Consider the following 72,089-nt stretch of genomic DNA (forward strand, 5'->3'; position numbering starts at 1 on the left):
TATAAGTGAATAAGTCGTGGGTGTTAGCCTGCCGTATCATGTTTTATCCATGTATTCATGACATTAACTGGTAATAAGATATTTTTTTTCCGAAATGGGGGTAAAACCCCAGCCTCTGCATGTAAAGGATGCACACATCTCTTTATTGCATCATTTAATAAAGAGAGAACAAACATCCAGATATCTGTACAAATAAGATGTTTATCTGGGTTTGGGCTCCATCTGCTGGAGCTTCAGGTGGTATACTGATGAGTGTGAGTGATGAACGGTTTGATGCCGGAGAGTGCGCAACCGGTAAATTCTTTACTAGGATGCTCTTGATAGATAAGGTGAATAATTTCAAGTGGAACTTAGTTAATATTTATGGGGCAGCTCATGAAAAAGGTAAGGCTGTTTTTTTTTGATAAAGGGCCCTTTATTACTCGAAGTATCAACCATTACACCCAGCCTCTGTATAGCTAAGATGCCCACAGCCGTTTATGAATCAAGTATCCAAGAGAAACAAGTACATAAAGGATAAAGGAAAAAAGCCAACTAGTCAACAACTCCATTGGTTTCTATCCTACAGCTATGCTGCCATCCATGTTGGGTAATAAAGTCCTTGGCCGTATTCTCCAAACGTGTAGACACCTCCATAAATAGAGCATTGACGCGGTGACCATGAACGGAGCATAGCTGTACATCTGTAGATAACCTGCATGATAGAGGAATTTCTGTCATTAAAAACCTTGTCGTTTCTACACAGCCAAAGCGACCATACAACTGCAATCGCTCCACTCGGATAATCGTTTTATACCTTGAATCCACCACATTTAACCAACTACAAAATATATTGGTTATACTACGGGGTGGGTACATGGTAGAACCTATCTGAATGATTGACCATATAGATCTAGCAACCCGACAGTTAAAGAAAATGTGTTTTATTGTCTCATCTTCGTGACAGAACACACATTTCTTGCTACCATGCCAGATGCGTTTTACAAGGTTACATTTAGTAAGAATCACACCTCGACAAAGATACCATGCGAAGACCTTCGTTTTTAATGGTATCTTCATCTTCCAGATGGACTTATTATTTAAAATTGGTTGGTAGGAATGCAAAATGCTTTATACATTGAGACTACCGAGAAAACACCATTCTTGGCAAGACTCCAATGGAATTCATCAGACCCCATAGCTAACTGTATTGAATCTAACCACTAAAGCATTTCGTTCCAAGAGTCAAGACGGGGACCAATAAGATCACGTCTAAACGTCACCGAGGGTGGAGAAGATTCCATCACCTTCTGCAAGGTATCCCCTTTATAACGAACAATATTGTACAAGGCCGGATGCTGTTCGCGGAGAGTGGTTGTTCCCAACCATTGATCCTCCAAAAAACGTATCCCCGCCCCATTCCTAATGGAGAAGGAGCCAAACGAAAAAAAGTATTTATTTGTTGCCATAATACCAGCCCAAAACTGTGAATCCCCCGGTTTCCAAATAACCTGGGATATCGTCTTTGAGCCTACATACTTTTTCCGCAATAGTTGTTGCCATAGACCGTCCTCCGTTAATAACCTGGCCAGCCATTTTCCTAGCAAGGCCCTGTTTTTAACTTCTAGATTGCGAACACCAAGTCCACGTTGATCTTTTAAACGGCATACAACACTCCATTTTTTTCAACCGATATTTTTTCTTTTCATTATTTGCTTGCCAAAAAAATATTAATCGGAAGTAATCCAATCGGTGCAAGACTCCTTTGGGCAGCTGGAAGAAAGAGATCATATACAGTACCATATTTGTAAGTACTGAATTTATGAGAACTAATCTTCCCCAAGGGATAGGAGCTTTCCTTTCCATATTCGTAAGTACCATATTGTACCATAAGGCTGTTTTCTTGTCTGAATTAGTTCAAGTCTTGGGAGGTAATGATCATCTGTTTTGTTTGGGAGGAGATTAATAATTTGATTAGAAGAGACCGTGAGAGAAATAAAGTTAAGAAGCGTTCTAAATGGTCTTATTTATTTAATGCAATTACATAACATTGGGGCTTGAAGGAAATTTGTATTTCTGGTAGACATTTTACTTGGTCTAACAACCAAAAACATCCTTTATTTGCTCAGTTGGACAGAGTTCTAGTTACTACTTCTTGGGAGCTTCAATATCCTTTATCTACGGTCAGGACCTTGGTTAGAGGAGTCTCTTATCATGCTGCGCTTATTCTCGACACAAGTATATAATTACCTGACGAAAAAAAGATTGTTCGTTTTGAATTATGCTGGTTACAACAGCCTGAGGTCTTTGAGTTAATTCCAAAGATATGTCGAGAAACTAAGAAAGGCAGGAACATTTTAGATTTTTGGCATAACTTCTTTGTTAACACTAGAAGGATTTTGAAAGGTTGGAATTTAAATATAGAAGGAGAAAGTAAAAGGAATAAAAGATAAGAGAAGTGAGTTTTTTGGGTTATCTGCTGAAGTGTATGAACTTAGGAAAGAGTTAACTGCAAAGTTAAATGTTATTTTAAGCGAGGAAGAGGTTAAGTGGAGGCAAAGATCCAAGGAGGACTTGCTTGAAGGGTATCGCAATACAAAGTATTTTATGTTGAAAGCTAGTGGTCGTAAACGGCGAAATATTTTTTTAGATTCATACAAGATGAAGGTTTAATTACTGGAGATGATAATATTCTTGAATATGCTACTAATTATTATAAAAGCTTGTTTGGTGCTGTTGATTTGATGCCCTACACCTTATTAGATGAGTTTCCTGACTGCCTTTCACTTGAAGATAAAGAGAAATTAAAAGAGCCTTTTACATTAGAGGAGATTAAGATAGCTATTTTTGAAATAGAGCATAATAAAGCATCTGGTCCTAACGGTTTTCCTGCGGATTTTTTTCAGAAGTTTCGGGATGTTATTTGTAGTGAATTACTTTATCTGTAGACACCCCCATAAACAGGTCATAATTCTCCCCACATTTTAGACATGAACTTACGTAGCAAAGTCGCGCACCGATAGTTAACTTGCATGAGAGAACCCTCTTTATCGTTAAAATATTATCATTTCTACATAGCCATAGAGACTAAAAAAAGGCAAGTACCTCCACCCTAATAAGTACTTTAAACCTATGATCCACACTGTTTATCTATCTGCCAAGTATATGAGCAACACCACGTGGTGGGTATAAGGTAGAACCTACTTGGATAACTGATCATATAGATATAGCAAAATTGTACTTAAAAATAAGTGCTTACTACTCTCGTCATGATGACAAAATACATACTTTGTACTTTCGTGCTAATTGTGTCTTACAAGGTTGTTTTTACTGAGGATTACCCCTCTACGAAAATACCTTGCGAAATCCTTATTCTTTAGCGGTTTTTTTTTCATTTGTTTATTAGTAGCTTACACAATTGGCACGGATTAAAACTCTATACATGAAGTCCACGCAGAATTTACCACTCTCACGTATATTCTAACAAAATTCATCGGTCCCTTGCATCGTTTGGACCAAAACGAACGCTAAAGCTAAGCATTTCATGATGTAAACTTATTCTAAACTAGATCTGAGCTGAACGTCATATTTGGTGGGAAGACTCCAACACCTTAGCCGTAGTAGCGTTGTAGACTCCAACAGACGCTGGATATGCTTCCACGTGAACTCACACCAAACAACTGCCAACTGCCAACAAACTAGCCGACCTTCATTCATTAGGTACACATGATATGTTGGCACGTTGCTTATACCGCGTCCATTTCGCCCATTTGCCATAAACATACTGAGACCGAGATCAGAGATGGAGCTGTTGTGCAACGCCCCACCGCACGCCTCGGTGCCTGACAGGTACGTCTTCCCGCCTGAGAAGCGCGCCGTCCTGCAGCTAGACGACGACGACGTCACCCTCCCCGTCGTCGACCTGCACCGCACCGCCCTTTCCGGCGACGACGGCCTCCGCCAGCGCGTCGCCGCAGAGATCGTCCGGGCCGGCAAGGACTTCGGCTTCTTCCAGGCACGCGCCCGCCCATGTCGTTCATAATTCAGCTAGCTAGTGACACTTTTCTTCGCTTCAGCTCCTGATCGGGGTTTTGGTTTCGGTCAGAACTTTATCGAATTCCGTTATTTCTATGGGACCCTAAATACATGCCCGGGAACATTCAGATTTTTCCTAAAATGATTAACTTTGATCCATCCACCACACTACCATTCAGTTCATGATGGTACAACTAGTTAATATCTTAAGAATTTGAAAGCTGTCCATATTCTCTACTTGGCTTAGAGTCCAAAACGCTTGATGTTGATTCGATCTTCCATGCAGGTAGTGAACCACGGCGTGGGGGAGGATGTGGTGAGGGGGTTTCGTGACGCGGCATCGGAGTTCTTCGCGATGCCGGCGGAGAAGAAGCTCCCCTACTGCTCCAACGACCAGAGCAAGCCCTTCCGGCTCGCCACCAGCACCACCTACGACCGCGGCGAGACGCGGTACTGGCTCGACTACCTCAAGCTCCAGTGCCACCCGGTGACAGACGAGGTCGTCCAGCACTGGCCAACCGAACCAACGAGCTTCAGGCCGCGCCTCGCCGAGTTCTCCGAGGCGGTGCACGAGTTGGCCCAGACGCTACTGCGCCTCGTCGCAGAGGGTCTCGGCCTCGGCGCCGACTTCTTCGCCGGCGACCTTAGTGGCGGCGACACTCAAATGAACGTCAACTACTACCCGCCGTGCCCAGACCCGAGCCTCACACTCGGCCTCCTTCCGCACTGCGACCGCCACCTCCTCACCGTCCTCTCCCAGGGCGATGTGGCGGGCCTCCAGGCAAGGCACAGTGGGCGGTGGCTCCTCGTCCGCCCTATCCCCGGCGCACTCGTCATCAACTTTGGCCACCAGATGGAGATCATCACCAACGGCGCACTAGCCAGCGTGGAACACCGCGCTGTAACCAACTCCGACAGGACAAGGATGTCGGTGGCAACTCTCATCATGCCCAAGATGGAGTGCCGTATCGGCCCGGCGCCGGAGATGGTGGACGAGGCCACGAATCCTTCCAAGTTCAGGGAGTTCGTGTTTAGTGAGTTTATGGAGGCGTATTACACCGCCGCGGCTAGCAGGGAGGATGTGCTCGAGTCCTTCAGGATACACAAAAACTAGGTTGGGGACTACGACTATCAACATCCGGCTGATCGAATTAGATACACAACACAAGTTTTAAACGGTCTGAAAACATATTATGATGATTCTGAACTTCTAGAATTTATTTCCTACAATATATACTCGTCGAAACATAAAAGCGTTGTAAGCTCTAAGTTTACGGTTTTCATATAATTACTACTCAGATCGCAAACTCTCAAAGGTAGTTGATCGATCAGTTGGTGTAAACTAAAGCCCGACTTTACGCCATACACCAAGACCGTGCAGATATATACCTGGCATTGGCATCCATCTCAAAACGGAAGAATAATCATCTGCTAGACTGACGAAAAAAGAACGTCCATGGTAGAGAACGACTTGCTACATATGTGAATAGGATGATAGGATCTGAATCACACCTAGCGATTCATATGCGACTATTGCTATGAATAGGACGCAACGGGATAATTTGGGAAGGAGTTTGTCACCGACCTTGCTCCTCAAGCCTTCTGATTGTAACAGGGTTCATTTCTGTGCTCGTTTCTCCGTGCAAATCAGCCTGCAGCGGTTCATGGTACGATGGTTGAAACGTCTGATATTGTTGTTCCACTACCGGAGATCGACCTAGGCGTTTGGCGCATGCATGGTGCTTGGTTAATTCAAGCTTCACGTGAAGACCATTTTGAGAAACATCTCGGTCACCGGTTATACGAGAACGAGATGATCAAACACCAACAGAGGAAATTAGAAGATGCGTGTACGTGCTAACATTTTGTGCACACATATGTATTTAGAGAAATAGATGAATTCTTACCATGTTCATAGTGCGAAAGGTTGCGATATCTTTACACCATAGTACCAGCACTCTGCTATTTCAGTTTGTCGATAGAAAATATTCATGTAGACAAAAGCGTTTATTCACGATAAATCATACTAGTATATAGCTGGAAAAGGCTCATGAAGACTTCCCGTCATTGGGATTGCGTCATGTCTGTACACTGTTTTTTCTGCCATTAAACATTGCAAAACAAAGAAAATAAGTCGTGGGTGTTAACTTTCCGTATCATGTTGTATCCATGTACTCGATCATGACATTAATAAGCGCGATTGCGTGGAATTTCTTAATCAAATCTGCGGCGACACGTTTTAGGGTAGGTGAGTACCAAAATTCAGAACCAAAATATCCATTATACCCAGCTCTAACCCATTGAAAAACACAGCCTGCTAAGAGCAAGATTCTCAAGGAGAGGCTAAAAAGATTCGAAAAACACAACCGCAAATGGTTGTCAGTCTTGGTTTCTTTAAGAACCAACTCAAGTTCTGTTGGAGCTAGATCTCACCGCTCCTTATTCTTCTTCTACCTCTCATTCTCAATTATCTCAATCTTGCAATAACACCTGCTTTATTAGAAAGACTAGAAAACACACACGCCAGATGGAGATCATCACCAACGGCGCACTGGCCATCGTGGACCACCACGCTGTCACAAACTCGGCGGTGACAAGTATATCGGTGACCATGCTCATCATGCCTAAGATGGAGCGGATCGGGCCGGCGCCGGAGATGGTGGACGAGGCCACGAATCCTATGAAGTTTCTGTTTACTGTCCTTACGAAAGATAAAATAGACTAGATGCAAGTTAGGTTAGACACAAAATCGAGTCGGGCGTCGGACCAACGTGGCATTTGTGGATCTGAAGTATGTACACACCTCGGCGGACTTGTTGCGCCCGTTAAATTTAACTTATGCAAATCCCATCTAGACAATTTAGACCTAGACCTACATGGAACTATAAAGGAGCCGGATGCCGCCGCCCCCATCGTCAAAGGATGATGTGCTCCAGTTCTTGCAGATCCACCGATCGCTCGACGCCGACAACTCCACAGTTCCATAGCAAGTGAATTTGCTAGCGGCGGCATCGAATATCATTGACATGGTTTTATTATAGCATTGCACAGAAGGGAAACAGAAATTAGGTGTGCGAGTGTATTGTGTAAAAGGTGTACACTTAAATACTTGTAATTGTAGGTAAAGACGTACGCTAGGGATTTGTATGCACTCTTTTCTCGATGCCCCCCACTTCAGCTAGCGGTTAGCTGAGCTGAGAGCATGTCTAGGAGGCCCCTCAAAACGGCGGTACCCCGTATTATCCGGCAGGATAGGGGGTGAAGGCGAAATGGGCCGTCTAGCAGGTCCCGTATTCGGGCTGGCCCGTATCGGCAGAATACGGGGCCCATCAAACCCACCCCGCCACCTCCTACAAATAGAGGGTGAAGGTGCGAGTGGGGGTCCAACCCCTCACTCGCGACCCTAGCCCCGCCGTGCGCCGCCACCACTCCGGCGAGCAATTCCCACGCGCACGCCACCGCATTTCCATCGCCGCCAACCATGAGCGCACCCCGTAGGAGAAGCCTCTCGCCCGCCGCGGGATCGAAGCGTTCCCACGAGCCGGCCACGTTGGAGGAGCCGTGGCGCCGCCACTGCAAAAACTCCTTCGTCGGGAGTCGGTGTGCGGCGTGCAAGTACGTCGGGTCCGAGTGGATGCCGCCGTTGAAGCCGATGAGCGGCGGCGAATTCGAGAAGTGGACCGCACGAGGAAGAGGAGGGGGAGGACCCCCTTTTCTTGGAGGCGGTGGCCGCGTCCAAGAAGGACGTCGCCGACAAGGCGCAGGCGGACGCGGAGGAGGTGGCGCAGGCCATCGCCGCCGTCGAGGAGCTGAAGGCTCGGGAGGCCGCCGACAATGGCGGCGTCATCATCCTCGACGACTAGGCGGTAGCGGTGGTAGCCATGGCGCATCCCTAGCATTGTAGAAGTCGCTATCCAGTAGAATCGCGCAATTTTGTGTATCTTTTATCTATGATCTATGAAGAACTATCTATGAGAATTTTCCCGCATTTTGCATTTTTAAAAATACGGGATGAAATAAGGGGTCTACTAAATAGAATGGTTCGTGCGTACTATTTTTTTTGGTATAGAGCCCTGTATTCGCTCGATAGACGGATCTGTTAGACATGCTAGAGCGAGGTGCTGTCTCACGAGGGCACCTGAATTTGTGTACTGTAGTTCTGTTGGGCTAAACACAGGGCCGGCCGGCCGCCAGTGAGCACGGGACGTCTCGATCTATCGCTCCACTGAGCTGAGCTCGCCGGATTGCTCGCTAAGACGCTGAAGATACCGTGTCTGTCCGTCTCTTCCGTCTGATTTCTTTCCAGAACTGCGCCAGGCAACACGATCTGCTATCCAACCGCCGTCACCGCCGATCGACAACGATGACGACGGCGACACCTGCACCAGCTCGCCGCAGGAGATATCCTGTCGCCTCCGTGTGTCTGCCCGTTTTCTTCATCCGGGTTTCTGCATTTGGCAGCTGTGCCGCTCGCGGTCATCGATCGTAGGTGCAGCACACAAGATGTGGGTACGTACACGCCTGCTCTGTCTGCTTGGAGGTCGATTGTACAGAATCTACAGATAGAGTTCTAATTAACAACTCCATCTATTTGTGATGCCATTGGAGACTGTCGCGTTGCAATTTTTTTGGCACGCGCCGTGGCTTCATGGGTTGAAAGTTGAAACACTCTCCAATTTTGTCATCTCCACTCGATTTTCCTTTTACCTTCAACCAGAAAATAACAACCGGTTTCGATCTTCTAGGACCTAATCTTTGATGCTGCTCTTGCGCTAGTTCTTCGACATCCTATCTATCTGCCATAATAAGCTCTATTAGGATAAATTTTATCCCGACTCTGATTATGAAGGGATGATATCGGAGGAATTTTTGAAAAACGTAGCTACAACATTAAAGTACGCTACCATTTAACCCACGTTTGTAAAATAACAGATGTATTAAAGTGGGGGCGGCAACACATGTGAGTTCAAAGTCCTACCTTTCAGGGTGAAAATCTGAGGTCTGGCCTTAACTGGTTGTGGGTTGGTAATGACCTTGTTGGAGGCATTGTTTTGAGAGCGGAGACTATCTTCACGGTGAAAACCTAAGATCTTTGATCGCGCGATGAAGGCGCCGATGCACCGTTTCCTTCTTGGAGGCGTCGCTTTCGGAGAGTCAGTATTTCAGGTGTTGTCTTGGTGGTGGATGTATTGTTGTTAATAGGCATGAGATACTGTAGTGGGACTTTTGTTTCTTAATTAGTTTTCTATTCTCTTTTTTTTTTCTGTGCATCCGTACTGCTATTAGGGTGTTGCATTGTTGCAGAGGCTAGGTGTAGTTGGTATGTTTTCATATTAATATATTCCCTTTATCGAAAAAATAATAGATGTATAAAAAATACAAGAATTTAATAACTCTGGAATTTTTAGTCCCTCCAGTCTATGATAAGTATCGAAAACTTAATACAAAAATGTATAACCTTAGTTTGGGGACAAACCCATTGCTTACCTATGATGGATTGTAACGGGCTGGCCCAGGAATCGATCATATGAGTCAATCATGGCCAGTGGATTACAAAAGGGTGGGTATGAGGGGTCGCGGGAAGGCCCAGTGATTGGCTATGACTTATACCTAGCCTCACACCAAGAAAGTGTGGACGGGGAATATGCCCGGTTGGTAACAAGGATAAGATGTCTTATGGGTAAAGTAACACAGCTGTGCAGAGTGTATCAAATCGTGGCTTGTCACTCCCTGTTCCGGGTTTGGAACTACGAAGGCTGCTGGAAAGGAACTTCATGAAGTTCTAGCAACCGGTGAAGGCTGGCGGACATAGCACTTCAGAATAAAAGCAATCTTTTAAAGAAATATTTACAAAAACTTGCATTGCCTACGACTTTCTGGTCTATGGATGTAGCTAGTGCATTAAACACCTCTTTCCTATAATGAACTTGTTGAGTACGCTCGTACTTATCCCTCTTTGAATCCCCTGCTTAGATCTGAAGACATTAAAGAAGGATCTACAGTGCAACTCGAAGACCGATGAGTCAACCAATTACTTCAAGCGACAGGATCTTGCCAGATGAGTCCAACACAATATCCACCTTGGAGAAAACCTAGATTAGCAGTAGAAGGGAATCATTTCCCTAATCCTAGAACCTAAATAGATAGAGTTGATCTATGGTTCTGTCGTAAGCCAAGTACCTCTCTAAATAGAGTTCGTGATAGATTAGACTACGAGTCGTTCTTCTGGAGTTTATCTGTGGTTTTACCTCATTGTAAAGTAGGAGGCTGTGTTGATCTTCTATGAAGAGTCTGTATTGTAATTCTATAGACATGTCTTGAACCCGCATATGTTTCTGTTGTACCACTCTGAGGGATGTAATACTAGTGAAACAGTGTTTCATTGGTGTTATGTCAACGACTTGCATACTACACTATGCAGTGGTATGCTGGGTTACCACACGAATCCTGCAAAGTTCAAGGAGTTCGTGTTTAGTGAGTTCATGGAGGCCTATTACACCGCCGCGGCTAGCAGGGAGGATGTGCTCGAGTCCTTCAGGATCCAAAAAAAACTAGGTTTGGGACTACGACTATCAGCATCCGGCTAATCAAATTAGGTACATAACACAAGTTTCAAACTTTCTAAAAAGATACGTACTACTGTCTCCGATTCATATTATTTGTCACTAAAATGGATATATCTATAACTAAAATATGTCTAGAGATATCTATATTAGTGTCAAGTAATATAAATCGGAGTGAGTACTATTATGATGATTCCAAACTTCTAGAATTTATTTTCTAGAATACATACTCGTCAAACATAAAAATATTGTATACGGTTTTCATATAATTATTACTCAAATCGCAAACTCTCAACGATAGTTGGTCGATCAGTTGGTGAAAACTAAAGCCCGACTTTACGCCATACACCAAGACCCTGCAGATATATACCTGGCAATGGCATCCATCTCAACAGGGAAGAATAATCATCTGCTAGACTGACGAAAAAAGAATGTCCATGGTAGAGAACAACTTGCTAGATATGTGAAGATAGGATGATAGGATCTGAATCACACCTAGCGATTCATATGCGACAATTGCTATGAATAGGATGCGACAATTGGTTCTCATTAATTCAGTACTCACCAATATGGTGTTGTATATGATTTCCTTCTTCATTCTACCAAAAGGTGTCTTACACAAACTCGATTATTATAGATCGAGATTCTTTTGGCAAGGGGATAGTAAAAAAAAGAAATATCGACTGGTCAAGTGGTCTGTTGTATGCCAATCTAAAGATGGGTGGGTTAGGAGTTCATGACCTTGAGGTCAAGAACTCAGCCTTATTGGGAAAGTGGCTATTTAAGCTACTTACCGAGGATGGCATATGGCAGACCATGCTTAGAAGAAAGTACATAGGTCAAAAGGCGTTATCCCAGATCCTTTGGAAACCGGGAGATTCACATTTTTGGGCTGGCCTAATGGCAACGAAGAAATTTTTCTTCAGATATGGTACTTTCATTATTAAGGATGGATCGCAGATACGGTTCTGGGAAGACACATGGATAGGGAATAGGCCTCTCTCAGAACAATATCCAGCGTTATTTAGCATAGTCCGTCGCAAAAGTGATATCATTGCTTATGTAATGGCAACCTCACCTCCGAATGTGACGTTTAAACGAGATTTAATTGGTCCGAGACTTATTGCATGGAATGCCCTGCTGTTGCGTTTGGCATCCGTTCAGTTGTCGGAAGGGCAAGATGAATTTCGATGGAACTTACAGTCCAATGGAAAGTTCTCTGTAAGTTCTTTGTACAATGCCATTCTCCAACCGGTCATACCAGTTGATAAGAACAAGAAAATTTGGAAGATGAAGATACCGCTTAAAATTAAGATTTTTTGCTGGTATTTACGTCGAGGAGTAATCCTAACCAAAGATAATCTTGTCAAACGGAATTGGCATGGGAACACGCAGTGCGTTTTTTGTCAACAAAAAGAGACGATTAAGCACTTGTTCTTCCAATGCCGCTTTGCCAGATCCATATGGTCATGCATCCAAATAGCTTCTGATCGGCGAGGGATACTTTTTCCCAACATGGGTGGCAGCATAATCTACGGATTGGCCCTCCGCCTTCCTCCTAGGCGTTTTTACATTCACTCTGCTTGTTATGTAATTCGCCTCCTTTTATATCCATCACTCTTTGAGACTCGTTGAACGGCTGTGTGCATCTTAGTTATGCAGAGGTCGGGTGTAATTGCTTTTGAGTAATAAAGCGCCCATTATCTAAAAAAAAAAGAATAGGATGCGACGGGAAAATTTGGGAAGGAGTTTGTAACCGATCTTGCTCCTCAAGCCTTCTGATTGGAACTGGTTTCATTTCTGTCCTAGTTTCCGCATGCAAATTAATCAGCCTGCAGCGGTTCATGGTACCATGATTGAAGAGTCTTAGATCGCTGTTCGAGGCGTTTGGTGCATGCATGGTGGTTAGTTAATTCAAGCTTCACATGGAGCCGTGAAGACCATTTGAGCAACATCTCTGTCACCGGTGATACGAGATAATCAAACGCCAACGGTGGAGACACGATGCGTGTACGTGCAAATATTTGGTGCACACATGTGTATTGAGAGAAATAGATGAATCCTTAACAAGTTCCGAGTGCGAAAGGTTGTGATATCTTTACACTATGGTACCAGCACTCTGCTATTTCAGTTTGTCGGTAGAAAATATTCGTGTAGTCAAAAGCGTTTGTTCATTTTTTTCATGGTTGGGGGAGGGGGATCCCCACCATTTGTTCCACTTCCACGAAAGTAGCCTTGAAGGCCCATGTTCTTATAAACAGCTTGAAGGAAATACAGGGGATGCATGGGAGAAGTAGAGAAATAAAAATATAGAAAAAAAAAAAGAAAAAAAGGAAAAGGAAACACAAAGGGAAGGGGAGGTTAGCATTCGAAGCCAACCGAACCCCCCGGAGGCCAGCACCTCAAAGGAAGACCACTACAACTTGGCAAGGCGAGCGACGAGCGGTGACGAATGACCTGCATAACCGAGACAAAGCTCAGTCGAAGGACGTCAGATAGCCGAGACTGGGGCGACGATACCGGTGTGCCGACCCTATGGTCGAAGGGCGACGCAGAAACGAGTCATGCCACTAGCACGAACTGAGCAAAACCACAACTACACGCCACTTCGAGGACCTCAAGCCAACCGCCAGACGAGGATCTCCAGTGAGAACCACACCGCCAACAGGCAGACCAAGGAAGCAGGTAGTGAAATACTTGGACACCTACAGAAGCACACCAAGAGGCGTTCCGGCACGGTCAAAAGGCGTCAGATAGCCGAGACAGTGCGTTGACACCGGTGTGCCACCGGCGAAGCTGAAGGGCGATGTGCTGCCGAGACCAAGCACAGTCGAAGGGCGTCGGATAGCCGAGACTGGGGCGACGACACCGGTGTGTCGCCCCGTGGTCGAAGGGTGACGCATGCCGAGGCCACCCCGGAACATCTAGGTGGCTCTATCGGAGCCGCCATGACATCAACCTGATCCCACAGGAGAACTAGCCGGCGGCCAGCGGGAAGCAAGAGGTAGACGTCGCCCCAAGCGCACACAGGAGGAGCACAGAGCCAAGAGGACGCCTCCACGGAGGGGCACGACGCCAGCAGCGCCGTCGTCCACGGGCTTTCAGCTGGATGTGCACCGGCACCACAGCACCAGGACGGGCCAACCTCCCCCACTCAGCAAGAACCGTGGCCAAGAGGTGGACACGGGCCACCGACACTGTGGGGAGCAGCCGAAACTGCTGATGGCCCAGGGGCGCTAGCGGCCGAGCCAGGCCACGCGCCAGGCGCCGGGATCGATAGCCGGACAGCCATGGGCGAGGGCTCGGGGGCCGGAACGCCAGGAACAGGGAGCTCGCGGACGTGCACCAGGTGGCCAGAAACGACGGCCGGTGCCGGTGCTGGAGCGCGGAGCCCGACGGCCAAGCACCACCGCACGCCATGGCCGAAGAACGGCAGGATTGAAGGAAGGGCCGCCGGTGGCCATCCCGGCTGGACGACGGCGGTGGCGGGGCGCGGCCCCGCGTCTTTTGCAAAAGCGTTTGTTCATGATAAATCATCTAGCTGCCTGAAGACTTCCTGTCATCCCGTCATGTCTGCTATTCTTTTTTTTTTGCCATTGAACATTGTAAATGAAAGATAATAAGTCGTGGGTGTTAGCCTGCCGTATCATGTTGTATCCATGTATTCATGACATTAATAAGCCTGACTGGACCGAATTCCTTAATCGTATCTGCACCGACACATTTTGGGGTAAGAAAGCACAAAAATTCAGACGTGAAATATCCACCATACCCAGCTCGAACCCATTAAAAAATGTTAAGAGCAAGATTCTTAAGGAGAGGCCAAAATATAAGAAAAACACAACATGAAACTGTGCTCTCACTCTCTTCTGTCTCAGTTTTGCAATAACACCTGGATATGAGAGAGACTAGAAAACACCCTATCCCTACCCTATGAGCACCTCCGAGGGATTGGGGACTGAGCCGCTAGATCTTGAGATTGAAAAATCCGCATGGACGCCTTGCTGTTGACGAATAGCATTGGTTAAATTCTGAAATAAATCCAGATAAATGCAAACACCTATCCTAAGTCTAGGACTTAAATATGTGTGGGTTGGTTCCACCAGAAAGAACCTAATTAACCAAGTCCACCATCTAAGGCGAAGCAAGAGAGACCGGAAGCCCAGCCCGTGGTACGTGTGACCTGGCCCAAGTCCAGCATGGACCCGAAGAAGCATCCGACTACATAGTGTCTTCTTCCCCAACGAGATCGGTGTGGAAGAACTAAACAATGACAGCTGCTCTCCTCCATCTCCTTGTTTCTTCACTACCTGCAATACTTGTATCGAATCAAGTCAAGAGTAGTACTGGGATCGTAACAAAGTTATAGTAGTTAATTGCTCAAAATAAAAAAAAATCATCGCAATTAACAATTAAGAGAAACTCACATGCTAGCAATTTTGTACCCTCAGATACTCTATCGTTCTTTAAAGCTATATATGCAAGTCCCATCTAACAAAGTTGCAGCAAGTCCTACAAGGAAATAGATAGAAAAGCCGAATGCACTTGCTATGCCGCCGCCGGTATCATCAAAGGATGACGTGCTCGAGTTCTTCCAGATCCGCCCGCTCGCTCGACGCCTACAACTTCATCATTCCATAGGAAGTGAATTTGCTGACGGCGCAGAATATTATTGACAAAATTTTATTATAGCATGACGCATAGAAGGGCAACATAAATTAGGTGGGAGAGTGTGTTGTGTAGAAAAAACTAGCTAGGTGGAGTACGTAAATTTTTGCCGTGCAAAAAATGTACACTTGAATACTTGTAATTGTAGGAAAAGACGCCAGGGATTTCTGTGTTTCGGTTGTGCTAAGCACGGGAAGTCTCGATCTATCACTCCACTGAGCTGAGCTCGCCGGATTGCTCGCTAAGACGCTGAAGATACCGTGTCTGTCCGTCTCTTCCGTCTGATTTCTTTCCAGAACTGCGCCAGGCAACACGATCTGCTATCCAACCGCCGCCACCGCCGATCGACAACGATGACGACGGCGACACCTGGATAGAGTAGTCTTTCCTAAGATTAGTACTCGCACTAAAGAGGAGAAGCATGAGACGGGCGGCAAGAAAGCACGCGAGCAACAACGTCTCGATCAGAGTCCAGCGAGTGAGCTCGGTCGGTCGGGATGTCGCCACTGGAGATATATTGTCGCCCGCGTGTCTGCCCGTTTGTTCATCTGGGTTTCTGCATTTTGCAATTCTGTCGCGGTCACCGATCATAGGTTCGTAGCCGTGTAGGTGAACGTCAGGCAGCACAGGAGATGTGGGTACGTACACGGCTGCTCTGTCTGCTTTGCCGGTCGTACTGACTACTGAGTTCTAACTACTCCATGTATTTGTGGTGCCATTGGTGACGGTTGCGTTGCAAAGTTTTGGCATGCGCAGTGGCTTGATGGAATGAAACCGAAGGACCTCGCACTCTCTACTTTTGCCATCTCCACTTGAAAATTTTCACCATAAACAGGAGAATAACCAATGAATTTTGATCTCCAAAATAAACCACCGCTGAGTTTGTGGAGCTTTGGACGAGGATAAGGGAGGTGCACCTTGTGGAGAGCACGAAGGACGCCATCACGTGGAAATTCACTACCTCGAGAGTTTACTCAGCGGCATCAGCATACAAAGGTTAATTCGAAGGCATCACTCCCTCCTACTTGCCAGAAGCGGATTGGAAAAAATGGGCTCTACGTAAGATCGGGTGTGGATGGCCGATCATCTTAAAAAACGAGTGGACTACGCCAACTTTGTAAGAGGGAAGACAAATCGTTTGGTGAACCTTTTTTTATAAGTTGCTACACCTTTCGGATTTGGAATATGCTTGTGGAGTGGCTTGAGCTTACTACGATTGACACGACGACTTGGTGCATATTCAACACCGTGAAAGAGTGGTCGAAGTCGGTCATCTACACCAATAACTCGCACTAGGATGAAGCCTTTGACATCACACATCATGGTGACCTCTTGGGAGGTGTGGAGAAAGAAACATGAGGGTTTTTCGAAATGTATCCACCATGGCTACCTTGGGAATATCAAGTTAAGTTGGGAGTGTGGCGTGTGCTCAGTGACATTTAGGTGTAATAATAATGCTGGGAAAGTGGGCTTTTATTTTACGAGTTTTTTGCTCGTTTAGTCATTATGTAAAACTTAAACTCCTTATATAATGAGATGAGGCAAAACTCTAAAAAGCAGTCGTATTGGTTTGTAGTCATGTCTTCTTACCCAATGAGAACACAACTATGCCACATACGAGATTCATCTTGTCTTAAACCTCGCTTACATATGTGCACTGGCGAAATTATCATCTCATTTCGACTTGGAATGCACCACCATGGATTTCTGCATCCAATAGTGTAACCGTTCCTTTTTTTTCTAAATCGGACCTGGCTTCTGCATCAGTAGATGCACATAATTAACCATTTTATTTATGGCAACTTACGGATGTTTAAGTACTATCATTATGGATCGAAGTATTACAATTATGGACCAACTAAAATATCAGTGATGCACCTTAATATTTGTCATAATAATATGCAATGACTGGAATGGCAGGGAGCGTTTGGTATTACCGGAGGCCGGCCGGCAAAGATCGATGAATCAGATGAGGGAATCTCTTAAACTACACCGCCAGTGTATATACTGTCCTCGTCCTTTACGCTAAGTTGATCTCGCATCTTCTGTTAAGCCGGCCTAGAAAAACACAAGTTTCCTGGACGTTCTCTTCTCTTAAAAAAAAGAAAGAGCACAGGTTTCCTCGGACGAGCACCGTCGTCTGCCGTCCACGTCCACGCAACGGACGGCGCAGGTTCTTCCACGTCGACGGTTGCACTGCCACTCACACCCAAAAACCTCCAGCTGCCAACAAACTTGCTAAGCTTCATTCATCAGATACGTACACGCGAAAGGTTGGCACGTTGCTTGCTGATAAATACCTCATTCATTCCGCTCATCTGCCACACACACACACACACCAACGCACACACAGCTGACACGCGAGACCGAGATCGGAGATGGAGCTGCTGTGCAACGCCCCGGCGCACGCCTCCGTGCCAGACAGGTACGTCTTCCCGCCGGAGAAGCGCGCCGCCCTGCAGCTCGACGGCGTCGACGGCCCCGACGACGGCGTCACCCTCCCCGTCGTCGACATGCACCGTGCCGCACTCTCCGGTGACGACGGCCTCCGCCGCCGCGTCGCCGAGGAGATCGTCCGGGCCGGCAAGGAATTCGGCTTCTTCCAGGCACGTGATGAACTTTCTCTGCTTGAGCTTCCGAGCTCTGATGAAATCAGGGTTTTGGTCCCGGTCCAAGGTTTCGTAATTCAGTTAGTAAATCATGCAGCGAAGCAAATTGGGATTTTTTTTCTAAGGAGATTTTATTTTATTGCTGTTTTAGTTAGTAACTTAGTAGATGCATGCTGAAAACAATGATTTCCGATTTATTTGCTTCTGCGGTTTTGATCAAGATTTTGGTATTGGTCTGAAAGTTTGAAAACTCGATTACTTTGCCGGGGTCCCAATTAATAAATCATCACATGAAAGATTATTTCCGTACTAACCAATAATTTGATCTGTAAATTATGTAGGTGGTGTCTAATTAACATAGTACCATAAATATGAGAGTGTTCTAATTATACGCTTGTTTTCCGTCCAAAGCAACCAAAATCACATTTTGGTACAGTTAAAGAATTCTCAGTTTTTTTCATCCAAAATCTTAATTCTACAGTTGTTTTCCGTCCGAAACAACCGAAATTCGCATTTCAGTACAATTCAATTCTCTGTTTTTTTTTTCGATCCAAAATCTTAACTCTGATGTAATAATTAGACAACACTTACCAAAGGTTGTTGCGTTTGAACATTGTCACTATGTCCAATATACTACAACTTAATGTTTAGTTCACATTGTCACATATCTAATATAATCTTCGAGACGAAGCTAGAAATAAATACCAATGGGGTCAAATCTGTATCCTCTCTATGACACTGAGGTCAGCCTCCATAAATCAACATGAGTTTGTACTAATTAGTGAAAGTTTTGCACTTTTACATTGGTGTCAGCCACTACCAATGCCACTAAGGCAGCTCCGTCTCTTCGTGGGATCCTAAATGAATCATCACCTAAAAGATTACTTTTCTGCTAAAGAATAGTCTGATCTACAAAAATTAAGTATGTGTACTGTACCATGAATCTGAAAGGTTTCCAATTCTACACCTTGTTTTCCGCCAGAAACAACTGAAATCAGCATTTTCGCAAAGTTCAGTTTATTTTTTAGGATTTGCTAGCTTAGAACTTAGTTCGTGGTCAGTCAAGTTCTACACTATTTGATTTACTTCGTGATTCGTGTTACTCATCAGTTACAATATGAGTTGCAAATGAAATTTGATGACATCATCTAACCGAGAACAAAGATAGTTCTCAGTCGACAGTAGAAGTAGTCACACCCTTATTTTTTATTGGATCGAAAAGCCTTCATTCTGATTTAATCTTGCCCGCAGGTGGTGAACCACGGCGTGGGGGAGGACGTTGTGAGAGGGTTCCGTGACGCGGCGGCGGAGTTCTTCGCGATGCCAGTGGAGGAGAAGCTGCCCTACTGCTCAGACGACCAGAGCAAGCCCTTCCGTCTCGCCTCGAGCACATCCTACGACAAGAGCGAGACGCGGTACTGGCGCGACTATCTCAAGCTCCAGTGCCACCCGGTCTCCGACGAGCTCGTCGGCCACTGGCCGGCGGAACCAACAAGCTTCCGGCCGCGCCTCGCCGAGTTCTCTGAGGCGGCGCATGAGCTAGCCCAGACGCTCCTCAGCCTCATCGCCGAGGGTCTCGGCCTCCGCGCTGACTTCTTTGCCGGCGATCTCAGTGGCGGCGAGACCCAGATGAACGTCAACTACTACCCGCCGTGCCCGGACCCGAGCCTCACGCTCGGCCTCCTCCCGCACTGCGACCGCCACCTCCTCACCGTGCTCTCCCAGGGCGATGTGGCGGGCCTTCAGGCGAGGTACAACGGGCGTTGGCTCCTCGTCCGCCCTGTCCCCGGCGCCTTTGTTATCAACTTTGGCCACCAGATGGAGATCGTCACCAATGGGGCGCTGGCCAGCGTGGAGCACCGTGCCATCACCAACTCTGCCGTCGCGAGGATGTCTGTGGCGACGCTCATCATGCCCACGATGGAGTGCCACATCGGCCCGGCGCCGGAGATGGTGGATGAGGTGACGAATCCGGCCAAGTTCAGGGAGTTTGAGTTCAGCGAGTTCATGGAGGCGTATAACACCGCTGCCGCCAGCAGGGAGGACGTGCTCGACTCCTTCAGGATCCACCGCGACTAGCTCAATAACGACAATAATGGCATGGATATGCACTATATTCAGTAAGAAGCAAGTAAGCCGCCCTGGAGCAGAACGGTCTGAATGTCTAATAGTAGTACTAAAAGTTCTTGTGTCTGGGCATTGACATGATGTCCCATATACAACTTAATGTTTACTTCATATTGTCACATACTCTAAAATATGTGCTACTGTGGTGTTAACTTTTCAAGAAAAAGTTTGGAGTGTACGATTGTCAAGTGTAATGAAAATACTTGTAGCTTATATTATCTTCTCTGCTTTGCTTCTGTGCGTTCTCATTTTTGTGTGACGGAACTTGATGTTGCTTTATTGATCGGCCGCCGTGTTTACATGGATAGAACATCATGTGGTGCAAGGAGCCACAAAATGAGAGCGATGTTATGAGCCTTATATTAGGGAGACTTGCAAAAATCATACCTTGCAAAAAAAAGAGTACACTGGAGAGGATGATAAGCGTCTCTCCTCTCCGCCCCTCTCCCCGTCCGCCATGGGCGCGACCTCGCTGCTACATCCGTGGCGACCCTCCCCGATCGAGAGTTCCTATACCTTGGGTGGGTGGCTGCTGCGTCCCTCGCGGCGGATTTCGTGGGGAGGTGACAGCGGTGGGTGGATCTCGCATAGTGGCCTATCCAAGTGTGGTTTGCACGACCTTGGAAGCCACGAGATCCTCTCCTAAGCGACGATCGTCTTCTCCGCGGCTGCCATCTCCACCATGGCCAGGGGATTGCTCTGCTTTTCCTCCCCTCACTGGTGCTATTTCCATGGCGGGGGATTTGAGTGTGAGGTCCCTACATGTCAGGGTGGCTTCCTCTGATGGCCCAGCGGTTGGATTTGCTCCACCTGGCGGAACTGCGGCCGATGGATCCGTGGTTGGTGGTGGCCTAGGGTTCACGCGCCGCCAACAACTCCAGGACGAGGCAGTGGAGGATTTCTTCGGGCAGCTCTGGTTGGTTCCTCCCCCTCCTCGCCGCAATCTCCAGGGAGAGGCGAATTCGCTGGTGTGTTGGGTGCGGAAGGAGCTGGTGGAGGCGAATTGCTTCTCGATTTCGGATTGCTATGCGGCCGCTCCTTCGGATTTGATCCGCCGCAACCCCAAGGTAATCCGGGCTCCTCAGGTGGTGAAGAAATCCTGTCCTTCCTTTGCTGAAGTGGTGCGGGCTCCGATGGCTGGTGGTGTTCCGTCGCGTGGCCGGGGGCGCGGGTTGGCGTTGGTGCGACCTCCTCCTCAACAGGTCGTGCCCCCCTGCCCTGCAACTTCAGCGCCCTGCGGCTCCGCAACCTCAGCGCCCTGCCATCACGCGCCCTCCGCCGAGGAGGGTGAATCCTCAGTATAGGCCACAATTCCAGAATCAGTTTCAACCTCAGCAGTATCAAGGCATGCAACAACAATTCCAAGCGCAGTCTCAACCTATACAATTCTCTCAGTTTCAAGTACCTCCCATGCAACAGCAGTTCCAGATTCAGAGATCAAACAATTTCCAGAATCAGCGTGTCATTGGGGGGAATACTCAGATTCTGACTCAAGCTATTCAGTGTCAGAATTTTGTCAACCAGAACCAGCTTCTTACCTCATCTGTCGGCCAAGGTGGTCAAGCTGCTGCTGTAGGGAACTCTGAAGTTCTTCCTCCTCCGGCCTCGCCTGTGAATGTTGAGCAACCGATGGAATCCAGGTATTTCAAGATGATTTGTTTCAATTGTGGAGATCCAGGTCACTTTGTTGGTAACTGCATCAAGCCTAAAAAGTGTTTCATATGCAACTCTCCTGACCACCCTGCCCATCAATGTCCAGTCTGGTAAAGTGATCATCCCTGTGCAAAATATTTTGGTAGTGCTAACCATGGGTTGGGATTCTATCATATTGATGCACCGAGTGAAGAAGAAACAAGCTGGATTAACTTTGAGAACTGTGCAGTAGTGCAAATTCGGAAAGGTAATATTACAGCAGCCAACCTTGAGAAGAATTTCAATTCTATTTTCTGCAAACACAAGAAGTGGCCGTGGCAGATTCGTCAGCTTAATGATAAGGAGTTCCTGGTCCGTTTTCCTCCTTGGAAGAGCATTGCGGAATTGGTGGAGTTCCCAGCTTTTGATTTGGAAACCGAAGGTGTAACAGTTAAAATTGGGCTCTGGGATGGAGATTGCCCTTCTCTGGCCGAACTACCAGTGGTTTGGATGCTTGTACGTGGTATTCCTCCTAAAAAAGCTGCATGGAAGACGTTCGCCCAAGCTGTTACTAGCGTGGGGGTGCTTATGGATGTGGACTGGAATACTTTCTTTAAGTCATTCTATGCAGAAGTTCGATTACAAGTGGCTTGTCGTGACCCTGTCAGAGTTCCTAAGGAAAGGATTGTCGAAATTGAACAGAAGTTTTATCTGCTGCGTTTCAGTGTTGAAGGAGTGGAACAAAATGATGAAGAGGAAGACTTTGATGATCCAACGGATGATGGTGTGGGAGAAGAAGGGTTTGACGAGCTCGAAGACCCTAATGAAATGCCGCATAATAATCTGAATGATGATGGTCTTGGTGCTGGTGGTTCAACTTCTGTGGGGGATATTACTATTAACCACAGATCGTATGCGAATATCCCTGAATCTTGGGAAGATATTAAATTGGATGACATACACCTGCGTGTGATGGATTCGGAAATAAAAAGTTGTGGTGAACCTGAGATAGAGGATGATTGGGAGTGCTCTTTGAAGAGTCCTAACTCCCTACCTGATAGGATGAACTATGATAATGTGGATGATGATGTTTGGGACTTCGAGCCGATTGATTATGGCTGCATTGATGCAGAGGCCATATTACAGTTGGAACAGTCTGTTGGTTCTAGGTACTGCTCTCAAGTTATGGAGTATTTCAATGCCACACACTCAGAAGATGAGGACTCTGTAGATGAAGATGTTGTTGACAAGGATGTTCTTCCTCAAGAAATGATTGATAAATTTGGCTCTATTCGTAAAAACCTCTTCCATGTTCTTGAAGAGTTGGCTAAAGGCGCTGGCAAATCTGTGGTAAAGGAAAGTACTCGTATTCAATCTAAAGCTAAATGGGGCCCTGTTCTAAAAACTGCGAGAATGAATATTCGTTTCCATGGTGAGTTAAATGTCATTGAGAAGGCAAAAGAATATCAGAAGCGGAAAATTTTGGAGATTCCTCCAAGTTTTAAAGGTAATTCTTTTGCTATCTTGCCTACTGATAATCTTCTTGCTTTAGCTAATGGAGTAGATATTTCTATTGGTAGAGATGCTGCTTCGGGTAATGTTATTATTCATGATTTAGTTGAAAAATAATTGGCCAATAGTCTTGAATATGCTAGAAATAATCCTACTGTGGTTTTACCTGGAACTTTAGATATAGACACTGATCATGGTCAATTGCTTGACCATCGTGATAACCCTTCTATTAACATTCTGTCTAGTTCCTGTAACCAGCTACCTGGTGGATCTAATCATATTAGATCAGGTGCTAGAATTCATCTTGTTAATAATATATATACATCAGCTATATCATGATTGGTGCTACTTGGAACATTAGGAGTATTAGTAGAGCTGGTCGTGTGCAGGCTTTGTCTGACTTAATTTCAGATAATAAGCTTGATTTTATTATTTTGCAAGAGACTAAACAGGAGAAAATTAGTGACAATTTCCTTAGTATTATCACTGGTAATAATTCTTTTAAGTGGGATTTTTTACCAGCTAAGAAATCTGCAGGTGGGAATTTGATGGGGTTTAAGGAGGAAAAATTTGACGTAGTTTCTTTTTCCTCCGGCCCATCTTATGTCTCTGCTGTTATTATTAATAAGTTTGAAAAATTCAAATGGCGTTTTGTGGGTGTCTATGGTACGGCTTATGCTGATCATAAACTGGATTTCTTCTCTGAGCTTCATGACCTTATGGAAGATAATTCTCTCCCCATCCTTATTGGTGGGGACTTCAATTTAATTCGTAACCCGCAAGAGAAAAACAATGATAACTTTAATGCTCAGTGGGCTTTTATGTTTAATGATTGGTTAAATAAGTGGAATTTGATTGAGTTTAAAGTTTCTAACCGTCTGTTCAGGTGGTCTAATAATCAGGATAATCCCATTTTAGCCACTCTTGACAGATTTTTTGCATCTACTGAATGGGAGCAGCATTTCCCGCTTAACATTGTTAGGGCCTTGCCAGGAGTTGTGAGTGATCACACTCCTCTGGTGATTGATGTTGGTCTTAATTTCCCTCCCCCTCCTAAGCTTTTTCGATTTGAAAAATGGTGGTTACAGCATGATGAATTTTCTACTTTAGTTCATAAAGTGTGGAATTCACCGTGCTGCTTTTCATCACCTATTGACATTTGGCAATTTAAATTGCGGTCGCTACGTAAAGCAGCTAAAGGATGGGGTATTAATATTGAGGCTGCTCAGAAAAAAAAGAAGAAAGCTCTTATACAAGAGTTTGATATCTTAGATGTTTTTTCTGAGAAAAAATGTTTGACAATGCTGATAATGTTCGTATGAAAGAGATTAAAGTGGAGCTGGATAGCTTGTGGGTTCAGGAAGAGACTAAGGCTTGGCAGCGCTCTAGGGATAGGAAAATAGTCGAAGGAGATCGTAATACGGCCTATTTCCACGCTTTAGCTAATCAAAGAAAACGTAAGAAGACTCTTGCTATCCTGGATGGTCCAGATGGAACGGTTGAATCTACTGAGGAGATGCTTCAGATTGCTTCTACTTTTTACAAAAATCTCTTTGCTAAAGAAACTCGCACTGATTTTTCCCTGGGTGATGATTTTTGGGATGAGGCTGATTTACTCAATGATGAGGAAATTGCCCTCCTTGATTCCCCTTTTTCTGAAGAGGAAATCTATGCCGCTGTGATGGGATCTTATGCTGCAGGTGCCCCCGGACCTGACGGATTGTCCTTCTTGTTCTATCAGAATTTTTGGGCCCTTATAAAAAATGATTTCATGGCTTTAGTTAGAGATTTTGAGAAAGGGACTCTTGACGTGTCACGTCTCAACTTTGCTATTATTACTTTAATTCCTAAAGAGCAAGATGCTCGTGACATGAAGAAATTCCGTCCTATTAGTCTTGGTAATTGTAGTTTGAAGATTATAACTAAAGCTATGACGAATAGAGTTTCTCCTATTGGTAATAGAATTATTGCAAAGAATCAAACTGCTTTTATTAAAAGCCGTTACATTTTAGAGAGTGTTGTTGCCGCTCACGAGGTTATCCATGACGTGCATTCAAAAAAACAATCTTGTCTAGTTTTAAAACTAGACTATGAAAAAGCATATGATCGCGTTGACTGGGGTTTCCTCGATGATATGTTGAAATCTAGACGTTTTAGTTTAAAATTCCGTAGCCTGATCAAGTCTGTCCTTGTTAAAGGTTCTTTCTGCGTTCGTATCAATGATGTCAATGGTAAGTACTTTGTTGCGGGGAAGGGTTTAAAACAGGGTGATCCCCTGTCCCCCATCCTTTTCAACTTTACTGCCGATGTGTTTACAATTTTTTTATATAAAGCTGCTTCTAACAACATGATCTGTGGGCTTATGTCGAATGCTATTCCTGGTGGGGTTATTAGTCTTCAATATGCTGATGATACTATCCTCTTCCTTGAGAAGAATATTGATATGGCTAGGCATTTGAAATGGTTGTTGACTTGTTTCGAACAGATGTCTGGCATGCGCATTAATTATCATAAAAGTGACCTTCTTACTATTAATGTAGTTGAGGAGGAGGCCAATCTATTTGCACAGATCTTTGGCTGCAAAATTTCAGATTTTCCTTTTACTTACCTAGGGGTCCCCCTTCACTTTTCTAAGTTGCGGAGGGAGGACTTGCAGCCTATCTTAGATAAGATTATGAAACGTATTGCATGGTGGATGGGTAAGTTACTATCCTATAGAGGTAGACTCATCCTTCTCCAGTCTTGTATTGCTAGTATCCCTATGTATTTACTATCTTTTTTAAAATTCCCTAAATGGGCTATCAAAATCATTAATTCCCAGATGGCTCATTTCTTTTGGAATAACATGGGTGACTCTCATAAGTATCATCTGGCTTCCTGGGACTTGGTTTCCCAAAAAAAGGAGTTTGGTGGCTTAGGTATCCAAAATATTAGAGAGTTTAACTTGTGCTTTCTTGCTTCTTGGATCAAAAGGTACCATCTTGATAATAATAAGATTTGGAAAACTATTGTAGATTATAAATATAATCTGTCTCCAAATATTCTTCGTGCCAACCCTACACATTGTTCTCCCTTTTGGAAGGGAGTGATGTGGGCAGCCTCTGCTGCTCGTGTGGGTTATAAATGGAAAGTTGGTAATGGCCGTAAAGTGCTTTTTTGGGAAGATATTTGGCTTGGCCAATGTTCTCTTGCGATTTTATTCTGGGATCTTTATGTTATTGTGAATGAACAGTCAAAAACAATCGGTGAGGTCTGGGATGGGGTTGAGTTAAAATTCTCCTTTAGGCGATCAGTTTCTCCCGTTTTGTTCAATAGGTGGCTCGAGTTGGTTGAGCTTATTAATACAATAAGGTTCTCTGATTAGGAGGACTCTCCGGTCTGGCTTTTCCACTCCTCGGGGACCTATTCTGTTAGCTCTTTTTATGGTATTGTTAATAACGGTGGAGTTATTCCTATTCATACTCCAGCAGTTTGGAAACTTCATGTTCCTCCTCGTATTCATATTTTCCTATGGTTGTTATCCAATGATAGGCTCCTAACCAGAGATAATTTGAGTAAGAGAAGAACTGTAGATGATGATTCCTGTTTATTTTGCAATGAACATGAATCTGCCAAACACTTGTTTTTCGAATGTGTAGTGGCAACGAGTCTTTGGGATGTCATTTCGGATATCTTTAAGCTTTCCATTGGGAAATCTTTTGAATCTGTTGCTCGCTGGTGGTTAAGTGATAATAAAAATACAGTGCTTAATATTTTTGCTTCGGCTACCTTGTGGACCTTATGGTCAGTTCGTAATGAAATGTGTTTCCAGGAGCTAAGATGGCCAGGTGTCAAGGACCTACTCCGCCGACTCAGATATACGATCAGAAGCTGGCATCTGCTATGCCCGGACAAACATTCGGTGCTCCTGGACGCGAATCTGCTCCTTCTGGATCACCACCATGGGGAACTCCTCCGGATAGCCTGGAACTGACTTCCCTGAGGGGGCTTTCTGGCAAAGATCGGGGAGCTTGTCCTCAGATGATGGAGTAAGAAAATCGTCGACACCAGGAAACGTTCCAGGGGGGCTCGCTGGAGTTGGTTTTACTTTAGAGTTTGATCGTTTAGGTTTCCTTTCCGTTTTGATGCCTGAACAAATGAGTTTCTGGGTGTTAGCCTGTTGTATTTCTCTGGTCCTGTTATGTGCTGATAGTGTCCCGAGGGTCGCAGCTCGGTTGTAATAAACTATGTGAACAAACTTGGTTGCATGCAAATGGAACCTGGGGGGTTCCACCCCCTTTTCATCTAAAAAAAAATGAGCCTTATATTAGAAATCCTTCATTCATGGGAGAAGAACAAGTTACCAAATTCAGCTGATCTGATCTAGCATTCATTAACATTCATTAACATTACCAAACACTTGGTCTCTACTGAAATGTTGGCTACACTTTTTTTTCGGAGGAAAAAACATTTGGCACCACATGGGATTCAGTTGCTTTTTACGGGCCCATTACACATATATATATATCCGAGTCCAAGAGAGAAGTTCATAGACAGCTCGTTTCTCTATATCTGCAAGCCCATATATTTAAAGAGTCAGCTTTCCTTCATCCCCACCAGCCCAGAAGGCTTCACTCTAGTACACTCATCTGAGCAAATTTTAGTTCCCTTCAGCCCACGAGATAATCCAGGTTGTTTTTTAGTTTGAATTCACCATTCGAAATTTCGGGTAATTTTAGTATCGTCCTCGTTTTGACAGTTTCCTATACACCCCTCTGATTTCGTTGCGCATGCACGCTATATGCTCAGTATAGAAAGAAGGGAAATGTTGACTACGTGCTTTTCTTAGCGTCCATTCCCTTGGTCTATGGTTTTCTTAGGCCTATCTCTCATGTTTTCTTACACTTGGTCTTAACTCTTAAATGGCGGGCCTAAACAATATTTACAAATCTCAATTTTTTTTGGAAAAATAAGCCCATAAATGTTCATGCATTGTATGTACTCTAAAAGTTCATAAAAAAGGAACACATTTTAACCTAGGAGAAAATAAGCAAATTTGATGATCTAGCAACTTAAAATTTAATCACTAATTTTTTGACATATTTTTACATTTGCATGTCCAAATTTTCTTGCAGTTTTCAGATGTTTTCAAAATTATTTCATGGACAAGATGACTTACACTACCCGTATGTCGGGTAAACTTAGCTCGTCGGTTGTGGACGGGCAGAGGAAGAGAGCTCCCCCCCCCCCCCCCCCCCCCCCCAGAAATGGGCTAGTTTAACTTGATATGGTGAATGATGTGCCACTAAACTCTTGATTTAATTTGAAATTAACGAAATACACATCATGTCTCTAGATAGTTCTTGGTAGTTACTACCAACAATTGATTAGCGGAGAACCAAGGCATGTGCAACACCCTGCAACTAGTAGATCACTAGTTAGTTCTTAATTTGTACTGTATTACAATTTTGTCCCAGGAGTACGTTTTGTACACTGCTACCAGCTGCTTCCACAAAGTCAGCTGTTTGTACGGCAAGGAGCTAAACTAATGTGTGCACTGTCGACCTCTCGTATATTGTATAGCTTATCTGGTATAAGTAGGTTGGCATCCCTGATAAGCTCCAAGGGCCAGCTGCAGTTGAGATGTCGATGGCTCTTGATGCCATTCACATATAATAAGCCGTCATTGACTTTAGATCACGCTGGTGACGGAGCCACGTACGGTACGGCACACTCGCCTAGTCGCATGCATGTGCTTTTGAGGATGTGGTCAACTCTTCCCGTAATGTTGTGCACAGCTTAGTTTATTTCATTACGCGACATGCAACACATGTAGTTACACGTCGTGCTGACTCACCAATAGTACGGTGCAGCCGTACAGCTAATTGAGCGGCTGTTACCCGCAAAAAAAATTAAGCCGCTGTAGAACATCCGTTCACAATTAAAACGTTCTAGATTTTTTTGAAATTAAAATTTACAAAATTCGATTAAAAATAGAAAATATCAATTTTCATAGTATCAAATGCATATAATTTAAATATATATTTATGGCGGTTTTAATGAAATAGATTTTATATTATAGATGTTGATATTTTTCCTAAATAGTATTTAGTAAACTTTATAAAGTTTAACTTTTACTAAACCTAGAAGGCAAGGTAAATGCAAATGGGGGTGGAGTACCAACCATTTTTATTTTGTTAGTAGATAGATTTGACCAAGTAATTAATTAACCTAGTTTGGTCAATGATTCCCAACAGCTGTTGCGTTTAATTGGTAATGAAGCTGAACAAAAAATAGTGCAAGCTTTTGTTGATCTCTAGACAGATCTCGAACCGACGCCAACTAATCAACGGATCGATGACGAAGCAACCACCATGGTTCCGTACTATTGCGTGTGTAGATGCTTGTGCACGCAGGGTCAACTCTTGGATCGGTTTTGTTTGTACTCGCGGTTGGTCGTACGAGTTGTACGTTTTGATTGCAACTCTTGCACATGCAATGCACTTTTGTCACATCTCAAATTCTCTACAAAACTACTCCTATAAGCTTATCATATCATATATATATAAGTAGCTTGACAGACCTGATAAGATGCACGGATTTCTTAGGTTGCCAAGCTGACGGCACTAAATCAGCCGCAATTACTTGCAAGTAACTCATACTTAGTTTGGCTCTATTGGTTTGTCCTTGTGCAGATTGAACGGGTATACCATTAGTAGGCAGTTAATCAACTTTGGTAAATTATGCCTCTGATTTGTTTGATTCCTTAGTACACCTTAAACTAAAAATATTAGAGGCATAATTTACTACCAGCTCTTAGAATTAGAGGCATAATTTACCAAACTAAACTTTGGTAAATTGTGCCTCTAATTTCGCTACTTCTACATAAGACTCCTAGAAAGTTTTATGCTGGCCTCAAGTCTTGCGTTAAGAGATTTCAATAACTTCAGATAAGTTTGTTTTCTTCTTCTTTTAGGCTTAGGTCCTGCTAGATAGCCAGCTATTGCTTATCTCTAGCAATATGCTCTTTTTGTACATAAACTCTTTTGAAAATTTTAAAAAATATACACAGTGGGGAAAACCACTGATTTGCCTCAAAAATTCACTACCAGCTCCGGCATGTACAAGAGTGTGGAGGTATTTTATCGACAATAAAGAATATGGGGTGATGCTGTGTTTATTAGCTAAATAAAATGGGGTGATGCGCCTAAAAGATTCTGTTAGTAGCACTCGGAGATAGATTAATACATTTTGATGCCTACCCCTATTTTATGGCTGAATGTGTTCCGTATGCTCGATTGTAATCTCCAAATGTGTCTCTATAACGCTATGGTGTTGGTTGTTTTTTGCAGGATTGCAAGGTGGATGAATTGGTACGACTCGACATGCCCCTCCTCGCCTTATATAAACAGCTAGCGATTAGGATTACAAGGAGCCGAGTCGGTATACATATCAAAAGTGCATGTAGATCTGATCTGAGTCAGTTACAATGATATCTCAGGTGTACCGAGGCAAATAATATTGACTTGTCATGTACTCCAAGTTGATAAAGCCCCCTGTTCTGCTTTGTACGTCGAGTCCTCGCTTTGGACAACCCTGGGGCAGTATTGCGGAATGTGCTACATAAAACAAAACAAATTACTGCACATGAACAAACCAAGATGCACCATCGAGGAGCAAGCCACTAACAGATACCCTCGATGACTGTGTCATCGCATCGAAGTTGATGGCGATGTCGAGATAACCGGTGCCAACTCCTGCAGCTAGGCATATCACACCCAAACGCGAGAGGATTATAGCACCAAATTGTACAACACCTACGAGGTATTGATAACCTCCAAGTGCAGGTATGGCATACTCGACAGGAAGAAGGTAAAGCAATATACCTTTTGAAACTAGCTAGAGTGTCACAATTATAATTATCTATGAACTAAACAATACAAATGCAAGGGCTGATGGTTTGTTTTCAAGTTTTGAAGTAACAAAGTAATGGTTGTGAGGATCTCACAAATGTCCCAATCCTCTCAAGAGGACAAGACAAAGGTTTTACTTCTTAGTTAACAATGGACCTAGGTTCATGAGTTTACTTAATCTCTCTTTCAATAATGATGGTGATCATGTTATAGATAATAAATTACACACAATTGTAATGGTTTAAATGGTGATATTCATATGACAAACATGTCCTAAAATATGAATCTAATGATATAATTTTTATGACATATTTTTTATATTTTGTTGACCAAAATAATAGTTATTATTTTCCTCTCGAAGTAAGTAATACACCCATAAACCGGTATGGAGGTAGTAGTATTTTTAGTGCCTGGTTTACACTTTGTGTACGGGTTACAGATTCGTAATGTGATCTCTGTATAGATCTAGACCAACACCAACTAATTAATGGATCATGTACCACATATGGCTGATCGATGAATGACGAGGCAACCACCATGGTTCCGTACTATTGCGTGCTTTGGCAGGCAGAGTCAACTCTTGGATCGCTCACACGGTTTTGTTTGTACTCACGGTTGGTCGTTGGAGTTGTACGTTTTGATTGCAACTGTTGTACACCCTTCTGCACATGTATGCAATGCACTTGGTGCTAATCTTATCTCAAAATTTTCAATCATATATAAGCTTATCTTATAAGTACTAGCTTGACAGACCTGGTATGACGCATGGATTTCTTATGTTGCCAAGCTGACAGTACTGTACTAAATCAACCGTAATTACTTGCAAGTGAATTTACTGATTCAGAAACCCAACATGAACAAGCATAACCAAATTCTGTAGCACACTTTGGTAAATTGGTCGTCTGTACTTTTTAAATTCTGTAACACACCTTAAACTAAATTCACCTCCAGCTCCTGCATGTGCGAAAGCTGGGCTAATAGTTCCGCACAGTCAACTGAAATTTGGACAGTTTCAGACAGCAGAATCGTAGAGAGATCGAGGCACGTCGCTGTGTGGTAGCTGTAGCTTCTGCATCTATACGGTCAACGCGGAGAGAGTAGAGCAATTTACGGTTTATCGACGTGTTACATGCATGTGGAGTAAAGAAGCTGTTATCTGCAGACCACAACCAGTTCTCTACTCCAAAGAGGATCTCCCAACCGGCCGGATTATTAATTTTTCGAGGGGAAGATTGGTTATCGATCTGGTTACCGTGGTTACTTGAAAAATCACCGGTGAAGCATCAGACAAGATTCTAAGATGAAACATAATAGTTGAGGAGTGATAAGCCGGTACTAATTTACCAGGCTACCCAACATGGTAACAACATTCATGCTCAGGAGCTACCCAAAGTACGTACACTCTGATTTTTTTTTACCAACCTATAAGCTAGAATACCTTATAGGAATATCTCAACATGCAAGATTCGCAGTCAGATCGAATAAACCATACAGGGTCAACTCTTTGCATAGCCCTGTACTTGCAACAGTTAATGCAAAGTATAAGTTGTTTGGCAGCCCTGATAAGTTCAGCAGGACAGATGTACGATCAGTGTTAACCTATTTGTTAGTTGGACAGAGTTGATTAAGAAACAGAGGGAAGGTCAAACATATAACAATTAAGGTGTGCATTAACTTGAGGAAATGCATGTAAAACTAATTGAGACGGTCTTGACAAAATGAAACAGTTGTAGCATATGCCAAATAATATACCAAGCTGAAGCTGTTCCTGCAGCCTATAAATACCCGCCTCCCTGTAGTCTATCGAGCTCAAACCAAGACAGGCATTGCAACCTCAAGACTCTTTAAGTCTCAGCTCCTCTTGCGTAGCTATAAGTCCATAGTGCAGCTCTAGCTAAAAGCTCCAGGGAGCAACCAAGCAAGGAGGAAGAAGCCTTCCCTCTTCAAGAGAAGAGGATATGGAAATGGAGAGCGCTACAGCAGCGCCACCCCAGTTCTCGCTGCCGGTGGACTCGGAGCACAAGGCCAAATCCATCAAGATATTCTCCTTCGGCAACCCTCACATGCGTGCCTTCCACCTTGGGTGGATGTCCTTCTTCACCTGCGTCGTCTCCACGTTCGCCGCTGCGCCCCTCATCCCGATCATCCGCGACAACCTCAACCTCACCAAGGCCGACATCGGCAACGCCGGAGTCGCCTCCGTCTCTGGTGCCATCTTCTCCAGGCTGGCCATGGGAGCCATCTGCGACCTCCTCGGTCCGCGCTATGGTTGCGCCTTCCTTGTCATGCTCTCCGCACCTGCAGTGTTCTGCATGTCGGTCATCGAGGGCCCTGCCGGATACATCACTATCCGCTTCCTCATCGGCGTCTCGCTTGCCACCTTTGTGTCGTGCCAATACTGGGTGAGCACCATGTTCAATAGCAAGATCATCGGGACAGTCGGTGGCTTAACGGCGGGGTGGGGTGATATGGGTGGTGGTGCCACCCAGCTCATCATGCCTCTCGTCTTCGACGCCATCTTGGCATGTGGTGCGACGGAGTTCACTGCGTGGCGCCTCGCCTACTTTGTCCCAGGAATGATGTTGGTGGTGATGGGCTTGCTCGTGCTTACCTTGGGACAAGACCTTCCCGATGGCAACCTCGGGAGCCTCCAGAAAAATGGCGACATGAACAAAGACAAGTTTTCCAACGTTCTCCACGGCGCAGTCACCAACTACCGCACCTGGATATTTGTCTTCATCTACGGCTACTGCATGGGTGTCGAGCTCACCACCAACAACGTGATTGCCGAGTACTACTACGACAGCTTCCACCTCGACCTCCGCGCAGCCGGCACCATTGCCGCCTGCTTCGGCTTGGCCAATATCTTCGCGCGCCCTATGGGTGGATACCTCTCCGACCTTGGTGCCCGCTACTTCGGAATGCGAGCCCGACTCTGGAACATCTGGATCCTCCAGACTGCAGGAGGAGCCTTCTGCATCTGTCTCGGTCGTGCAACCACCCTCCCCACTTCCGTCACATGCATGGTCCTTTACTCCATCTGCGTTGAGGCTGCATGCGGTGCTGTGTACGGAGTCATCCCCTTCGTCTCCCGGCGCTCCCTCGGCCTCATCTCTGGCATGAGCGGTGCCGGCGGTAATGTGGGTGGTGGGCTCACGCAGTTCCTCTTCTTCACTTCGTCACAGTACTCCACAGGCAAGGGGCTCCAATACATGGGCATCATGGTCATGGTGTGCACGCTCCCCGTCGCGCTCGTACACTTCCCGCAGTGGGGGTCAATGCTCCTCCCACCCAGCGCCAGCGCCACCGAGGAGGAATACTACGGTGCCGAGTGGACGGAGGAGGAGAAAAACAAGGGGCTCCATGGGGGCAGCCTCAAGTTTGCCGAGAACAGCACCTCTGAGCGTGGCAGGCGCAACTCCATTCTCGCAGTGCCCGCCACCCCACCAAACACCACTCCCCAACACGTATAAATCTCTCGATCGACACTTAGTTCACCACCAGACAATCCACACGTATATATACGTACGAACACGTCATAAATATGCATGTACGCATGCCCCTGGGGTCGAGATGATGCACCCTATTAGGACGGCGTGGTTTTTTCACACCACGTGACTTTGTGGGAGCTTATCGATCCGAACCCGGCTTAGGGGAGAGGCCTGAGTCTCTCAACAGGGGATTGTAACATGTTATGAGAAGAGATATATATGGTTAAAAGGGGAAATCATGAGATGAACCGGGCGGCACATGCACCGGCCTTAACTCGTTCTCCCATTGGCTGAGGAATTGGTGGGCCCTGCAACTTCGCTTTTGATACTCGGGTGGACAACAACAATACATGTATAAATACACGGGATGGGACCAGTCGGGGGAGAGAAAAAGGTACTGTAAGAAATTTAAAGCTTGGTCACAGTGTCAGACGTTGCCCCAAATCATGTTTCTCTCTCCTTCGAAATTCGTGGAAAAAGCAGATGCTGAAGCACGCCGCTGCGGCGTCCCTGCCGCTGTGGAGATCTTTGCTGGAGCACGCCATTGTGCCGCCCTGCAGCTGGAGCACACGACAGGCGCGAGCGGCGGTATGTGCGCGCAGGCGCGGGTGGTATGCGTAGTCAGGAGACGCCGAGGAGGACGGGCGGCGGCATGCGTGTGCGGGCGCAGGTGGCAGGCGCGGGCGGCGCATGCGCGTATGACGGCGTCGTTTCCAGTGAAGAAGCTGTCGGCGACCTCCTCCCCATACGCGGCCAACCGCGTGTAGCACGAGACCCGGCTGCTCTCCAAGTCGGGGTCGGACCACCGCGCCTTCGTGCACGCGGACGACACCATGGAACCGGTCGCCACACAATGGGCCCCGGCGGCGTGATGGGGCGCGCCAAGGAGAACGCCGCCGCCGCGGTCCACAACCTAGTCGCCACTGCGCCGTGTCAGCGGCCGCTTCGCTGTGTCAGTAGCCGGGACGTGTCGCCGCCGCCGTGCTGTCTGCTGTGTTAGCATGTCCACGGGGTGTGGCGCCAGACAAGGCGGCCTTTGCATCCCACGTGCACCTTGCTGCAGCCGATGGCGAGCTCGACGTACCACATCCCGGGCGCCATGGTCCAGAGCACGAATCCGCCCTGCTCGACAGCAGCAGCACCGCGGCCGCTTGGCCCGAGGGTCTTGACGATGCGCGTTCCGCACTGACCGCAGTGTCCTGTAGCCGTCGGACGCCACCAACAACAGGCACGTACGATGGGGGCGCCCTTGATGGACAGGAGAGCCGGGTCGGCGAGGCTGGACGTGAAGGGCTTGAGGCGTGCGCGTGAGGTAGCCGCAGACCCAGTGCCCAAACCCCTCCCTCCGGCCGGAGTCCTCCGCGACGAACGCCAGCGGCCCTGCGCCTTGCGCTCTCCCCTACTGGAGAGCCCCCCGCGCCGCCGGCGTCCACGCCCTAAGACGTCGTCCTCAAGCTCGGGGCCTACAAGGCCTTCTGGGAGATGTCCCCGGTGCTCCAGTTCGCGCACCTCACCTGCGTACATGCAGTGCTCAACGACCTTCGTGGCTCCGCCTGCATCCACGTCCTTGACTTCGACATCGGCATGGGCGGGGCAGTGGGCGTCGCTCATGCAGGAGCTTGCGCAGGTCTTTCGGCAGGTCCACACACATGCGGCGCTGCAACTTTAGGCTCTGCTGTGCTGCGCCTACGAGCTCATTTATTTCGGCAGGTCCACACACATGTACTCTATTCGTATACGAGTATCTCACCTGCGGCAGTGGACCTTGTACACGATTGCTGGACCAATCAACAGCCGAGTTAACGCGGGTTCACATGCCGCCGAGTTCCATCTATTCACTCTCTGGTTAAAAGTATCTTTCTTACACCTTTGTCTCTCCTTGTTGTATTTGTGTTCACCTGAATTGTTGCTTGTATATTGTACTAGTTTCATCTAGTAACCAGTAGTCTTGGGATTCTTTTTTAGGAAAACGGTAGGACTCTGCTGCGTCTCTTTTACTTATTTTCGCCCAATTCATTTCTAAATAAATGGTAGACGAGGACTCCTGCCATAGAGCAACCGCCTCAGACGAAGAACTAACACATATTTCCTCCATTCGAAAATAAGCATGCAAATTTAATATAGATTCTGATGTATCTACACACTAAAACGTTTCGAGATATGTGCAAACGAATTTGTGACATTTATTTTAAAAAGGTTGAAGTACCTACTATTCCGTACACGCAATAAAGCAACCGTATCAAGTATAACTTGTCCTTGTCCTCGCAGATCATACTTTTGTCCGATAGCTTCCGTCGACGGCTACAGATCGTCAGCATCGACTACGAAATAATACACATGGGAAAAAATGGGAACAGCTATATAACGATCGTTTTCGCCAACCTGCTGGTTAATTAACAATGTTGGTCAATGAGATAGCTAGCCCTCTAAAGTTGTACTCCAGCTAGCTAGTCTTCTGCTGAAGTAAAATAGTCCTGCTCCTGTCGTTAGCTAGCTCTTGATACACACGGCGCAGGCTTAGACTTTAGATTACCGACGATGGAGACAGAAGCCCAGAATATATAGATATGGAGTATATATATTATATATATAGCAACCATGATGTTGAATGTGTACGGCCCGTAATGCATGGAGCATCGCGGTACTACTAAGAATATAGTCTCATCTTGCGTGCCCTTATGCGCGCCGATTATACTGCTATAAGTCGTTGAGCAGAGCTAGCATGGACTAAGCGGAACCATATCCTCTAACATTGAGAAGCAACCTCAAGGAAAAATGGAAGAGAAGTCAGGGTACCGTATAGACGTACTAACCCTGTTATGCACCCTAATTAGTTAATTTAGGTAATTACTGTAGATATTAAAAAGTTCAAATTTTATTACACCGTAATTTTTCCTGTAATTAGTCTAAATGCATAACATTAATTTGTACTATACAAATTAATTTAAATTATTTGAACCTTGATCATACAGTTTGAAGAAGCAAAGTTAGGCTACTGTAGCTTTGATAACTTTGCTTCCCAAAGTTAGAGGATCTGGTTTCAGACTAGGCAGTGCCGAGGAGTAACGCTCGACAGAAGAGCCCGCTTGGGACCATCGTGAATAATACAACGAACTAACCTCGAAAAAAAATAATACAACGAGCCAATTGCTCTGTTTAGAATCCGTCCTGCGGATTGGCCTAATAAACAACCAACCAATTAAGTGGGGCCTAAAGGTTAAGAACTTGTTTTGCATATGCATATGCCCTGCAGTCCATCCGTGAATAAGTATATGTTTAGCGTTTATTATCGTTAAACTTTCTTAAATTTAATCAACTTTTTACAAGAAATAGCAAGATACTATGTGACTTCAAATTATTAAATTATGAACTATTTATGATGAATTAATCTAGTAATACTAATCTAGTGTCATAAATGTTGCTACTCCTTTTTAATAATGTTGAAAACCGCGTCCCTCTCCTCGTCGCTCCCGCGGGCGACAGGAGAGGACCCCCGCGCCGCCGCCCCTCTCGTCCCCACCCAACCACCCTCCTTCCCTCGCCGCCGCCCGGAAGGCGACGCCGGCCAAAGGCTGGTCGTGGGCGGCGGCGGGGCCTCTCCTCCCCCGCGCGTGGTGAGATCGGCGCGGGCCGAAATCGCCTGGCCAAGGCGTCTCGCGGGCTGGGGCGCGGCGGCGCTGTTGCTGCGGCGACGGCGTGGCGACCAGCGGCGGCGGCTACGGTCCTGGCGGCTCCAGGGGGCGGCGGCGGGCGGGACCTGGCTCCCGGGCTCGGCGGGTTGGCGGGCTCAATCTGGGCCCGCATGGGCCAGCTGGGGCGCCTCTCTCTGCGAGCAGTGTGTGGCGGCAGCTGGTCCCTTGTCGGTGGTGGTGGCTGTGTGGAGGTGCTCGGGACCGTTTGCTCCGAAGCTTGGTGATGGCCGGCGGGTGTCGGCGTCGTCCCTCCTTCTCCGTCTCGTCCATCAGCCTGTTGCGGCGTCTCCGCGGAGGCTGGCATCTTCTCGGCTTGCAGATGGCAGCCTTGAAGGCGGCTCGCTCCCTACGTGGGGGGCGACCGGGGATGGGCGGGGACCTCTGGCTACGAGAGTCGTCCGCCTCTTTACTCAGCCATCATCCTGCAGCGGGTTGACCGATGGGGCTGGCAGATGCCATGGCTTCGCAGATGGCGGCCATGGTGGTGACGCGCTCCCGACCCTGGGAGCCGTCGTGGCTGGGTGTTGAGCCCCTCTGTCTTGCTGTCAGTAGCAGCAGACGCTGCTTCCGTCTGTTCTGATGTGCCCCGTGGTGATGCAGATGTCGGCCATGGGTGCGGTCTCTTCTCCGATGTGAGGTGAGCCGTGGCAGTGGTGGTGGTAGCTTCTTTTGCCGGTTGCTAGGCTCCGGTTTCGGGTTCTTGTCGGAGCTCTATAGCATGTTCGGCGCAGGTGGTCTATGTGCGTGCTCTCGGCTGGCCTACCCTTCGGGTATATCGGACCCAGTGGGGTTGGGGTTGCCCTCGGTGGTGCTTTGTCTTTCGACTATGGCGGTGACCCCTGCGTGCGGTGTGGGTGCTCCATGCCCTTCGACTCCATCCGGCGGCACACAGGCATCGTTGCGTCGTCTCGGCTACGCGCGACCTTTCGGCCACACCCTCGACACAGGTGGTGTCGGTGCGTAGTGTGGTCTCGGATGCGCGCCGCCCTTCGATTACGTCGATGGTGCAGTGTCGTTGTTGGGTCCCTCCGCCGTGTCCGTCAGGCTCTTCCTTGTGACCGCCGAGCTTGGGTCGCGATGAGTCTTCTCTTCGATCAACTGTCCCCCAAGGTTTTGCGTGGTGGCCTTTCCTTCTCCCCGTTCTTGTGTTTTGTTGGGGTGTGTGTGTTTTACTTTTCTTCTCCTCTCTGTAACCCCCGTGTATTCTATTCATTTGAACCTATCTTGTAGAGGCTGAAAAGCCTCATAGGCAACTTTGGAATATATTCAGGTGGGGATTCGTTCCCCCCACCCGTGAAAATTCGAAAGAATTTTTTTTTAATAATGTTTGACTTTCGATAATGTGAAATATACACTTACTTGTGGACGGAGGAAATAGACCATTCCTTTTTGTCGTGTCTGTTTTAATCCCACGTGCTACAAGCGACCATCCAAAAAAACAAGGTTTCTTTCCGGTGAATGACCAAGCTTTCCATGAATGACGGACACGTGCTAGGTCTTTCCATGCAACCTTCGTGTTCCTATATATAATGTTTTTCCTAGCGCACCAAAATCCCTAGGGCCTCCTATGCCGAGCTACTGTGATTTTCTGATCAGCCTCATGGTTTGTCAAGAGGGAAAGCACTACGAGGAAGGCGAAATCATCAAACGTTACGTGTGATGACATGGTTGCATGTCCACACACATGTTAAACAACATTGTATGCCACCATGAGCTAGGCGAAATCATCAAACATTACACATGAGGACATGGGGGCACTAAACGCTAACAACCTGTTTTGCAGTGCCATACTGCTTGTTGTTGCGGGCAGAGGAGTAGACTAGTTCTTGTTGTCGCGTTAGTTTCAATGCCCTATGCTACGAGCGGCCATCCAAAAAGCAAGGGTTTTTGGTGAACGACCAAGCATGCCGGAACCGATGGACGCATGCTAGGTCTTTCCTTGCAGCATGTGTTCCAATAATAATTCCTAACACACCGAAACCATTGTCCCTCCTACATTGAACTAATGTTATTTTCCGATCAGCCTCATGGTCTCTCCAGAGGGAACGCACCATCATGAAGGCGGAATCATCAATAGTTACGTGTGATGACACGGTCGCATGTCCACCCGCGCGGTAAACAACATCGCAGGCCACCATGAGATAGCTGAAATTATCAAACGTTACACATGATGGCGTGGTCGCGTGGCCACCCGAGACGGTGTTAAACAACATCGTGTGCCTTGGGCCATTATTTCGAAACATGCATCTCGATCTTGTTATCAAACTACATGTCTTTACTATTTACACGAAGGCATACCCAATAAAAAATGGATGTTATGCAAACGGCGTGATGGTATCATAACTAGTTTGTTCCCCAATTCCCTAATCTCTGATAAGATGTACAGTTGTCAAAGATAAGGACAAAGTGCGGTACGGTCGATACATAATGAGAGTATCACGAGTGACGTATCCGTGAGGTATGTTGCAGTTGTTGGCATTTGTCTACATGTGTGAACATATCAATAAACTAGAGTACAAATACCTCGCGAAACAGGACTGAGAACATTATCCTACTCATAAAAGCATTGACCTAATGATCACGGAGAAGGTCGTCTGCGCCACCGTCCCATTAATTCAATCCATGCATGGCAGCCACTACTTGCCCCCATAATCCTGGAGGAGACGAGCTTGCTTGCGTGCCAAACTCGTTATATACGGATTAATACCATTCCAGGGTATATGCTTGGCTATAGTGCTTGGTTACCAAGTCCAAATGTGTATTAATTTCATCTTCGTCAACAATGTAAGACAATTTTTCAAGCAGTTGGCTCACACATGCAACAAACGTACGGTGCGGTACGTGGTTGCTACTACTGTACTAGCCGAGTACTGCCATAATACTATGACTAGAAAACATGGGTGTGGGTGATCGGCCTGAAGTCTCAGCTCCCACTAATTGGCATCAACTCACATCGAGAGTTATTTATGTATATATATCTATCTATTATATTATATATTCTAAAAGCAACATACAAAGCAGTTTTCGAGGATTTACGTGAATCCACATCATTTAAATTATTTAGACTCTTAGATATATAATTGATGGCTATGATTTACCAGTATTTTACGTAACGCGAACTAGATATATAACACGTTTGACACGTCCAAGTCCAAATAGATGTGGGCTTCATGTATCATGTACTGTTTTAATTTTAAATAAAAAAAGAGTTGAACATGACGTGTAACAATATATGATACGTTCGGTTTTACACATCCGAACACAAGTACCTAAGTAATGAGACGTGAGCGTCCTGGACTGTTTTTAAATGTACAAAAGAAAGAGTCCACGTGCAATACTTAAGTGTTGATCAATATTGTGTGTACGCGCTACATGCTAGATGACTCACGATTATGTAAAATTGCAAATTATTTATTTGTAAAAAAGATTTTAGAAAATCAAACAATGATTTACTACTTATTAGACAATGCATGAGAGATGTAGAGAAACACTTAGAAAATAATTTCCTAAAACTTTCAGCGTGAAATAAACATGCGGAAATTGAAATGGTGGAAAAATATTTTATATGTTCATATTAATTTTACTAGCACAATAGCTATGTGTTGCAGCGAGTAAACAAATGATATATAAATAGCTCTTGTGGCAATTTAAATAAATAGAAGATTTGGTTTTCAATTTCTTTGAGAAGTAGATTATGCCTATTCGTGGAGCGTTTGTGTCGATTGCGGCCTCACAGTGGGGCATAATTTTTTTTATCTTGCTCAATGACACCAAATACGCCTCTATCAACCAATCCCATTTGATTCTTTTCCATCTCGCCCGGTAACAACGTTCTGGAGCTTGGAGTTTTTGTTAACTCGGCTAATCCGATTCACGCTACCGCACTGGGGATATGGAGCTGTGCCGCAACTTAGGAATTCTTTTCTCCGCCAGTACTCCAATCACTAAGGTTGTGAGCTCTTGGATAGATTCAGGTAGCACACCTCGCTTAATTAGTTGTTGGTTTCTAATTGCATTTGATAAGGGCTGCTGCTAACGGTTTTTTTTATTTCTCCCTCGCAATGCCAACTAGGCCTTGGGGAAATCCTTTACATGAGAGGAGGATTTATAATATTTTCAAATAGGACATCCTAGCCCTTAGTTTTAGATCCTACGGTCTTGGTAGGTGATCAACCATCACCATCACCATCACCAATCCAAACTTGAATAAGTTAAGTCCTTGCAGTATTTCAGAAGAAGATTAAAAAATATCTCAAATGATCAGGAGATGTACATAAACATGAAGGAACTATTGTCTGGTGGATCCTAGCTGATGTAAAGACATTGTGTGTCATTGATTAGACTCATTAATAAGAGCACAACATGCCACCACCTGATGGATACATATATTGAACCCCATTTTTTTTTACCACAATCATGTACTATGTAGGTGAGTGACGAGCTACACATGCAAGCAGGTTTTGAGGAGTATGTAAGGAGCAATGCTCCGAAACTAAAAATTTAAGTCAAATAGTCATTGATACACTAAATTTTTGTTGCATGTTTCATTAATGCAAATTTATGCAATAAAAAAGTGCGAGTGTATACCACCGACCTACGAGGACGATATGTTGCAAAATGAAAAAGGATTCATTCTATAACCCTACAACTACAAGTTGGTGTTGCAAGGTGAACTAGATTTAAGTATTCCATGTGAATATTGACATGATGGCACTGTTATATCGATAAGCACTTGACACAAATTATGTCAAACAGAAAAGATATTTCGGGCGCAAGATTCGCATGGAGGAGGTTGCTCAATGTTCAGTCATTAGGCACATGCGTTGCACAATGCAGAACTCGCAATAATTCACTAACACAATTTTTTATTATGTTTCGTCAACGAAGACCCGCATCTTTTCTTATTCAAAGAAATAATACAACCATTGGCGAATTTCAATTATAAGATGTTTCCTATGAGATTTGCTTGGTTTATATTGGATTATATATACGAATCTTTTATATGGAAAACACTACATTTGAGTGGACAACTTCCCATGAGTACAACCGCTCGGTTCCAAGGATGTAACAAACACATTTGGATCTCAAATTCCATGGTTATGACCATTTCAAATTTAATAGGATGTGGGAAAATTTATGTTTCTTAAATATAGTGTATTCATTTACAATGGAGAGGTTGAATAGGAGAAAATGCATGCAAAAGGAAGTTAACCCTATTGGTTCAACTGAAAATGATGCCCTCGCATTTGCGAGGGCCACCTTGCTAGTTAGCTAATAATGCATTGCATATACTATTTGGATGGCACACCGTGCGTTTGAACAGTTGACTCTAAGAGAAGTTAAAGAATAGAGATGAAAACAGAGCGGAAACGATGAAATTGATTGTTGCCACATTTGTTTTCATTTTTGTTGTTTGTGAAGCTACAATGCGCAGGGTTGAGGCGAGGTGGTCCATCGATGACAGCCGAGATCTAGCGCGGGAAGAGCAAACGATGGCGGCGGGGGCGTCATTACCATGTTGAAAGTATCATCGATGTGAATATCTAGCCTCCTAGATGTTCTTGGGGAACCCTAGATCCGAGTCTCCTGGATCAGATGATGGCGACACTTTAGGTGTTGCTAACTCTGTTGGAGGCATTGTTTTGGAACACATTATGGCTCGACAAGTGTGCTAGGTGGTGGTGCGGTGTTTCATCTGCCACATTGCTGGCGCCGACTCTTGGCAGTGTGGCGCAATGGGATCTCAGCGACGGGCACATGATGATGGATGCACGCAGAGCAGTTTCTCCCCGATGAGTTTCCTCCGCCCGCCGTGTCCCCCGCACCAAGTTTTCCAGCCGGCGTTCAGCCCGCACCTAGCTCAGCCACAACCTCGACTCTGCACATCTTCCACCTGCCGCTACCCCTAGTTTGGAACCCATTAATCTTGCTCCAAATGTTGTCCACCTGCCGCTACACTACCCATGACACCGGCCGGCCACATGGACCACATCCAACGGCCATGAAATTCATCCTGCCCAGGTTGCTTCTTATTCGTACCCGTTTTTCTTCCCATCTCCGAAATACTCCTCAACGCCCCTATGCTCTATAGCCCGCACTCGATGGGAACAGTGATATCATGCATTGCAGCCAGAAAATGCTAGGGTATTGTATTTTTTTTTTGCGAAAATTCCACCGATCTATTAATAATCATCAATCGTAATACAAATAACCCCAAAAGTAATAAAAATTACAAATAGCTACTTGGACCACCTAGTGACGACTACAAACGCTAGCACGAGCCGAAGGCGCGCCGCTGTCCTCGCTCCTCCATCATCGGAGTCAGGCAAAGCTTGTCGTAGTAGAGCTTGTTGTAGTAGACAGACGGGAAGTCTTCATGCTAAGGCCCCAAAGGACCAACGAACCAGAGCAGTAATCCTCGCCGTTGATGATAACCGTAGATCGGAAGAGACTGACAAATAACCACACCATCGAACACGATAACCGACCGGATCCCAGAAGATCCGCCGGACACACAACTGCACGCGCCCTCCGCCAGCGCTAGACGCACCACCGGAACGAGGATAGGGCGGGGAGGACCTTATTCTGACTTCAGGATGTAGCCGCCGCTTCACCATCCCGAACAAGACATTGCAAAATAAGCTAAAAAGGACAAAAGCTTCCCCCCGGCTAGGGTATTGTATTTGTCTTTTAAGTGAGGGGTATTAGTTAATTGGTTGCTTGCATGATAGGATCCAATGTTGTTTCTGCTAGCTTCATTTTTGTGTTCGCTGACATTGCGTAAGTATGCTAAATTTCCTCGAAAAAAGGAAGTTTGATCCATTAGCTTGTTTTTGCTTAGAAGTATCCCCTGATGCACCCACCACGGCCAATATTATTCGTATTTGTTGACATATTGGAAAGGAATTTTAAAGCAAGAAAAAATGATATGAATATGCTAATCACACCGTATATGATATGTAAAAGTTGTGTGCTTACCATGCATGTACATGCATACTAGTATTTGTTGACAGGCCAATTACGACATCCTTTCCCCCTCAAACTCTCCTGGAGGCACCCTTGGTTGCATATCTCCAATGTCGTCCATCATGAAATAGAAGGGCTATTAATATATGGTTTTATGTCAAGATGGAGAGGCACATGAAAGACTGTGGTCGATCGGATGTTCGAGGGGGAAGAACACCTCCCATCGCGTGGTAGGAGGTTTGGGCCACACCATGGCGGGCGTATCGATCTTCCATTAGCCATTTTCTCCTATCCTTTTGGCCGGGTTTATTTTCTAGTGAAAACCTTAAGTCATAAAAATCCAAATCCTTTCGATCTCAGGACGGTTAGTGAAAGTCAAAAATACAAAAAAAAAACGGGGGTTTTCTTGTTCTGTAGAGTCACTACAAAAAAATTCGTTATCTACGACGGCAAAAAATCGGCGACTAAGGGTATTATTTTAGTTAATCAGTCTAAGCCGGCCACGGTTATGTGGCGCATATCGCGTCACCTATAGGATCTACCACGGAATTTTTTTGCTCCCTGGTGGATGAAGGGCCTTTAGTCACGAAAAACTGGACCATGAAAAAAAGAGGTTCGAGAGGCCGTTAATTTTTGACGTCATGCTAACTAACACGTGGCAGACGTTGTTAACTGGCCGGTAATACCGGTTAACTGGTTGAAATACCATGGTAGATGACTGGTCCATACAAGGCCTTCCACGCCTTAAGGAGCCGACTCATTTAGTATGCGGACCGGGTCAACTAACTTGGTTTGACTAGTCAACTTGTTGAATGGGCTGGCCCACTTAGCAGGCTGGCAGGGCTGAATGTTTTTGTTTGACCGATCAAACAACTAAATCAACCGGCCCATATTGTAGGAGGGCCGGGCCACTTCCTTGGTTTGGCCGCTAATTGACAGACTAGGCTGGCCCAATTAGTATCTGCGCCGGCTAACTTAAAAGTTTGACCGGTCAATTAGTTGACAGGGCCGGCCCAGCTAGTATGTGGAACGACACAACTTAAAAATTTGACCGGTTAATTAATTGACTGGGTCAACCTAAGTTAGGTTGACTGGCAGGTCATGTGAGTATCAGCAGTCCGTTTGCTCTACCGCCCAAATGGGTCAACCTAGCGGTGACCTGCTACGCTAATTGGGCAAGCCCATTTTAGTACTAGTCTCCACCATATTATAGCCCATTACTGTTATACATGATAGTCTATATAAAGCCTAGTAAAGTTAGGCGGGCCAGCCCAACAATATCCATAAATGATTCGAGCATGTTATTATTCTTGCTCAGATGAGATAGCCTAGAACAGCAAGCGGGCATCTCTAGCAGCCATAGCGAGGAACGATGCGGGAGCTTTCCTGGGAGCATCGACCATGGTGATGGCAGGTGTGGATGATCCAGAGGTTTTGGAGGCGATGGCGTGCAGAGAAGGTATGGCTTTGGCTGCTGATTTATATTTGCGCCGAGTCAAGTTAGCGAGTGACTGTGCCAATGTAATCAAGAGCATCAACAACAATGATGTTCTCACAGTATATGGCCAGGTGGTGAGGGAGATCAGGATAACCAGGGAGGAGTTTGAGTATTTTGATTTTGCTCATGAAGGACGGAGATCCAATGGAGATGCACATGATCTAGCTAGAGGCGCTCTGTACTCTAGTGAGGGGCGGCATGTTTGGCTTAATGACCCACCTGCAGGGGTTTGTAATAACATTTTGATTGAATAAAGCTATAAGGGGTGGTGTGCTCAAAAAAAAAGATGAGATAGCCTAGAATAACCCGTTTAATTGAGCAGATAGCACGGGTCATCGCAATCATGATCATTTAATGGCTTATTAGTGTTTCAAGTTGTAGCAGGTCTATCTTGTCGAAGATTCGTTGTGTTCATTTCATTTAAACAACATTTTAGATAATAAACTAAACTAATTACTATTACAAATAAAAGTTTTAAGTAAATATTACAGTGTGCAAAACTCAGACCTTTTTTCCCCACCAGAGTCAAACACACAAAAAAGTGCATTTACCTATGAATTTTATTTTGCATTTTGTAACATTTCAAAATCACTTTTCGCACCTATATGGCCTCGTACTCATATATACCTATGGCAAGCTAGCTCTTCGCTTATGGACGGCCACGGAGGTATCGAGTGGGACACAGCCCCAAAAAAGAAAAACAAGATCACATTAACTTAGTGAGGTTAATGGGCCACCTGAACTCTTGTTTTTGAAGTCAAAGTACACATCATAACTCTAGAGAGTTCCTGATATCAATTTTGTAAGGCAGCGCACCACCCCCGTACTCTTGCATGTTCAAACCCCTGCAATGCCGCAACTAGTCGATCAATTCTTAATTTGTACGTTTCAATATGGCTGCCTGGAGGTTAAGTGCTCTTGCAGCCAGATCGATTCAATCTTCTTACACGAAGTCAACTCGATATGGCTGGTCGCAGGAGTTGTACGTTCTTCTTTTGAAGCTTTCACCCGGGGAGAGAATCTCCACCTGAATATACTGTGTTCAATGCACTTTGCAACCTCTCATCTCTGTTTGCAACTCTTGTACATTTGCACATGAAATGCACTTTGCAACCTCTCATCTAAAATTCTTAACCATATATAAGCTTATACTTTATCGGAAAAATATAAGCTTATCATTTAAGTAGATTGGCGATCTTGAAGGTGGAATCATCAGCTGACTGTACTCCTTATCGGAAAAGAAAACCAGCACCGTAATAAATCGATCCCAAGTACTTGCAAGATATCGCAAGTACTTGCCGGTAATTCTTAGTTATTAATTCACTGATCGAAGAACGTACACATAAGCCACATGAGCATAAACCTAGTGCAACGACTATACTAGTTAATATATCTTCATCATCCGGTTGGGTTTCGTGTTTGTTGATGTGGTATCATGTCAACCTCTTTCAATCTACGGTTGCTATTATTGACGAAGGTTGATGCTCTGGTGCGATTGTATTTTGAGGCTTTAACACGATGACTTCTCATCTGTCTACTTCAACAATCTCTACTATGCAAAATTTTGCCCAGCTCCGGCTATGGAGGGTCGAGAATGACAACATGTCTTCGGCTCGTGATAGTGTCTGTAGTCGTCGCTAGGTGGTCTGAGTACTTATTTGTATTTTTTATTATTTTTAGGCTATTTGTACTGCTATTGATGATTATTAATAAATCGGTTGAATTTCGCAAAAAAAAAACTTCATCAACCGATGCAGCGGCAGGGTAACCATTTCCCAAAATACAATGTGATTAACTAAATTTGTAATCTATGCGGTAAACTTGTTTAATGCTGTAGAAACACATCTTAAAGTCCGATCCAGCTCCTGCATGTGTAAGCAAGGCATGGTCAACTCTCTGCACGGCTTACAACAATCACAATCGCAGTGAGAGATCGAGGCACGTTGCGTCTATGCGTATATGCGTGTTCCACTTACGGCCCATCAACGCGTTCTATGCGTGTGGAGTACTAGAAGTCGATCTAGAAGAAAGCTGCAAATGTTGCAGTCAGATCGAATAAACCCTACTGTGCCATTCTTTGCATAGTTCTGCACTTGCAAAATTCAATGCCTTTCATACTCCATATAAGTAGTTAGGCAGCTCTGATAGGTTCAACACCGTACAGATGTACGATCATTGTTAATCTCTTCATTAATTAGTTGGACAGTGTTAGTTAAGAAACAGAGTACTAGCACGTCAAACATATAACTAATGCCCGGTGTGCACATTAACTTGAGCAAAATACATGGAATATTAGTTGAAACGACCTAACTATACAAAACGAACCTGCGGAAACAGATACCAGCGAATATGCCAAACTGAAGCAGCTCCTGCTGCTATAAATACATGTCTCCTTGCAGTCTCTCGAGCACACACCCAACCATTGCAAGTTTGCAACCTCAAGACTCTAAGTCGCTCTTCTTGCCGAGTTCTTAGGCACAGACTACCGCGGAGCTCTCAGAGCTCCAAGGAGCAACCGAGCAAGGAAGAAGATACCTTCTTCCAGCCGCCCCAAAGGAAGAAGATATGGAAATGGAGGTCGGCAGGGAGGGTGGCACAGCGGCACCACCACGGTTCTCGCTGCCGGTGGACTCAGAGCACAAGGCCAAGTCCATAAAGATATTCTCCTTCGGCAACCCTCACATGCGCGCCTTCCACCTCGGGTGGATGTCCTTCTTCACCTGCGTCGTCTCTACGTTCGCCGCCGCGCCGCTCATCCCCATCATCCGCGACAACCTCAACCTCACCAAGGCCGACATCGGAAACGCCGGTGTCGCATCTGTCTCTGGCGCCATCTTCTCTAGGCTGGCCATGGGCGCCATCTGCGACCTCCTCGGCCCACGCTATGGATGTGCCTTCCTTGTCATGCTCTCCGCGCCAGCGGTGTTCTGCATGTCCATCATCGAAGGCCCTGCCGGATACATTACTATTCGTTTCCTCATTGGTGTCTCACTCGCCACCTTCGTGTCATGCCAGTACTGGGTGAGCACCATGTTCAACAGCAAGATCATCGGCACGGTTGGCGGCTTGACTGCGGGGTGGGGTGATATGGGTGGCGGCGCCACCCAGCTCATCATGCCTCTCGTCTTTGATGCCATCTTGGCATGTGGTGCAACTGAATTCACAGCATGGCGGCTTGCCTACTTTGTCCCGGGAATGATGTTGGTGGTGATGGGCTTGCTCGTGCTCACCATGGGACAAGACCTTCCCGATGGCAACCTCGGGAGCCTCCAGAAAAATGGTGATATGAACAAAGACAAGTTTTCAGACGTTCTCCGAGGCGCCGTCACCAACTACCGCACCTGGATATTCGTCTTCATCTACGGCTACTGCATGGGTGTCGAGCTCACCACCAACAATGTTATCGCCGAGTACTACTACGACAGCTTCCACCTCGACCTTCGTGCTGCCGGCACCATCGCTGCCTCCTTCGGCTTGGCCAATATCTTCGCGCGTCCTATGGGTGGCTACCTCTCTGACCTTGGTGCCCGCTACTTCGGCATGCGCGCTCGACTCTGGAACATATGGATCCTCCAGACTGCCGGTGGAGCCTTCTGCATCTGTCTTGGCCGCGCATCCACCCTCCCAACTTCGGTCATATGCATGGTCCTCTACTCCATTTGCGTCGAGGCCGCATGCGGAGCTGTGTATGGAGTCATCCCTTTCGTCTCCCGACGCTCCCTTGGCCTCATCTCTGGCATGAGCGGTGCCGGTGGTAACGTGGGTGGCGGGCTCACCCAATTCCTCTTCTTCACATCGTCGCAATACTCCACGGGCAAGGGGCTCCAGTACATGGGCATCATGATCATGGTATGCACGCTCCCTGTCGCGCTTGTGCACTTCCCCCAGTGGGGCTCCATGCTCCTTCCTCCCAGCGCTGGTGCCACCGAGGAGGACTACTATGGCTCCGAGTGGACGGATGATGACAAGAGCAAGGGTCTCCATGGCGCGAGCCTCAAGTTCGCCGAGAATAGCACCTCTGAGCGTGGCAGACGCAATGCCATCCTCGCCGTACCTGCCACACCGCCCAACACCACTCCCCAACATGTGTAAAGCTCGATCGACTATGTTTACCTCCGTACCATGCACACGTATATACATACGTATGCATACTGCTTGTACATGCCCTAGGGGTCGAGGTGATGCGCCCTATTAGGACGGTGTGGTTTTCCACACCACGTGACTTTGTGGGTGCATATCCAAATTCATCGTAGAGGAGGCCTTAGTCTCTCATAGGGGTTTGTATTTTGTAATATGTTATAAGAGGTTAATATGAGAATGTACATCAGTGGCCATCAATCTGTTGCACTTCCTCGTCTGCTTTGGCTGTTTACGGGAAAAATGGAAGGCGAAGTATTTTGCAATGGTGCAACTGATTTGGATCGAGAACTAAGTCACTAACAAGTTCTTATGTTGTTGCTTACAACTCCAGCACCAGACCTACAAACTGCTGAACTAAAATACACGTCATGTCGCTAGCCAGCCCTAGAAATATGGAGTACTACAACTATACGTTTAGACTTTATTATATGTAACCGATGACAGTGCAGCCAGAATATAGATTGATGTGTTGTTTACATAGCAACCACTGTGTACCTAATTTCGTACTTGATGATCCTGCGTGTGTACGGACCACAATGTACAACTGTTTGATGATGCACAAATCATGGAAAGTGCCACGCAAACAAAAGAGGCAGAGTCAACTGTTGATGTTGTACACACGGTGCTGTGAAAAGTGCCATGCCAAAAAAGGTTAATCAAAATCTAGATGAACAGCTGATAGGGAGACTGGGAGAGCACACTACCACAAGTAAGGCTTCGTTTGTCTTGGACTAGCTACTTGTCCGGCTGAATTAACGCAACGACGAAGCCGGTGACCGCCGTTTACAATTTATAATCATCACACTATGTAATGCATGGGCGCGGCTACTACCACTTGACGCCAACATTAGGTTAGTGACGACGATGTAGCCGGAATTAATACATATAGCAACCTACCGTGCTCCGTACTTCTCCATGTGCGAGCCGTTAATGACTTTGTTTTCATCTAAGCCAGGTCAACACTTCGCCAGGATTTGAACGCAGCCTCATTTTATGTATTTTTCATCATCCATCAGTCCTAGTGTGGTAGAAAATGATATGTTGCTATGCTCCAGTGTGATGTTGTTGATACTAGGATAATTTGTTGCAGTGGCATAGCAAACGCACTCATGGAGCTTAGGAAACACTAGTGGAGAACAGGCTTTTCGTCCCAAGCCCCTGGGAGCAACAGTCCCGGTTTTGAACCAAACCGGGTCCAATGAGGGGTACTGGTCCCGGTTCATCGTGGAAACCCTTTGGTCCCGGTCAGTTTGGGGTCTTTAGTCCCGGTTCGTAATACCAACCGGGACTAAAGGGGTGGTCTCTGGGGCAAAAGCCTTTAGTCCCGGTTCGTCTTACCAACCGGGACTAAAGGTCTACCCTTTAGTCCCGGTTCGTAATACGAATCGGGACTAAAGGATTTTTGGGTTTTTTTGGCTCCTCACGCACCTCCACACCCCACCCCCCCCCCCCCTTGGATCGCCTTTTTTAACACTGTAAAATATAAAAGAAAATGATAGAAAATTCAAAAAGATTCTCAAAATTTCAAATGAATATATGAAAGCAGGAAGATTTTAGTTTTTGCCAGAAATTCAGGATTTTAAATTTTTAAATTTTATAAAATAATAATTTTATCATGCATAAAGATTACTATTACTTAACCATAAAGTTAGCCAATTTTATAGATTTTCAAAGTTTGGAAAAAAAATTAAAAAATTTAATATTAAAGAACAATTATAATACAAATTAAAATATAATTATCACAACATGTTATTACGTCATTAGTTTTGTTTACTAAAATAATTATTTAGAATTCGAACAATAAATAAGTGTGATAGCAACCAACATGTTAATATGATTGATATGATACTATTATCACAACATACGTGCGAAGCACTTGGAAGCGGGATGGGAAAGGAACTTAGAAGTTAAGCGTGCTAGTGCTGGAGTAGTGGGAGGATGGGTGACCGAGTGGGAAGTTGGACCACAGGTAAGTATTTTGACTAGAGATTATAAGCGTAGTTAGATACTAAACTAGTTAAATAACTGAAATACTAAAATTCTGAAAAAAATAGAAAAAAAGGAGGAGCGAAAAATAATTAGGCATAACAAAATGGATAAAAAAAATTAACAGATAACCTTTAGTCCCGGTTGGTGTTACAAACCGGGACTAAAGGTCATTTTCTCGACGCGCGCCAGTAGCCCACGTGGCGGGACCTTTAGTCCCGATTTGTTTTACAACCGGGACTAAAGGCCCCTTTAGTCCCGGATGGTTGGTCCCGGTTCCAAAACCGGGACTAAAGACCCTTATAAACCGGGATTATAGGCTCTTTTTCTACTAGTGAAAGGACTATTCACATCGATAGAGACGAGTGTTTGCCCAAGAATCGGATAGCTACTAAACCCTAGTTGTCACTAATCCTGAACACAAGGGCCCGTCGACCTGCCAAGGCAAGTTCTAAATCTGAAGCTGCTACATCTTTTTTTTGTGCAAAAAATGTTTGTGTTGAAGATAAATTTTCAGAAAATAGTGATATGTTACTGAATCATAAAGATGATGGCAAGCTCAGTTGACGAACTAAAAGTTAGCCAAATGAAGATGTTGCTATGTTTAGTTGGTACCGTAGGTATTACTTATTTCAGGAAAACTTCTGTGCATGTGGCTCGTTTCCATCCGATCTCCATATGGGTTTTATTTCCCTTCATGTTGTAGTCTTCTAGTTTTTGCTTGCGTTTCTTTTCTAAAATCAACATGATGTTAAGAAATATGTGGACGGTGTATGGGGAAAATGCAATCTTGATTAGTGTAATTATAAAATGTAAACTTAAAGCACCTTATGTTGTTCGCAGCTAAATATATATTGATCATAAAAATGCCAAAGCAATAACAATTCAGAGAATCATGGTGTAGGTCACATTGGTCCACTGATGTTTATACTGTTAGGTAGTATACATAGCACCTACCGACAAGTTTAGCTCCCATTGGTGGAGCGGGCAATCTTGAGCAATCGTCTGTTGTCCTGACATATTTCACAAATAGTTTTCACAGAATTTTTTCTTCAGGTTTATACTAAATCAAATGTTTCGTTAAATTATGGCATATTTTTCATCAGGATTTTGTAAATGGTTTCACAAAAAAAATCATGTGGGGTGACTGCAAAGTGAACAGTATTGAAACATCCTCAAAGATGAACCGTGGGCTGATTTTGATTGGTATTAAAGTTTCTGGAACTAAATCCTTACCAAATGATCGTTACTCAATTGCGGACATGACATGGGTTGATACCATACTCCAATATTCTCAGCACATGAACTACAATAATGTACTGCCAACCAGTATTCATTTTCGATATTTCCTCTGTTCTAAATTAGTTGGCGCAGTTTTGGTCATATTAGGTCTAGATATGCATATATCTTGACACCTTTGAGTATGTAGTTTTGCTCATCTTGATTTAAGAAAAAGCTGCGTCAACTAACGAGACATAAGAGTAAGAAATATGTCGCTAGTGACTTGTACGTCTATGTAATTTACTCATTTAATCACATATGGACAAATTAAGGCCAACAACTCACATGTGGTAGCCAATTAAGGCAAACAAGTCAGTGTTGGCTGCCTCACTTGATGTTAGAATACACCACCCACGATCCTCTGACTATATCTAGGGCACTTCACAAGTACATTTGCGCATGTCCGTACAAATCGTTGCGACCTAGTAGGCTTGGTCAGGTTTATGACTGTCCTTATCCTTGGAGAAGTACACCTTGTCCCGTAGTAGTTGATGAGGGCGACATCGACGTAAGAGTATCTTGGACTTAAGGAGCAAAATTAAGTATGCATCATGGTTCCAAAGAATATCACAGTTTTAGTTTGGAAGGCCATTGCTCTAGCAATTGGAAAACATTAGTTACTTGGCTAACAAATAAACGTGATCCTTCCACCCTGCCACATCAGCTCTGCCGATGAAGGCTACTACGCCGACCAAGGAGAAGAAGAGCACGGAGCTTCATTGTGCCGGTCTAACATTCGAGCGTGGCTGACGCAACAGTTCTCTCACCGTACCGACTACAACTTTGTGGTCGTGCTTCGAACGTCTTCCAGTTCTCTCAAATGCGTTGGACCTTGGATCAAAAATAACATGCACCTACGTGCTACTGCTCTCCCCAGAAGTCGTAGATAACGCAACTTGTTCTACTTGCGGAACTTATCCTTGTCCTTGTTACGTGTAGAACTTTTACATTGTGTGTATTTGTTATTGCAGATGCTATTTTCTTCCCTATATACACGATTAAAACTTAGCAACCATACCTGCTGCGAATAAAGTACACATCCATCGAGATTCTGTCCCTTAACTAACATTAATCGTGCGTTAGACTTTAGGCTACTGATGAAGGTTTGCATGTGTACGGACTGTGATACGTGGGACTTGTATTATCATTGCAGCGTACTGCTCCAGTAGTATAAAATAGTTTTGTTTAAGTATAGCCACCGTACAACTACCCTTATTTTGAACGGTACAAACCGTCTACATACAATGGATCTTCAGCTAAATAGCTCTTGGTACAGTTTAGATCGATCCATCACCGACCCATGTTTTTGCAGCCGCCATATTACACTTATCTAATACTAGTGGCAGCAATGTGCAGTGCCGTACCTCGGAATTCTTATTCCGTAGCCACCGTACTCTCCATGTACGGGGAGCTAATTCCTTAATTTGCAGCCAGCTAGGGTCAACTCTTTGCCAGGCCCTTAATTTCAAGGCTTGATCTACAATTCACCAACCATCTCATCATGTTCCGATGTTCGGTAGTCAAACGCATGCGTGACATGGATCTTGTCGCTCGCACCTAGCTAGCTAGATCTCTAGCTGATCGAGATGTCAAACTAATGAGAGTTTAGGGTACAGATCTCACGTACTCGGAATATTATACTCGTAGTACGTTTGCATTTGTAAGATAGACGGTACATCGATCGGTGTGATGCTATCAAAACATGACTTGTACGCTCATGTAATTTAGTCACTCGGTCACCTGAAGACAAATTGAGGCCACCAAGTTGTGTGTAGTCAGCAATGTGGTTGTCTGCCCACTTGGATCGACGATGTCGTATACCACCCATGATCCTGTGACTATCCACCGTACCGCTCGGAAGCTTCCCGAGTACGGGTCCGTACACGAAGATACAACCTAGGAAACTACGGCACCTTGTCCTGGAGTGGAGTAGTGAGTGACCGCGATGATCAAGGAGGAGCAACCTCGGTCTTGGTGTACTAATTATGATATCATCACTCTGCATTGATAAATTGGCTAAACTATAATATGCTCGTATGATGCAGCCAGTGAATCACGACCGGCGCCTCGCTCAATCGTTTTCGCCAACGTTGGTCAATGAGCGCCCCACCAAGATTTCATTAGGTCACTGATCAGGGACGGAGCCAGGATCTGAGGTTAAGGGGGGCAGACTTAGTGCTATGATGTCTATAAGGGGGGCGAAGCTTGCTAAACACCATAGATGATAAGCAACCATGGCTAATTTTTTGAAGAAACTCAGGATCATAGGGGGGGCGTAGCCCCTGCTCGTCCCCCCTTGTCTCCGTCCCTGTCACTGATGACGATGCGGCAAAGATTAATAATTCTTAAATATTCTATCTAGCCACTGGACGGTACCGAGACAAGTACGGGTTTGCATGTGCATGTACGGGTAACTAGAGTCAACTCTTTGCATGTGCACGCGTTTTGCTCATACACCCTAACTCTCTACTCATATCATAACCCTTAAATTTCACTTTTAACAACCTTGGGTAAAATATGTACTCCCAATGTCTCTGAAGTAAAGTATAGCCACTTCTCGATACCAACACAAATTAAGTATCTACAGAGTTTGTTCGGAACTTAGAACTAGTGAACACGTGCGGCAGGTAACCCCTCCGGCGAGTCAGTGCCAATGTGACAAGCATTTCGCCTTATCAAACAACAACCGATCAAAACTATAAAATGGCTAGTGACTTGCTTCCATTGCTTATCCTATCCATAAATTAAGTGCATATCTGCACAGCTAGCAGACAACTAAGATCATCTTTGTTGTCCTCTTTTGCGAGGTCGCACATTAGGTTAACTTTTGTCAATTAAAGAGATCATCAAAGTTCACAAAAAAATGAAGTTGTTGTCGCTATAAAGTTAAAAATGAGAAAACAAGTTGCTGTCGCTACATCTCGGCGCCAACATTTTACTAGCACGGTGCAGCCAGCATCAATATTTCGTAGTCACTGAACACTCCATGTGCAAGGAGCTAATGCGTTAATTACTACTTTGTAGCTAGGGTCAACTCTTTCCAAGGTCTTGTAATGATGATAGTCACCTTAATTAGAAGGCTCGGTTTACACTGCACCATCCATGTGATCATGTAATGAAATGTATACGCATCGATTCTTGTCCCTTGCAGCTAGATAGCTGGTGGAGATGGCAAAGTCAAACTAATGAGAGTCTAGGCTACAGATCACGGATCCACGTAGGAAATATTATACTGCCAACTCCGCACCATACGCTTGCATGTTCAAGATAGACGCTACCGATGTGTTGGCAACCAATCTTCATTATTTTCGTAAAGAAAAGTGCTGCTATCAACTTAACTTATACGCTCGTTTCGATCACATCCAAGGAAGGAAATTGAGGCTAGCCACTTGCATGTAGTCAGCGGTGTTGGACGTCCCATTCAGATGCCATGGTACGTCAACAATGATCCTCTGACTTTCTACACCATTAAGTGTCCCGAATACGGGTCCGTACAAAAAGTGGCAATCTATGCAACGATAAACTTGAAGAAGTAGGACACTTTGTCCCGTAGTAGTGACGGCGACGATCAAGATAGTCGGACAAAGCACATTGGACTTGGAGTACTACAAATTAAGATATGTGCACTGATATGATGTATATATCCAGCAGATGTATCACCCAATCGTTTTCACCAACGTTTGCCACACTAGTGGAGAAGAGGCCTTTGGTCCCAAGCCCCTGGGAGCAAATGTCCCAGTTCTCAACCAAACCGGGACCAATGGGGGGCATTGGTCCCGGTTCGTTTCGCGCTGGGCGACCCCACTCGCTGGCGCCTGTCCGTTAGCGGCCTATGGTCCCGGTTTGTGCTACAAACCGGGACTAAAGGGGCGGTGGCAGGGCGCGGCAGGCCGTGTCAGGCCTCGGGAACCTTTAGTCCCGGTTTGTAGCACAAACCGGGACCATAGGCCCACCCTTTGGACCCGGTTTGATTACAAACCGGGACAAAGTCCCCAATCTGCCTATATAACCTTGCCCCTGCCCAAGTGTGAGCCACACTTAGCCATTTTTTCACTTTCTTCTCACAAGAGGGGTGTATTGCTTTGCTCTCTTCACATGCACAAGAGGTGTTCGATGAAATGCTTAAGAGGTTTTGCCACTAGCTTGAGTTCACACAAATCAAGTCGCACTTAACTTGCTTTTTTCTTCTCCATCGAGGTTTACAACTTTATCCTTTCATATGTAATTGATAAAATGTATGTGTATATATACATCGTGATGTTCTGTAATGGTTTTTGATAAGCTTAATTATATCATGCAGATGAATCGGCAATGGATGTACATTGGCCGACGCTTTGACGAGTTCACTTCGGGACTGAGTAATTTTATGACAGTGGTTAAGGCAAACAAACATGGTGGCTTCATGTATTGTCCATGTGTTAACTGTAAGAATATCGTAAATTACGCTCACTCGAGTACCATTCACGGCCACCTTCTACGGGACGGCTTCATGCCCAGTTACTATTGTTGGACCAAGCACGGAGAAAGAGGGGTTATGATGGAATACAATGAAGAAGAGGAAGAGGATGATGACGGTTATCCCAATTTCCCTGAATACGATGTCACTGCAGAAGGCAATGAAGACAATGAAGCAGAAGATCAAGAGGCACCAGATGAGCCTGCTGATGACGATCTTGGTCGGGCCATTGCTGATGCAAGGAGAGAATGTGAAACTGAAAAGGAAAGGTTGGCCTTCGACAGGATGATAGAAGATCACAACAAATTGTTATACCCAACTTGCGAAGATGGCCATAAAAAGCTAGGCAGCACACTGGAATTGTTGCAATGGAAGGCAGAGAATGGTGTCACTGACTTAGGATTTGGAAAGTTGCTGACAATAATTAAGAGGAAGCTTCCAAGGGGTAACGAATTTCCCGCCAGTACGTACGAAGCGAAGAAGATTGTCTACCCTCTAGGATTAGATGTGCAAAAGATACATGCATGCATTAATGACTGCATCCTCTACCACGGTGAGTACGAGAATTTGGATGCATGTTCGGTGTGCACTGCATTGCGGTATAAGATCAGACGAGATGACCCTGGTGATGTTGAGGGCGAGCGCCCCAGGAAGAGGGTTCCTGCCAAGGTTATGTGGTATGCTCCTATAATACCACGGCTGAAACGCTTGTTCAGAAATAAAGAGCACGCTAGGTTGTTGCGATGGCACAAAGAAGACCGTAAGAAAGACGTGATATTGAGGCACCCTGCTGATGGATCTCAATGGAGAAAAATCGATAGAGAGTTCCCAAACTTTGCACAGGATGCAAGGAACTTAAGGTATGAATCCTTTTGGAGAGCAGAGCTGCAGCCATAGCACCTGGTCTGTGACTCTTTGTATATATAACCTTCCTCCTTGGTTGTGCATGAAGCGGCAGTTCATTATAATGCCAGTGCTCATACAAGGCCCGAAGCAACCCGGGAACGAGTTGATGTGTACCTGAAGCCATTAGTCAAAGAACTTCTACAGCTGTGGTCCATAGCAGGTGTACCTGTGTGGGACGAGCACAAGCATGAGGAATTTGACCTACGAGCGCTGCTTTTCGTAACCATCAATGACTGACCTGCTCTTGGTAACATTTCAGGACAGTCAAACAAGGGATACAATGTATGCACGCACTGTTTACATGAGCTCGAAGGTGATTATTTGGAAAAATGTAAGAAGGTCATGTACCTGGGGCATCGTCGATTTCTTAGGCATACCCATCTCGTAAGAAAGAAAGGCAAGCATTACAACGGTGAGGCTGATCACCGGAGAAAGCCTCCCTATCGTGATGGTGTTGATATATTTGGTATGGTCAAGGATCTAGATGTAATATTTGGAAAGGGTCCTGGCGGACGGTCTGTTCCGAATGACGCTGCCGGACACGCGCCCATGTGGAAGAAGAAATCTATATTTTGGGATCTACCCTATTGGGAAGTCTTAGAGGCCCGCTCTTCAATCGATGTGATGCACGTGACGAAGAATCTTTGCGTGAACCTGCTAGGCTTTCTGGGCGTGTATGGGAAGACAAAAGATACACCAGAAGCACGGGAGGACCAGCAACGTAGGAAAGACCCCAAAAACTGCATGAGAGAGATAAAGGACGTCATTAGTCTAGCTACGCTCTTACAAAAGCAGAGAAGGAAATATTTTTTGAATGTCTGAGCAGTATCAAGGTTCCGTCTGGCTTCTCCTCTAATATAAAGGGAATAATAAATATGGAGAAGAAAACATTCCAGAACCTGAAGTCTCATGACTGTCACGTGATAATGACACGATTGCTTCTGATTGCATTGAGGGGGCTTCTACCGGAAAATGTTTGACTGCCCATTGTGAAGCTATGTGCATTCCTCAATGCAATTTCTCATAAGGTAATAAATCCAAAAATTCTACCGAGGTTGCAGAATGATGTGGTCCAATGTCTCATTAGTTTTGAGCTGGTGTTCCCACCATCCTTCTTCAATATTATGACACATCTCCTCGTTCACCTGGTCGATGAGATTTCCATTCTCGGTCCTGTGTTTCTACACAATATGTTCCCCTTCGAGAGGTTCATGGGAGTCTTAAAGAAATATGTTCATAACCGTGCTAGGCCAGAAGGAAGCATCTCCTAGGGCTATGGAACAGAGGAGGTCATTGAGTTCTGTGTTGACTTTATTCCTGACCTTAAGCTGATTGGTGTTCCTGAATCGCGGCATGAGGGGAGACTAAGTGGAAAAGGCACGCTAGGAAGGAAATCAATGATATGTAGGGACGGGATTTCTTCGACTCAAGCACACTACACAGTTCTACAAAGTTCCACCTTGGTGGCTCCGTATATCGGTGACCACAAGAACAGGAGGCGGGGTTCAGGTAGACAAGTTGTATGGAATGACAACAGTGGATCTCAACAATCTTGGGTATAGAGACGAACCATTCGTCCTAGCCAAGGATGTGGCCCAGGTTTTCTATGTGAAGGATATGTCTACCAAACCAATAAAAAGGAAACATAAGGAAACAAATACATCAAATGATGAGCCAAAGCGCCACATAGTTCTTTCTGGAAAAAGAAACATCGTGGGAGTGGAGGACAAGACAGACATGTCAGAAGATTATAATAAGTTTGATGAAATTCCACCCTTCAGAGTGAACATTGATCCAAGCATCAAGTTAAATGATGAAGATGCTCCATGGTTACAGCCGAAAAAGGTTAAATGATGAAGATGCTCCATCATCAAGTTAATTGAAGAATGTTCATGGTACAAATAAGTATCTCAACATGGCAATCAATTTCCCATTTATTTTTGTGTAATCATGTAACTGTATGTCAGATATTAAAAGTGGAGATGTGGTTCGCTTTTTGTACCATATATATAGAGGAGATGTAGTCGTTCAGGGGCTTGCAGGGAAAAAAAAAATTCCGAGGCGCAACTTCCGAAGATGCCGTAGGGCGTGTGCACCAACGACATCTTCGAGAAGTGATACGTCTCCATCGTATCTATAATTTCTGATGTTCCATGCTTGTTTTATGACAATACCTACATGTTTTGTTCACACTTTATATCGTTTTGATGCGTTTTCCAGAACTAACCTATTGACGAGATGCCGAAGTGCCAGTTGCTGTTTTCTGCTGTTTTTGGTTTCAGAAATCCTACAAAGGAAATATTCTCGGAATCGGACGAAATTAATTCTCACAATCTTATAATTCCACGAAGCTTCCAGAAAGTCAAAGGGGGACCAGAGGGGAGCCCTGGGGGCCCCACACGTGTGGGCGGCGCGGCCCAGGGGGGCGCGCCCCCCTAGTGTGAGGAGGGCATGTGGCCCCTCCGACTCCGCCTCTTCGCCTATTTAAAGCCTCCTGACCTAAAACATCGACACCGATTGACGAAACCAGAGAAAACCTTCCAGAGCCGCCGCCATCACGAAACTCCAATTCGGGGGACAGAAGTCTCTGTTCCGGCACCCTGCCGGGACGGGGAATTGCCCCCGTAGTCATCTCCACCGCCGTCTCCACCGCCATCTTCACCACCATCGTTGTCTCCATGATGAGGAGGGAGTAATTCACCCCCGGGGCTGAGGGCTCCGCTGTAGCTATGTGGTTCATCTCTCTCTTTATGTGATCTAGTTGAATATCATATATGTGCTACTCTAGTGATGTTATTAAAGTAGTATATTCCTCCTCCATGATGTAATATTGACAGTGTGTGCATCATGAAGTACTTGGTATATGCTATGATTGTGATCTCTTGTAGATTATGAAGTTAACTATTACTATCATGGTATTGATGCAATCTATTCCCCCTTTCATAGTCTGTCGGTGACGGTGTGCATGCTATGTTAGTACTCGGTATAGTTGTGTTGATCTATCATGCACTCTAAGGTTATTTAAATATGAATATCGAATGTTGTGGAGCTTGTTAACTCCGGCATTGAGGTGCTCTTGTAGCCCTACACAATTAGTGGTGTTCATCATCCAACAAGAGAGTGTAGAGTGGTTCTATTATGTTATCATTGTTGAGAGTGTCCACTAGTGAAAGCGGGATCCCTAGGCCTTGCTTCCAAGCATCGAATCTCCGTTTGTTTACTGTTTTGTTGCATGTTTACTCGCTGCCATATTTTATTCAGATTGCTATTACCACTCATATTCATCCATACAACTTGTATTTCACTATCTCTTGGCCGAACTAGTGCACCTATACATCTGACAAGTGTATTGGGTGTGTTGGGGACACAAGAGACTTCTTGCATTGTGATCGCAGGGTTGCTTGAGAGGGATATCTTTGACCTCTTCCTCCCTGAGTTCGATAAACCTTGGGTGATCCACTTAAGGGAAAACTTGCTGCTGTTCTACAAACCTCTGCTCTTGGAGGCCCAACACTGTCTACAGGAAAAGGAGTGTGCGTAGACATCAAGCTATTTTCTGGCGCCGTTGCCGGGGAAAGGTAAAAGGCACTCACACTCCGGATCCCGGCTACTAAGCTATTTTCCGGCGCCGTTGTAAGTGCTCGAAGCTATTTACTTTAGATCCTGCAATTGCATCTTTTTGTTTCTTGTTTTACACTAGTAAGGCATAATGGAAAACAACTATGAGCTTTTTAATTTATTTCCTAAGTTAAGACATGAATTGTGTGATGCGAAAATTAAAGAACCTATGGAACCTCATTTGCATGCTAGTAGCAATGTTATTAGTATGAACGCAATCACTGCTAATGCTATGGAGAAGTCTAAGCTTGGGGAAGCTAGTTTTTATGATCTTTTTAGCTTCCCATCTTTAGGGGAGAAAATTTGCTCTGATAATACTTTATCTCCCATATGCGATAACTCTAATGATGCTTGTGATATTTTGAATCCACCAACTGCAAGTACTGCTTTCGAGATACCCATGAAAATTATTGAACGTGTTATTGATAACCGCTATGAAGGGGATGGAACTGTCCATCCTGGAGATCATTTACTGTTTTTGAATGAATTATGCGGATTATTCAAGTGTGCAGGTATCTCTATGGATGAAGTGAGGAAGAAACTATTCTCTATTTCGCTGTCTGGTAAAGCGGCGCATTGGTATAAATTGCTGAAGAATAGTCATTCTCTTGGTTGGGAGGAAATTGCATCTCTCCTTTATTCTAAATTTTGTCCTCCTCGTGAAGTGCATATTGATAGGAATTACATTTATAACTTTAATCCTCGTGATGGAGAGAGTATATCCCAAGCATGGGGGAGATTGAAGTCGCTAATGCTCAAATGTCCCATTCATGAGCTCCCCCGCAATGTCATTATTAATAATTTTTATGCAAGGCTTTCAGGACATCACAAGGACTATCTAGATGCCTGTTCGGAGGGATCTTTCACAAGCAAGGAGGTTGAAGCTAGGTGGGATCTTCTTGATCGGACTGAGGAGAACGCTGAAGGATGGGAGAACAACAAAGGTAAAGAGTCAGGTATAAATTATGATTATGAATGCATTGAAACTTTTATGGATACTGGTAAATTTCGAAATATGAGTGCTACTTATGGTCTTGACTCTCAAGTTGCTGCAAATCTTTATAAAGCTTTTGCCTCTCATTTTGAATTGCCTAAGAAGAATTTTGATAAGTATCATGAACCTTTTAAAGAGGCTTGCATGAAGGATGAAATTGTTGTTAATGATTGCAATAAACGTGCTCAAACTCCTAAGAATGCTATTTCCTATAAGCATGTTAATTTTTGTGGAATGCATAGACCTTGTGGAATTAATCAAATCGAAGATGAATATTGTATCCATCATATTAATGAAAAAACTAGAAAGTGGTCTAGGGCTCTAGATGATCTTGGTAAAAAAGTTTGTGCCCTCTATCCTTTTATTTGTGAACTTTGCCATAGAGTGGGTCATTTTAATTTTCAATGCTCCTCCAATGATAATTTGAACCCAATGTGTGCTGCAAATTTGTATTGTGATGATGAAATTACTCCTAATCAGCATGATGAACTTACTTTATTTTTGTGGTGTGAAGAGCTATCAAGAAAAATCTCTTTGTTACATATGAGTGATCTTGATATTGATGATGTCCTGCATGGGTGTTTTTCTTATTGCATTGATAATAGCCATACAAATACTTACATACAAAATATTTTAGAAGATGACACCTTGCCAAAATATGATAGGACCGCTGTGTGTTTTGAACTTATTAATGAAAAGGAGGAATCCTCCCAAGTTTCTTCTATTGTTTCTGGAAATAAATCAGGTTATGTGGAGAAGCCTCCCTTCAAGCCTCTTCCTCCTAAAGAAGGGAACGAGGAGAAGGAAGAGAAGAAGAAGAAGGGAACAAAGAAGAAGAAGAAGAAGGGGGATAAAGAGAAAGAGGTAACGGCATATCCCCGCGTGAATGAGATAACGCTAGGTAACCGTAAGTATGTTGCTCCTAATGATTATTATGATAATGAATCTGAGTACAATGATCTTCCTATGCCCTTTACCTACATTAGTGATTATGATTTGAAAGAGCACACTACTTTTGATATTGCAAATCTCTGGGAAACTAATTCTGAAAATGATGATGTTAATAATTACCATAGTATCAGTACTATCCATGCTTCCTCCCATAATGATATAGAAAGCTCTAAGCTTGGGGATGAGGTGTTTGAAAATCCTTTTGCTACTGATCATTACATGCTTGATACATCTTCTTCTTGCAAAAATGATGGTATGGTCACGGATGAACATGCTGTGAAAGATAACTATTCTATTTCTTATGATGACACTATGCCTCCAATCTTTGATGATTATTATAAAGAATGCTATGATATAGTTTATAACTATCCTTATGAAACTTGTCATAGTCATGATTGGATTGCCAAAAACAATTCCCTTAGTATGCAACTTGTTTACCATGTTCAAATTCTTGATAATAATCCTGCTCCAATTACTATTAATGAGAAGAATTCTTCTTGTGCCAAAATTAATGATACTTTTATGCATATGAACCATGATAAGAATGTTTTAAGTGATGTGTATATTGTGGATTTCATCAATGACGCTACTGAAAGTTATTATGAGAGAGGGAAACATGGTTATATGCATCTTAATAATATTAAGTTTCCCCTCTTTATGTTGAGAATCTTGAAGTTACTCGTGTTTTATCCTCTTATGCTTGTCACTTTGTTCTTCATGAATTCATTTGTGTACAAGATTCCTTTGCATAGGAAGTGGGTTAGACTTAAATGTGTTTTGAATTTGCTTTTTGATGCTCTCTTTTGCTTCAACTCCTATTTCTTGCGAGTGCATCATTAAAATTGCTGAGCCCATCTTAATGGCTATAAAGAAAGAACTTCTTGGGACATAACCCATGTGTTTATTTTACTACAGAAATTTTGTTTTATATTTGTGTCTTGGAAGTTGTTACTACTGTAGCAACCTCTCCTTATCTTTATTTTATTGCATTGTTGTGCCAAGTAAAGTCTTTGATAGTAAGGTTGATACTAGATTTGGATTACTGCGCAGAAACAGATTTCTGTCTGTCACGAATTTGGGCAGGGTTCTCTGTATGTAACTCAGAAAAATCTGCCAATTTACGTGCGTGATCCTCAGATATGTACGCAACTTTCATTCAATTTGAGCATTTTCATTTGAGCAAGTCTGGTGCCTCTAAGAAATTCGTCTTTACGGACTGTTCTGTTTTGACAGATTCTGCCTTTTATTTCACATTGCCTCTTTTGCTATGTTGAATGGATTTCTTTATTCCGTTAACTTCCAGTAGCTTTGTGCAATGTCCAGAAGTGTTAAGAATGATTGTGTCACCTCTGAAAATGTGAATTTTTGATTATGCACTAACCCTCTAATGAGTTTGTTTTGAGTTTGGTGTGGAGGAAGTTTTCAAGGGTCAAGAGAGGAGGATGATATATGATCAAGAAGAGTGAAAAGTCTAAGCTTGGGGATGCCCCCGTGGTTCATCCCTGCATATTTCAAGAAGACTCAAGCATCTAAGCTTGGGGATGCCCAAGGCATCCCCTTCTTCATCGACAAAATTATCAGGTCACCTCTCTTGAAACTATATTTTTATTCGGTCACATCTTATGTGCTTTACTTGGAGCGTTTGTTTGCTTTTGTTTTTTACTTTTGTTTGAATAAATTGGGTCCTAGCATTCATTGTGTGGGAGAGATACACGCTCCGCTGGTTCATATGAACACATGTGTTCTTAGCTTTATTCTTAATGTTCATGGCGAAGGTTGAAACTGCTTCGTTAATTGTTATATGGTTGGAAACGGGAAATGCTACATGTAGTAATTGGTATGATGTCTTGAATAACTTGATACTTGGCAATTGTTGTGCTCATGTTTAAGCTCTTGCATCATATACTTTGCACCAATTAGTGAAGAAATACATAGAGCTTGCTAAAATTTGGTTTGCATGATTGGTCTCTCTAAGGTCTAGATATTTTCTAGTAAGGGTCGAACAACAAGGAAGACGGTATAGAGTCTTATAATGTTTGCAATATGTCTTTTATGTGAGATTTGCTGTACCGGTTCGTACTTGTGTTTGCTTCAAATAACCTTGCTAGCCTAAGCCTTGTATTGAGAGGGATTACTTCTCATACATCCAAATCCTTGAGCCAATAACTATGCCACTTGTGTCCACCATACCTACCTACTACATGGTATTTCTCCGCCATTCCAAAGTAAATTGCTTGAGTGCTACCTTTAAATTTTTATCCTTTATCTTTGCAATATATAGCTCATGGGACAAATAGCCTAAAAACTATTGTGGTATTGAATATGTACTTATGCATCTTATCTCTTATTAAGTTGCTTGTTGAGCGATAACCATGTTCCTGGGGACGCCATCAACTACCCTTTGTTGAATATCATGTGAGTTGCTATGCATGTTCGTCTTGTCTGAAGTAAGGGCGATTTACCATGAGTTGAATGGTTTGAGCATGCATATAGTTAGAGAAGAACATTGGGCCGCTAACTAAAGCCATGATCCATGGTGGAATTTTCAGTTTTGGACCCTCAATCTCTTATGAGAATATTATCTGTTGTTGAATGCTTATGCATTAAAGAGGAGTCCATTATCTGTTGTCTATGTTGTCCCGGTATGGATGTCTAAGTTGAGAATAATCAAAAGCGAGAAATCCAATGCGAGCTTTCTCCTTAGACCCTTGTACAGGCGGCATAGAGGTACCCCTTTGTGATACTTGGTTAAAACATATGTATTGCAATGATTATCCAGGTAATCCGAGCTAATTAGGACAAGGTGCGGGCACTATTGGTAATCTATGCATGAGGCTTGCAACTTGTAGGATATAATTTACATAATACATATGCTTTATTACTACCGTTGACAAAATTGTTTCTTGTTTTCAAAACAAAAGCTCTAGCACAAATATAGCAATCAATGCTTCCCTCTGCGAAGGGCCATTCTTCTACTTTCATGTTGAGTCAGTTTACCTATTTCCTTCTGTCCTAGAAGCAAACACTTGTGTTAACTGTGCATTGATTCCTACATATTTGCTTATTGCACTTGTTATATTACTTTATGTCGACAATATCCATGAGATATGCATGTTGAAAGTTGAAAGCAACCGCTGAAACTTAAATCTTCCTTTGTGTTGCTTCAATGCCTTTATTTAGAATCTATTGCTTTCTGAGTTAACTCTTATGCAAGACTTATCGATGCTTGTCTCGAAAGTACTATTCATGAAAAGTCTTTGCTATACGATTCAATTGTTTAACCATTGTATTTAATATTGCTTTGAATCGCTGCATTCATCTCATATGCTTTACAATAGTATGATCAAGATTATGTTGGTAGCATGTCACTTCAGAAATTATTCTTTTATCGTTTACCTACTCGAGGACGAGTAGGAACTAAGCTCGGGGATGCTGATACGTCTCCAACGTATCTATAATTTCTGATGTTCCATTCTTGTTTTATGACAATACCTACATGTTTTGTTCACACTTTATATCGTTTTGATGCGTTTTCCGGAACTAACCTATTGACGAGATGCTGAAGTGCCAGTTGCTGTTTTCTGTTGTTTTTGGTTTCAGAAATCCTACAAAGGAAATATTCTCGGAATCGGACGAAATTAATTCCCACGATCTTATAATTCCACGAAGCTTCCAGAAAGTCAAAGGGGGACCAGAGGGGAGCCCTGGGGGCCCCACACGTGTGGGCGGCGTGGCCCAGGGGGGGCGCGCCCCCCTAGTGTGAGGAGGGCCTGAGGCCCCTCCGACTCCGCCTCTTCGCCTATTTAAAGCCTCCTGACCTAAAACATCGACACCGATTGATGAAACCAGAGAAAACCTTCTAGAGCCGCCGCCATCACGAAACTCCAATTCGGGGGACAGAAGTCTCTGTTCCGGCACCCTGCCGGGACGGGGAATTGCCCCCGGAGTCATCTCCACCGCCGTCTCCACCGCCATCTTCACCGCCATCGCTGTCTCCATGATGAGGAGGGAGTAATTCACCCCCGGGGCTGAGGGCTCCGCTGTAGCTATGTGGTTCATCTCTCTCTTTATGTGATCTAGTTGAATATCATCTATGTGCTACTCTAGTGATGTTATTAAAGTAGTCTATTCCTCCTCCATGATGTAATGTTGACAGTGTGTGCATCATGAAGTACTTGGTATATGCTATGATTGTGATCTCTTGTAGATTATGAAGTTAACTATTACTATCATGGTATTGATGCAATCTATTCCCCCTTTCATAGTCTGTCGGTGACGGTGTGCATGCTATGTTAGTACTCGGTATAGTTGTGTTGATCTATCATGCACTCTAAGGTTATTTAAATATGAATATCGAATGTTGTGGAGCTTGTTAACTCCGGCATTGATGTGCTCTTGTATCCCTACACAATTAGTGGTGTTCATCATCCAACAAGAGAGTGTAGAGTGGTTCTATTATGTGATCATTGTTGAGAGTGTCCACTAGTGAAAGCAGGATCCCTAGGCCTTGCTTCCAAGCATCGAATCTCCGTTTGTTTACTGTTTTGTTGCATGTTTACTCGCTGCCATATTTTATTCAGATTGCTATTATCACTCATATTCATCCATACTAGTTGTATTTCACTATCTCTTCGCCGAACTAGTGCACCTATACATCTGACAAGTGTATTAGGTGTGTTGGGGACACAAGAGACTTCTTGCATTGTTATCGCAGGGTTGCTTGAGAGGGATATCTTTGACCTCTTCCTCCCTGAGTTCGATAAACCTTGGGTAATCCACTTAAGGGAAAACTTGCTGCTGTTCTATAAACCTCTGCTCTTGGAGGCCCAACACTGTCTACAGGAAAAGGAGTGTGCGTAGACATGAAGAAGCTGCGCCACGGGAGATTTCCCAACCCTTTCCCCAACACTGTTAGAGGAGATGTAGTCGTTCAGGGGCTTGTAGGGAAAAAAATCCGAGGTGCAGCTTCCGAAGATGCCGTAGGGCATGTGCACCAACGACATCTTCGAGAAGCTGCGCCACGGGAGATTTCCCAACCCTTTCCCCAACACTGTTAGAGGAGATGTAGTCGTTCAGGGGCTTGTAGGGAAAAAATTCCGAGGCACAGCTTCCGAAGATGCCGTAGGGCGTGTGCACCAACGACATCTTCGAGAAGCTGCGCCACGGGAGATTTCCCAACCCTTTCCCCAACACTGTTAGAGGAGATGTAGTCGTTCAGGGGCTTGCAGGGAAAAAATTCCGAGGAGCAGCTTCCGAAGATGTCGTAGGGCGTGTGGACCAACGATATCTTCGAGAAGCTGCGCCACGGGAGATTTCCCAACCCTTTCCTTCATCCATGGGAATGAAACTCTGCTTGGCTTGTTGATCTGCTTTGAAAGGCGTATCAATGATCCTTTTATAGGCACGGCACCGCTTCTAATTTGTCTTGTTCCTTCGACAGGGCGTCGTGCGCTACATGCTTTATCTCATCGAGCAGTGCGTCCACCCATGCATTCTTATCCTGCCGACATCTTTAGTCCCCGTTGCACCCACCAGCCGGGAATAAAGGTTACCCACACGTCCTTATCCCACCGACAGTTTTCTTAGATGACAAAAAAAGGATCTTTAGTACCGGTTGCACCCACCAGCCGGGACTAAAGGTTACTCACACGTCCTTATCCTACCGACAATTTTGTTAGATGACAAAAAAAAGATCTTTAGTCTCGGTTGTACCATGATAATGCAGAAACCAGATAAGCCTCCCCTAGATTAAGCCTCCCATCTATTGTCCCGGTTTGAGCCCCCACCCGGGATGAAAGTTTCCGGCGCCACTGCGTTCCCGCCTATTTTTCTTCCTGCGCTTTCCACCGCTTCCCTCCTCTGTCTTCCCGCCATTTTTCACTATATATATGTAGGCTTGGCCTCCATTTACATATCACATATAGACTCATATCTGCAAACCTCATCACTCTCTCCCATGGATTCGATCGTATCTCTAACACCCCGGGAGGCGGAGGCGCTTTGCGCCTTGAACTACCCCTGCCCTCCGGGCTACCGCGTCCCGACCGGCTGGTTGCTGAGCGTCGGAGGCGTACCGGTCCCTCCTATCCCTCTAGGTGTGGCGCGCGAGATGGCCATCACGAACCATTACTACTTCGAACTCACGCCAGAGCAGCGGAGGAATCCACAGTGGCATCCCGACTACAGCCCGACTTGGGACAGTTTGTTCGTCAATCGGCGTGAGAGTGCGCTTGCCAGGTACGAGGAGGATGGACCGCCTCGTTTGAAATTCAACGAGGCCGGCCATCGGCTATGTTGGTGCGGCCGGACTCTCCAGAGCGTCATGGCCTACCGTGGCCCCCGCCTGCGCTACCCTCAGTCCCAGCAAACGCGTGCTCGATCACCCGCCGAGGTTCGACAACCGTGACCCTGATGCTAGCGACGATGACGTCGGCGACTACGATGACTACAGTGGCGACGTTAATAGGGCTAGGCACGACTATGACTGAGTGACTCCAACATTCGAATCTGGCCATGTATCTTAATTTTCAGTTGAGCTCTGTACTTTAATTCCAGTTCAATTGTAATAAAATTTTCGCGTCGTGGCGGGAAACTTTTCTCATCATCAGCGTCTGCCACAACGACTTTATTAAAAATACAAATAAAATAGATAAACAACTAGTCTAGTCGATCTACTCGTCGTCAGAGGTTGTCTCGGTCCAAATGTCGTCCCACCGAGGGTCGTTGTCGGCCCAAGTTGTATTCGGGTTGTCGAGCTCAAACTCGGTGACGGCCCGACGGTGGCGCCTGTTGGACCTACGATGTGCCTGGAGGTTAGCGAAGAACGCGTCGGTGTTGTCGACGTCGTTGGGGAACTGCGCCCTCCACTAGCGCATCAACTCCTCGTCGTGCTCGGCGATGGAGATCCGGCGCTGCACCTGGCGGTGGCGGTGACAGTCCTCGTCGTCGACGAGGCACGGCATCGGCGCGAGGAACTTTGCCTCCCTCTAGCGATTCGACGTCTGGGAAGTTCATGTCGCGCCGTGGCCGCCGAAATTGCCACGCGGTCGCATCGTAAGCGGGCGCCGCCAGCTCCGGGGTGTTGTACGTGCCG

General features: G+C 44.9%; 4 protein-coding genes across 4 annotated transcripts; all 4 read left to right on the forward strand.

Moving 5' to 3' along the window:
* The first annotated feature begins 3,735 nt into the window (after nucleotides 1-3,735).
* On the forward strand, nucleotides 3,736-5,321 carry LOC127308856 (2'-deoxymugineic-acid 2'-dioxygenase). Its single transcript, XM_051339760.2, has 2 exons — nucleotides 3,736-3,994; nucleotides 4,301-5,321. Exons 1-2 carry the CDS (start codon nucleotides 3,782-3,784, stop codon nucleotides 5,126-5,128), a joined length of 1,041 nt encoding a protein of 346 aa, XP_051195720.1. The 5' UTR covers nucleotides 3,736-3,781; the 3' UTR covers nucleotides 5,129-5,321.
* A 12,229-nt stretch (nucleotides 5,322-17,550) lies between these two features.
* LOC127308855 (2'-deoxymugineic-acid 2'-dioxygenase) lies at nucleotides 17,551-20,159 on the forward strand. Its single transcript, XM_051339759.2, has 2 exons — nucleotides 17,551-17,851; nucleotides 19,106-20,159. The coding sequence occupies exons 1-2, from the start codon at nucleotides 17,624-17,626 to the stop codon at nucleotides 19,931-19,933; spliced, it is 1,056 nt and encodes a 351-aa protein (XP_051195719.1). The 5' UTR covers nucleotides 17,551-17,623; the 3' UTR covers nucleotides 19,934-20,159.
* Nucleotides 20,160-32,843: 12,684 nt separating this feature from the next.
* LOC127308852 (high-affinity nitrate transporter 2.1) lies at nucleotides 32,844-34,732 on the forward strand. Its single transcript, XM_051339757.2, has one exon. It carries the CDS (start codon nucleotides 32,976-32,978, stop codon nucleotides 34,488-34,490), a length of 1,515 nt encoding a protein of 504 aa, XP_051195717.1. The 5' UTR covers nucleotides 32,844-32,975; the 3' UTR covers nucleotides 34,491-34,732.
* Nucleotides 34,733-49,093: 14,361 nt separating this feature from the next.
* LOC127308851 (high-affinity nitrate transporter 2.1) lies at nucleotides 49,094-50,991 on the forward strand. The gene has a single exon (XM_051339756.2). The coding sequence runs from the start codon at nucleotides 49,230-49,232 to the stop codon at nucleotides 50,754-50,756; it is 1,527 nt and encodes a 508-aa protein (XP_051195716.1). The 5' UTR covers nucleotides 49,094-49,229; the 3' UTR covers nucleotides 50,757-50,991.
* Nucleotides 50,992-72,089: the final 21,098 nt, after the last annotated feature.

The sequence above is a fragment of the Lolium perenne genome, chromosome 6 (assembly GCF_019359855.2).
Source record: "Lolium perenne isolate Kyuss_39 chromosome 6, Kyuss_2.0, whole genome shotgun sequence".
Lineage (NCBI taxonomy): Eukaryota > Viridiplantae > Streptophyta > Magnoliopsida > Poales > Poaceae > Lolium > Lolium perenne.

Coding starts and splice junctions, on each gene's coding strand:
- LOC127308856 (XM_051339760.2), top strand. CDS start 3,782: ATGGAGCTGTTGTGCAACGCCCCACCGCACGCCTCGGTGCCTGACAGG. Junction 3,995..4,300: donor AGGACTTCGGCTTCTTCCAG/GCACGCGCCCGC, acceptor TCTTCCATGCAG/GTAGTGAACCACGGCGTGGG.
- LOC127308855 (XM_051339759.2), top strand. CDS start 17,624: ATGGAGCTGCTGTGCAACGCCCCGGCGCACGCCTCCGTGCCAGACAGG. Junction 17,852..19,105: donor AGGAATTCGGCTTCTTCCAG/GCACGTGATGAA, acceptor TCTTGCCCGCAG/GTGGTGAACCACGGCGTGGG.
- LOC127308852 (XM_051339757.2), top strand. CDS start 32,976: ATGGAAATGGAGAGCGCTACAGCAGCGCCACCCCAGTTCTCGCTGCCG.
- LOC127308851 (XM_051339756.2), top strand. CDS start 49,230: ATGGAAATGGAGGTCGGCAGGGAGGGTGGCACAGCGGCACCACCACGG.